At 38.9% G+C, this 72,089-nt stretch overlaps 2 protein-coding genes across 2 annotated transcripts; both read right to left on the bottom strand.

Moving 5' to 3' along the window:
• Nucleotides 1–13,892: 13,892 nt before the first annotated feature.
• On the bottom strand, nt 13,893–15,932 carry LOC145051809 (transmembrane emp24 domain-containing protein p24beta2-like). Its single transcript, XM_078999633.1, has 5 exons — nt 15,798–15,932; nt 15,480–15,686; nt 14,493–14,679; nt 14,300–14,407; nt 13,893–14,184 (listed from the first exon to the last, which is right to left on the bottom strand). The coding sequence occupies exons 2-5, from the start codon at nt 15,684–15,686 to the stop codon at nt 14,051–14,053; spliced, it is 636 nt and encodes a 211-aa protein (XP_078855759.1). The 5' UTR covers nt 15,798–15,932; the 3' UTR covers nt 13,893–14,050.
• A 228-nt stretch (nt 15,933–16,160) lies between these two features.
• Nucleotides 16,161–41,068, bottom strand: LOC145051808 (transmembrane emp24 domain-containing protein p24beta2-like). Its single transcript, XM_078999632.1, has 4 exons — nt 40,694–41,068; nt 19,746–19,932; nt 19,138–19,245; nt 16,161–16,395 (listed from the first exon to the last, which is right to left on the bottom strand). The coding sequence occupies exons 1-4, from the start codon at nt 40,943–40,945 to the stop codon at nt 16,271–16,273; spliced, it is 672 nt and encodes a 223-aa protein (XP_078855758.1). The 5' UTR covers nt 40,946–41,068; the 3' UTR covers nt 16,161–16,270.
• Between the last annotated feature and the right edge of the window lie 31,021 nt (nt 41,069–72,089).

The following is a 72,089-nucleotide window of genomic DNA, read 5'->3' as shown; positions in this document are numbered from 1 at the left end:
CTAAATCCCTCATTGGTGAGTATCTACACGTAAAGTTGGAAACTTTACGTGTCATTCATGCTCTAGGAACCCATATCTGTGAATGGCATGGACTGGAATCGAGAAAAATCGCGTATATAGTGATTGCATGGCGACGACTCGGCGAGTCTGCTCGCGAGTCTCCGAGTTGTCCCTTTTTCGTTGTGTCGAGTGTGTGTAGTGAGTCACGGGGTGTGACTCAGTGAGTTGGAAGCCAAACTCATCCATGGAAGAACCCAGCGAGTCCATGCCCTGACTCGGCGAGTTCAAGGCAATCTCCTTAGATCAAGAACAGACTCGGCGAGTTGTTCATACAACTCGACGAGTCGCAACATAAGTGTTCATCGGATGAAGATGAACTCGACGAGTTGTTCATACAACTCGGCGAGTCTCCGCATAGTGTTCTTCGAATGAAGATGAACTCGGCGAGTTGTTCATACAACTCGGCGAGTAGGATGAAGGACTTAAACCTCAGTTTAGAAGAAGAACTCGTCGGGTCAACGCCTAACTCGACGAGTAGGGACGGGATACAGGACATTCGATTGGATAGGGACTCGGTGAGTTGGAGAGCCAACTCGGCGAGTCGGGTCAACTGAAAGTTGACTCTAGCTTTGACTTATGACATGATCAGGGGTAAAATGGTCATTTTACCCTATGGACAGTTAGCAGTGATTGATTGAGTTTGTTGTAGGAATTGCAGCCGGAGGATTTCCGGAGCAGCAGTAGGCAGTCAGTTCTCGACCAGATCAGCAGCTACTTTGAGGTGAGTTACCTTCCAGTAGCGGTGGGTCTACGGCCACAATGCCGACCCACCAATAGGAATTGTATGTGGATGATTGCCTCCGTGATAATCATCTAGGGTTACTACTACCTATTCCATGGTTATGTGTTAGTATGATGTGATGCTATGTGTTAGTGGTAGTAGGGGAGATAGTCCCCAAGATATCCGGTCGATAGGGCCGAAGGGGTAGTTATACCCAGCCATGCCAGATAGATTCTTATACTGTGGTACGTATTATGTGGTAGTAGTAGAGGGGAAAAGTAGTCTCCGGTACCCGGTCGAGAAGACCGAAGGGGAGGCCAGCATCCAGATATGCTAGGCAGTATCCGGTCGAGAGGACCGAAAGGGAGGCCAGCACCCAGGTATGCTAGGCAATATCCGGTCGAGAGGACCGAAGGGGTAGGTCGGGCACCCAGATATGCCTGACAATAGATGTATGTTATGTGATTATTATAGTATGTGGTACAGTGGGGGAACCCACTAAGCTTTGTGCTTACGTTTTTCAGTTGTTGTTTCAGGTACCTCTTCAGCCAATGGGAAGGAGCAGACCCGATAGCAGCATATCACACAGACTTTTGTTTCCGCAGTTATGAGTTTATTCTGGGATTGACACTCTGATATTTTGGTTGTTTGAATGTTGAGGATTTCAATTTGGTTTTCGATGTGAAATGGTTTAATTATACAATGTTTTAATTATTAATGATTTCCAAGTAATGTTTTTACAAACAAAATTTTTGGACGTGAAAAATTGGGTCGTTACAAGTTGGTATCAGAGCCCTGGTTTGAGGGATTCGGACACACCTTTGGGGGTGTCTGAACTCAAATCGAGGGATTAAAAGATTTTCTAAAAGAAAATGTTTTCTAAAAGTTAAGAAAAGACTTTTGAGAAAGAACGAGGGGACGTGCAGGTTGGGATCATCAGGCTGCTACAAGTGCGGCAAATCTTGGCACTTTAGCAGGGATTGCACTGCTCCGACAGCGGTTATTCAGACATCGGAGTTGCTGTGTTTCCACTGCAACCAGAGGGGCCACAAGAAGGCCAATTGCCCCCAGTTGACAGTTTCAGCGCCGGTGAAGGCGCCAGCTCCAGCGACCCTGCGGATCACGGATGGCCGACAGGGCAAGGCAGAGGCTCCGATGGTGAGGAGCCGAGCATTTCAGTTGACTACTGAGGAGGCACGCGCCGCACCCGATGTGGTGACGGGTATGATTCTTTCCCTCTATTTTTATTTTATGATGTTATGATATTGATATGTGCTCGGTATATATATATGTTTTAGGATCGTTCCATGTGAATGGTATCCCAGTTCAGGTGTTTCGGGATTGCGTATTGCGTCTGTTTGAGGAGCGCTACTTAGTAGACCTGGTTCCCATTCCGTTGCGTGGGAACAAGGTGATTATAGGCATGGATTGGTTGAGCCCTAATGGGGCGGTGATAGATTGCGCGCAGCAGCTAGTGCGGGTCAGGACCCCAGGCGGGGGAGAGTTAGTGATTCATGGCGAGAGGCCGCAGTACGGACCCGCAGTATGTTCAGCAGCGAGGGCGAGACGCTACCTTCAGCAGGGATGCGCATGATATGTCGCGTATGTGATGGATACCCGGGAGGCGGGTAAGGCGACGGTGAGCGAGGTTCCGGTGGTGTGAGATTTCGCAGATGTTTTCCTAGAGGAGCTTCCTGGGATACCTCCGGAGCCACAGGTGGAGTTCAGGATTGACCTCGTTCCTGGTGCGGCTCCGATAGCCAAGGCACCGTATCGGTTGGCTCCTCCCGAGATGCAGGAGTTGTCTACGCAGCTGCAGGAGCTGCTAGACAAGGCATTTATTCGTCCGAGTAGTTCACCCTGGGGAGCCCCGATCTTGTTTGTGAAGAAGAAGGATGGGTCGCACCGGATGTGCATAGACTATCAGGAGCTGAATAAGGTAACGGTGAAGAACCGTTACCCACTCCCGAGGATTGATGATCTCTTTGACCAGCTTCAGGGAGCGTCTTGGTTTTCCAAGATCGATTTACGTTCAGGATACCATCAGATGAGGGTCAGGTAGGAGGATACGCAGAAGACCGCGTTTCGGACGCGCTATGGCCATTATGAGTTCGTGGTGATGCCGTTTGGGCTCACCAATGCTCCTGCCGCGTTCATGGACCTCATGAACCGCGTATGCAGACCGATGCTGGATCGGTCTGTGATAGTCTTTATCGATGACATCTTGGTTTATTCCAAGACTCAGGAGGAGCATGAGGAGCATCTGAGAGAGGTGTTGGAGACCCTGAGGAGGGAGAGCTTGTATGCCAAGTTCTCCAAGTGTGAGTTTTGGTTGCGCGAGGTGCAATTTCTCGGACACCTCGTCAACCAGAATGGGATTCTGGTCGATCCGGCCAAGGTCGAGGCCGTGATGAGATGGGAGGTTCCGAAGTCTCCATCTAAGATTCGGAGTTTCCTGGGATTAGCAGGCTGCTATCGGAGATTTATTCAAGATTTCTCCAAGATAGTTGTACCCCTGACGCGACTGACGAAGAAAGCCGTGGTCTTTCGGTGGGGACCCGAGCAACAGGCTGCATTTGAGACACTGAGACAGAGACTGTACGAGGCGCCGATCTTAGCCCTGCCAGAGGGCGTAGAGGATTTTGTGGTTTATTGTGACGCGTCCATTTCAGGGTTGGGCGCCGTACTGATGCAGAGGGGGCATGTCATTGCCTACGCTTCGAGGTAGCTCAAGCCTCACGAGGCGAACTACCCGACGCATGATTTGGAGTTGGAGGCGGTGGTTTTTGCCCTCAAGGTTTGGCGACATTACCTCTACGGGGTTCGATGTACCATTTACACGGACCACAAGAGTTTGAGGTACCTCATGGATCAGCCGAATCTGAACATGAGGCAGCGTCGGTGGTTGGACGTGGTGAAGGATTATGATTGCGAGATCCTTTACCACCCGGGGAAGGCCAACGTGGTGGCCGATGCGCTTAGCCGCAAGGCGGCGCCAACCAGGGATATGTGCATGAGGATGACCGTAGTGACTCCCCTGTTGGAGCGGATTCGGGAGGCTCAACAGGAGGCTATCAAGGAGGAATATCGGAAGAGAGAGCGTGTGGTGGGTCAGGTTTCCTCCTTCGACTATGATAGCCGAGGGCTATTGACACTACACCGTAGGGTGTGGGTGCCGTATCACGGAGGCGTGCGCCAAATCTTGATGGAGGAGGCGCACATGCCCCGCTTCTCTATTTATCCCGGGACGACGAAGATGTATAGGGATCTTCGTCTAGATTATTAGTGGCCCTGCATGAAGCGGGATGTGGCATGGTACGTTGAACGGTGCTTGACCTCTAGGAAGGTCAAGGCCGAACATCAGAGACCGCATGGCAAGATGCAGCCGTTGGATATTCCACTGTGGAAATGGGAAGATATCACGATGGATTTTATCACGAAGCTTCCCAGGACCGCGCGTGGAGTGGATTCGATTTGGGTCATCGTGGATCGATTGACCAAGAGTGCTCACTTTATCCCGATTCATGAGAGCATATCGGCCGAGAAATTGGCCGACATCTATATCAGGGAGATCGTGGCGCGGCACGGGGTGCCAGTATCCGTTATCTCGGACAGGGATGTGCGTTTTACTTCCAGATTTTGGAAGAGATTTCATGACGAGTTGGGCACTCGTTTGCTTTTTAGCACCGCCTTTCACTCGTAGACGGATGGTCAGAGCGAGCGGACCATCCAGACCTTGGAGGATATGTTGTGGGCGTGCGTGTTAGACTTCGGTGGTAGCTGGGATACCTATCTTCCCTTGGCCGAGTTCTCCTACAACAACAGCTACCACGCGAGTATCGACCGCCCTCCATTCGAGATGTTATACGGGCGGAGGTGCAGGACCCCGATATGCTGGGGAGAGGTTGGCCAGAGAGTCATGGGGAGCACCGAAGTGGTGCTCAAGACGACTGAGAGGATCCAGCAGGTTTGGAGCAGGCTTCAGACTGCTCAGAGTCGACAGAAGAGTTACGCCGACAAGCGTCGATCCAATTTGGAGTTCCAAGTCAGGGATATGGTTCTCCTGAAGGTGTCGCCTTGGAAAGGCGTCATTCGATTCAGGAAGCGGGGCAAGTTGGGCCCGAGATTCATCGGACCGTTCAGGGTTGTAGCCCGGGTGGGCAAGGTGGCGTATAGGCTGGATCTGCCAGCCGAGCTCAGCCAGATCCACAACACCTTCCATGTTTCTCAGCTACGGAAGTGCCTAGTGGACGATTCAGCGGTAGTGCCGTTAGAGGATATACAGGTTGATGACAGCCTGAATTACATTGAGCGCCCAGTCGCAATCCCTGACAGTAAGTCGAAGGATTTGAGGAACAAGAAGGTGGAGCTAGTGAAGGTGCAATGGCATCACCGCAAGGGTTCGGAATGGACTTGGGAGCCGGTGGACGAGATGATGGAGCATTACCCCGAGCTGTTTCAGGATCGAGCAGCAGACTTCGAGGACGAAGTCTAAAATAAGTGGGGGAGATTTGTAGCACTTGGTTCCTGGTACGTAAATCTTATTTGAGTATTCTCTTTTTCTTAGCCTTGAACTCGGCGAGTCATAGGTCCGACTCGCCGAGTAGATACGGGACCCGGGACATGTTTAAGTTGGCGACTCAGCGAGTCCATATCCTGGACTCGGCGAGTCACCGCTGTTGGATGAAACCCTAAGTTTCAGGGGTTTGCACCCTATTTAAACCTCATGTCCGCCCCAAGCCAGCCCCCATTCACCTCAGAGCTCCCAACCCTCGTTCCAAAGCTTATTTCCTTGAGAGTTTGAAGCATTTTGTGTGTTCTTGAAGGATTTGAGAAGGAAGTGGAGTAGATCAAGAGGAAGGGAAGGAAGCCAAGCATCTTAGTGTTCTCTCAGTGATTTCTTTGAGGTATAACCCGTTTTCCCTCTGTTTTTATGCTTATTGCTCCATTAAGTCTTTCTCGAGCCCTTCCCCAAGCTTGTATGTGCAATATAATTCGTAATAAGTTGATTGGCCTTTAGATCTAGGCATGATTGAGCCCCAGGAGCTCAGATCCGTTGCCTTTATGGACCTATGTTGCTTGTTCACCCTAGATCTACCCTTTTGTGGCATTTTGAGCCCTAAATCCCTCATTGGTGAGTATCTACACGTAAAGTTGGAAACTTTACGTGTCATTCATGCTCTAGGAACCCAGATCTGTGAATGGCAAGGACTGGAATCGAGAAAAATCGCGTATATAGTGATTGCATGGCGACGACTCGACGAGTCTGCTCGCGAGTCTCCGAGTTGTCCCCTTTTCGTTGTGTCGAGTGTGTGTAGTGAGTCACGGGGTGTGACTCAGTGAGTTGGAAGCCAAACTCATCCATGGAGGAACCCGGCGAGTCCATGCCCTGACTCGGGGAGTTCAAGGCAATCTCCTTAGATCAAGAACAAACTCGGCGAGTTGTTCATACAACTCGACGAGTCGCAGCATAAGTGTTCATCGGATGAAGATGAACTCGACGAGTTGTTCATACAACTCGGCGAGTCTCCGCATAGTGTTCTTCGAATGAAGATGAACTCGGCGAGTTGTTCATACAACTCGGCGAGTAGGATGAAGGACTTGAACCTCAGTTTAGAAGAAGAACTCGTCGGGTCAACGCCTAACTCGACGAGTAGGGACGGGATACAGGACATTCGATTGGATAGGGACTCAGCGAGTTGGAGAGCCAACTCGGCGAGTCGGGTCAACTGAAAGTTGACTCTGGCTTTGACTTATGACATGATCAGGGGTAAAATGGTCATTTTACCCAATGGATAGTTAGCAGTGATTGATTGAGTTTGTTGTGGGAATTGCAGCCGGAGGATTTCCGGAGCAGCAGTAGGCAGTCAGTTCTCGACCAGATCAGCAGCTACTTCGAGGTGAGTTACCTTCCAGTAGCGGTGGGTCTACGACCACAATGCTGGCCCACCAGTAGGAATTGTATGTGGATGATTGCCTCCGTGATAATCATCTAGGGTTACTACTACCTGTTCCATGGTTATGTGTTAGTATGATGTGATGCTATGTGTTAGTGGTAGTAGGGGAGATAGTCCCCAAGATATCCGGTCGATAGGGCCGAAGGGGTAGTTATACCCAACCATGCCAGATAGATTCTTATACTGTGGTACGTATTATGTGGTAGTAGTAGAGGGGAGAAGTAGTCTCCGGTACTCGGTCGAGAGGACCGAAGGGGAGGCCAGCACCCAGATATGCTAGGCAGTATGTGGTCGAGAGGACCGAAGGGGAGGCCAACACCCAGGTATGCTAGGCAATATCCGGTCGAGAGGATCGAAGGGGTAGGTCGGGCACCCAGATATGCCTGAAAATAGATGTATGTTATGTGATTATTATGGTATGTGGTACAGTGGGGGAACTCACTAAGCTTTGTGCTTACGTTTTTCAGTTGTTGTTTCAGGTACCTCTTCAGCCAAGGGGAAGGAGCAGGCCCGGTAGCAGCATATCACACACACTTTTGTTTCCACAGTTATGAGTTTATTTTGGGATTGACACTCTGATATTTTGGTTGTTTGAATGTTGAGGATTTCAATTTGGTTTTCGATGTGAAATGGTTTAATTATACAATGTTTTAATTATTAATGATTTCCAAGTAATGTTTTTACAAACAAAATTTTTGGACATGAAAAATTGGGTCGTTACACTTTGCATAAATATGTAGTGGTCGAAACAAGGATTTCGAAGATATAAAAAATGCCGAAATCCGAGTTATAACGAAGAAGTTATGACCTGTCGAAGTTTCGCGACAAAACCGGCAACGCTGAATGTCGTAAAAAGTGAAATTTACGTTAGAGCGATATTTAGCCTTAGTGATCTAAATGAAATTCGTAGATTTCGTTAAACCGAGAGCGTGCATAAAAAGAACGCCCAAATCTGACTTCGTATGAGGAAGTTATGATTTTTCGAAGTTTCGACTTAGCGGTATGCAACCCGAATACTCGATTTGAGACTGAGCGGTTTTTAGCCGAAACAATTTAAATGAGAATCGAAGATCTCATTAATTGTAGTAAAACGATAAAAAGATAGGCGAAAACGGACGTCGGATGAAGAAGTTATGATTTTATAACGGAGTTTTCCTGTCCCGGCCTACTAAAAATAAATAATAAAAATAAATTGAAAATTAGTCGACGGAGTCTAAACGAAAGTTGTAGATCGTAGTCTCACCTACGCGTGAATATAAAGAACGTCGAAAACGGAGTTCGTATGAGGAAGATATGAATTTTTGAAGTTTATTAAATATTTTCGATATTTAATTTAAATATATATTAACCGATATTATCCATTGGGGAGTCAGCGACCTTATCGTCATTACGCCCAACGTAATTTGATATTACGCCCAGCGTAATTTGAAGTTCCAGTCCCTATAAAAGGAGGTCGAGGGCAACCGAGTTGTTTGCTCATTTCTTCCCCTTTTCTCGCGTTTTTGCATCATTTTTCGTGCAAGAATTATCCCGAAGCCCCGGTATCATTCCCGAGCCCCGAAGCAAGTCCCGAGGTCCCGAAGATCCCGAGAAGTAAGATTTCCGAGCCGAAGCTCTGCCCGCGAGGAGTCCGGTTTTTGTGAAGATCTTCCAGATCTGCCGAAGAATACTACTTCTACAAGCCTTAGTGTTGTCCGATCATCTTCTGATCAAGTGAGTGTGTAGTTACTTTCTTCTAACGCATAATTATGAAGTATTTTATACGAAATATGTGTTATGTGTATATTTTGTTGTTATGTGTGTGAATGTATATTCACTTTCTTCTATCTTATAGATCTGATTATTTCTCTATGAAATACGTGTTATGTGTGTGTGCCTCATCTGTTATGTGGAAAATGTATCGATTGAGCATGCTATACAGGTTTTAAAACTATGTATAAAAATATGTATTTTTATCTACTAATATGTCGGGTAGAACATGGGTAGATAGTTGGTGTGTAATAAATAGATGAGAGGCCTCGATGTTGTTTTGATCCAGTCATCTAGCGGAATTTAGATGACGACCACAGACTTTTCTAGATAGTCCAGTGGAACGCTAGCAGGCTCATAACCTGTAGGTGTTAATGAACTTGGGTGTTCATTCGCTGTATTCCATCCCCCTCATGGTTGCCTTATTTGACTTATATTGCCGAGGAACCCCCGAATCATGTGTTGTCGCCCCGATGAAATATTCTTAGACTAGGTCCCTTATGTTAGTTGTCTTAGGGACGTAAAGTGAGAATAACGGGAATGGGTAATTGGGTTATTTTTGGTTGGTGGAAATTAAATATAATTATTTATTGTGGGTTGAAAACCCTATATGCTCACCAGGCTCCCAAGCCTGACCCACTCAGTTTTATTTGTATTACAGGAAGTGGCGCAAGGACATAAGATGGATGAACCATCAAGTTGTTTTTTTTACAAGTCTGTATATGTATATATTTGTTGAATGACTTGTAATGTTATCGTTTATGCTTTATGGTCTGTATCGGAACATGACATCCCGAGTTTTGATTATATAATGAAAATACATTTCTTTTATGAAATGCTTTGGTGAACATTGTTTTTGTTTTTGGGAACAAATTCCGCAACTCTTTCAAATCAAAAGGATTTACTCTGAAATTATTTTAAAAGCATAAATGAAAATCGGTCTTTTCTGGCCGAGATTTTGGGGATGTCACAAACTTGTACCCACTTAGTACGCATAGAAAGGCTTATAGTGTCATTTTACTTAACTTCCATTAAAGTAGGAAATATATGATTTTCTAGAGGAATAGACAAACTTTTCAAAACAGAACTTACAGCTTACATCACTTCACATATACATTTTCAACAACACTTTACAGCTTACTCACATCACTAAAATCTTATGCACTCACCAGCTTAATTGCTGATCAACTCTTTCAAATAACTTGTATTCTCAGGAGACTATTAGACAGGTGCTCGTGATGGGACTTCAGAAAATGGAGCATTATAGATTCAAGTCTTGTTTTGTTATTTGTTTATGACTTCTATGTTTTGTGAACACATACATTGTAAACACTTTCTTTCTAAATGAAATGGTTATTCATTACTTGCTTACCATATACATATCTCGTGATACTTGACATGACGTCCTCCACCCCCGAACGTTTCCGCCGTTCCGGTTTTGGGGTGTGACAGTGGACGACGGGGCACGAATGGCAGCAATGTTACGCCTACGGCCGGCGTCGTTGGAGGCAACAACGACTTCTTCTTCAATCGAGACGATGCATCGGTGTAAGAATGGAGAAGGAACGTGGTGACCGCGAACGACAGCAGCAACGACAACGGGACGGACACCCGTTGGTGGTCTTCGTCGTCACTGGCAATGGAACAACAACAACGATGTGTGGCAGAGAATGGTCGTCGGCTGATGGCGATAATTGAATGGAGCTTCGATAGGTCGGAAAGCAAGGAAGTCGAGTGGTCGCTTGGTGGCCGCTAACTGGTCGGAGAACGACTAGGTGAATAGTGGCGGCGGCCGGAGGGAGTGGGAGACATAAGGTTGGCGGAGGGTGATTTTAGGGTAGGGTTAGGGTTTGGACGGGGGTGACGGGTTATATACCCCGATCCCCCATAAACGTGTTTCCATAACGACAAAATTAGTCCCTCCTTTCTTTTTTTTTTCTTTCAAACTAAGTCCATAATTTACGCTTTTAACCCCCGCCATCCAAAATGCCTTCAACTTAAGTCCCAATAATTACCATGCAACCCCTCCCTCTACAAATTATTTTCACCTGAAGTCCTTATGTTACCAAATGACCCCTCCTCTACAAAACTTTTCAACTTAGGTCCAGAATTTACTCTTTAGCCCCTGCTTCCATAAATCTTTTCATATTAAGTCCAAATGATACCAAACACCCCCTGACTTCTGAAAATCTTTACAAAATAAATACCGAAATTACACTTTAACCCCCAAATAATCCAAATTATAGCATTTGGCTCCCCAAAGCCAACACCCCACTAAATATTATGGATCTTAGGGCTACTATTCATTCATCAATTTTATCTATTTATTTATTTAACAAACGGGGTGTTACACAAAAGGATAAAGTTGCCAAATTTATTGTTTATGACGTCCCTACAGAGCTAGACCTGGAGTTGGACGTTAGGTGTTAACGAATTAATACCTTAAAGGAAGGTTTTGGCTAACTAGGGCGTACGCTGAGCATACGTGTTTGGGATCCCGATCCATGCGAAGCCATCGAGTACGCTGTGTGTACTGGTGGTACGGTTAGCGTACTTACCTGGGAACCTCTTCGTATGTGTATCGATTGTTTCTTTTGTGTTATGTTTCAGCATAGTGATGAAACGTGGTGGGGAAGGAGGTTCAGGATCTGGATCTGGTTCGGTAGCGGGCATCAAACTAACTGATGAGGGTTACGCGAATCCTCGAGGCGACCCTAGTGATGTTTGGGTTGATCAAGGAGGGTATCATCGAGTTGATGGAGGATCGCCTTCGGATCTTTAGGGCCGATCTGGACGCTAGTCAGCATAGAGCCCACACTCTCCCCTTCAAGGATTTCAGGGGATGTGGAGTGCCAGAGTTCTTTGGGGTGAAGGACCCCATTACCACCAGGCGTTGGATTGCAGATATTGAGTGTGCCTAGATGACTAGCTTTTTCCCTGAGGGGTCGAAAGTAAGGTTCACTGCAGGATGTCTGGGGGAGCGAGCTCATGATTGGTGGAGAAGGTTGGCTATACACTAGGAGCCCCAACCATTGAGGCCATGACCTAGTCGGAATTTATGACCCGGTTCTGAGCGGAGTTTGCACCGGTTGTTGAGGTGACACTTGCTGTTATACCTGCATGTGCTTGTTGTCTTTGTGACTCTTGCTGATATGATTGTCTGCTTAGCTGTAGGGGTGAAATAGGCCCGATACCTGTTGAAAGAGACCGAAGTGAGTGAAATAGACACAATACCTATTGAAAGATACCGAAAGGGGAGGGGGTGAAATAGACCTAGTTATGTTTTGACTGTTATGTATGTATGTATGGTATGATGTATTTTGGGGAAGCTCACTAAACTTTGTGCTTACAATTTTCAGTTTATGTTTCAGGTACTTCCAACTTGAAAGGGAAGGGCTCGGCATGATCGCATTGCATCCGCCCATGTTGTCCGCATTATGTGATTTTGGGATTATATACTTTGGTGATATTTTTACTATGATACATTTTGGTTGGTTTGACATGATTATTGAATGTTCGAGAATGACTTAAAAACAAAAAGTTTTTATCTGAATTTTGGGATGTTACACCAAATCACATGTAGGAGAGCAGTGGAAATAAGTTCGGTAGAATATTCTTATTTAGTGGTGCGGAGAGGTAGTATCAGACATGATTTTATTTTGGGTAAATGACATAAAAAACACTCTTTTTACACAGAAATTCGATTTTGACACTGTGTTTTCCAATTTGTTACAATTCTGACCACTTGACCGGTTAACCAGGTTGAATGCTGACGTGGCATGACGAAGTGCATGCTGACATGATATGCTGACGTGTCAAAATTGAATTTTTTTCTCACAAAAAATACTAAGTTTTAATTTTTTTCGATTTTGACACTAAGTTTAATTTTTTTTCTTTCAACTTTGACACTATGTTTTTTTGTTCCAAATCGAACATCATTCTTTCCAATTTTGTTCAATGCTGACAATTTTCTATTTGAAACCGTATAAATATTTTTTTAATACATTTAAACCGTATAAATATGTTTTTTTTTTTCATTTAAAAACCATAGTTTTGTATAAATACATTTTTTTTACACTAAAACCATATTTTTATGTATAAATATGTATTAGTTATATAAAAATTGTATTTTATATTAAATATGCAACTTTAAAATGTGTTTGAAGGTTTGGAGGCGTGTAGTCGATCAAAACTCGGATATCAAGTTTGCAACCTATCAAATTTTTACATCTTATTAAAAGCTTATGGTTAGTTTGATTCTCATGATATAACTAATGCTTTGAATGTAAGAAAAAAAATCTTGTATTTAAATAAAAATGTGGTTTTTAAACGAAAAAAAAAATGTTTATATGGTTTAAAATGTAATAAAAAAAATGTATTTATACGGTTTCAAATGGAAAATAGACAAAATTGAACAAAATTTGATAAATGGTGTTCGATTGGAACAAAAAAAAAACATAGTGTCAAAATTGAAATAAAAAATTAAACCTAGTATCCAAATCGAAAAAAAGTGAAAACTTAGTGTTTTTTGTGGAAAAAAAAATCAATTTTGACACATCAGCATATCATGTCAGCATGCCACGTCATCAAAACTGACACGTCATCATGTAACCTGGTTAACCGGTCAAGTGGTTAGAATTGTAACAAATTGGAAAACACAGTGTCAAAATTGACAAAAAAAACACGGTGTCAAAATCGAATTTATGTATAAAAAGAGTTTTTTTGTGCCATTTACCCTTTTATTTTCCAGAAAGATCCTTTAACGACTTATTTTCCAGAAAGATCCTTTGTAACGGTCTTGAGGCTTGGGCAATGAGACGCCGTTGTTTGTTCTCATCTGATTATCTTTGCGCTTTCGTTAAGAAATTAACAATCATTCAACTATTTTGCACTTATTTCTCTTTGAATCTCGCATACAGTTCATTATTCATATCTAACTGATTTTGACTCGATATACATTACTAGCTGTTACGATGTTTAAATGCAAGAATAAAAGTAAATTACAAGTTTGGTTCCATGTTTAAGAGTATTTTTTTAGTTCAAAAATGAATATTTCTAAAAGTTTGGCCGCTATGTTGTTTACCCGATTTGGGTAACCTACAATGTCTATTTAACTATGTTATGTAAGTTAATCCTTCTATGTGCAAGGCATATATGAAAGTATCAAAAGCTTTATGAAACACTAAAAATAGGCCAATATTGTAAAATGAGCCAAGGACAACCAAATTTATAATTTACTCAAACAATTTCTCAACTTTTTTCTTGTTAAACAAAGAAAATCAAAATACATCAAATCTATGATTATGAAATGAATTGATGTAATACACGATGTTGTAATAACATTCATATAATAAAGAAAAAGAAACAATTAAATAGTCAAAGGAGGGAGAGAAGCAACACAAGGATTTCTGAGGTGAAAATAATTATAATCAAGACTTTGTACACCCTCTTCTGAATTACAGTTTTTCAAGTGCAAATTTGGTGGTGTATATATAAGAGAGAGAGGGGATAACAAAAGTTGTGTAACAAATTAAATTAAAGGATTCCATACTGAGATGACACATTAAACTCTGGACAACCCGAGCTTCCGTTCAAACAGACGCGTGAGAAGGTAGACCTGCAGCACACTCGCACCAATCAGAGCTGCTGATTCCACAACCGCTTTGTGCATTGCCCTTTTGCCCATTCCTTCGTTTACTGCAAATATCAAAACACATACTAAAATTAAACAAAATACCAGTGGGCAGTGAGTAATCATTTTATATTTATATTTTGTTTTCTACTGAAAAAGGTTAGATAGAGATTATCATACTTATCGCTTGTCGATCGGTCTCGGCCTCAAGCCAATGCTGTTCAAACTGAATGTTATATAAAGCATCCTCTAACTTTGATATCTGTTCCAAAATCGGTTTGAAATGATCTGCAAAAGAAAATATCATATAAAAAAAAAATCACCCATTCTGCCATCTTTATTTATTAACAAGACAAGATATGAAAAAAATCACCATCTTTTGCATGCTCAACATCGTTATAGAAGTGGCTGGAATGGACATCAAAGTCTAGGGTTTCATGGTAGGGTGATTTGTTGGTGAAGCAGAATTTATAGAGGCCTTCATTATGTGCCACAAAATCAGACTTGTCACTTGTCTTATCACGGAAATCTTGAATTTGTTCACCCTTTGGCCCCGTCACCTAATCACAAAATAATATATATTATGGTCAATATACTACTAAAGGTCCTACACGACTTTATATAATAACAAACACCTTACATGTACATGTCAGCAATAATTTTGAATGAAACAACAAATTCCCAAGTCTTTTTTCACTTTTTAGGTTAAAATTTTGACTGCATATATAATTTCTAATCTTTACTATTTTTCATCAAGTTTAATGTAGCTATAAGAAAACGTAAAAATCCACACCAAAATCAAACCTGAAGATGATCCTGCTTCACCTCACAAGCCGGACCGTATCGTTTCTTGTTAAAAAAAAATTCATATCTTATAGTATAATTCTATTTCGATTAACAAAATGATAGCAAAGAAATTGAAAATATGTTGCTATTATGAGTAAAATTTAACCCTTTGCACAAGCAATAAGGCAATAACATGTATGTTATCAAGAAATATGCTATTGAAACCGATCGTTTCATACCAGTTTCCTAGCGCAAGTCTTGAATTGCATTACATGATCCGAAATTTTAATTCCATTATTTAAAAAAAAAAAACCCTCTTTGACCCAATACTTAATCAACCCCAAAACGTCAATTTTGACTTTCAAAGTACAGTCAAAATTGCCAAGGGATTCGCGTAGTCATGGAGAAAAAGAAAAGATCTGGAACAATTTAACAAACAAAGATTTGAACCTAAGAAACTAGAATAAAAACATCCCCGTAATCATCGAACTTAACGAATTAGGATTCAAATTTTAACATTAAAGGTCCAGGAATGCGATGAGTAAAAATTAAGAAGACAAGGAGAGATGAATACCACAAGATCGACGCCATCTTCGTTATAATGCCACGCACCTTCGACCTTAATGACGACAAACGAAAATCGAACCGTGGCACCGTACTCGGACTTATGCGAAAAACACTCGTCCCTGTCTATAACAAACCTGATCCCCAACACTTCCCCTATGTTCGCCGTCAGAATCACCATAAAGACCGCCGCAATCGCAATCGAAGACATCCGCATCTGAAAGAAACGCAAACAATTCAGTTCAAGGAAGCAACATCTGAAATTTTGGCTCCAAATTATGGATTGTAATTGAGAATTGAAAGAACAACAGATCAGTAACTGGTTTACCTTTGAATCGTTTCGGATTTTGCGTTGGAATACAGATACGATGAGGATGGAGCAGAAGTCGGAACACACGACCAAAGTAGAAACAAGTTTCACCCAACTCCAACAGGAAGTCGTAAGTTGTTCTTATGTTTGACGGTTTTATGTGTCAACGAGCCGTAAGTTTGCAAGACTCGGGCTCTAGTCTAAAAGGCTTCTCCGGCCCAACAGATTAATTTGTTAAAAGGTCTTCAAGCCCAGGTTTAAACATCACACTTCAAATCATATCAGGACAGACAGGATGTAGTGTTGAAAAGTAACTAATTCTTTTATTTCCACATGTCTTATGATACATAGTTACAAGTGGAAACTTGTCTAGTTGTCTGTATGTCTATATAGATAGATAGTTTCATAACATCAATAAAAAAAAAAAAAAAAAAGTCTACCACATTGAAGAGTGTAAACATTCTAAGATCGATCATGCATTAATTAAGCTTTTACATCCCAATCTTTCGTTCAAAGAGACGTTTGAGAAGGTACACTTGTAGTATGCTAGCACCGATCAAAGCAGCAGATTCCCCGAGAGCTTTGTGCATAGCTCTCTTACTCATTTTTTCATTTACTGCAACTCAAACACATTTAATCAATTAGAATAAGATATATCATTTATTATTTTGCAAAACTCCTGTTTGGATGGAATAAAAGGTCATCCTCGACATCTCAACTCCACAAGGACATGGAAAGGAAATTAAGGTTACAATAGAGTTTCACAACAAAACCGGTTATCTAATTTGGATTTGGATCTGATCTGAAACCGGCTTGGTTTTATTAAAACGAGATCCACCGGTTGAATTTAACCGGTTCGCAATCTCGATGTGGAAACAAGGTTACAATTGTAACATGGACAACTTAAACTGGTTATGAACTAGCTAGTCTAGTCATAGACTAGAAAATTATAAGAAACCGGATCAGAATATATTGATTAACATTTTTTTGGGGGAAAAACTAGTTAGAACCCAACTATTTTGGGGAAAATCGTTTTTGTATCGGTTTTAAAACTGGTTTGGTTGCAAATAGGTTACTTGTGTGGCCCAAACAAAGGACACTTCGTCATTTTGGACTGGAATTTTGTTTACTCCTCTAAAAAGCTACAATCTTGCATGAAATAAATGGTAACATTGTATGGAATTATTTGGGTCTATACAGACCGGTACTGAGAAGGAAGTCATTGCTCTAAGTTAATTTGTATGTTTCTTATATATTCTTGAGTTATGGAGCCTGATTATTATTGTCACAAGTGAGACTTAGTAATAGTTGAGAGATATTGGATCAAAGATTTTGGTGGAGGCTAGAGATGAATTTGGTCTCTAAAGGTCCACTGTTGAGTTATTAATCGTCTGAACCAGCTAATTCTTATGTTCTTTTTTATTATTCATATATTTATTATGTTTTTTGTCGTTTGAAATCCTAACATATAAAACATCATATTTTTGGGTAAGCCACCTTCTCTATCCTTAATTCCTTATACCTTGTTCCCTAGTTTTAGTACGAAAAAAAAAAGGGAAAGAAAGTAGAGAGGAAAAGGAAAATTATATTTTATATTTCCGAGTTAGAAAGAAGTGAACGGAAAATTAAATATTTTGTTCAATTTTTTCAAATCCTTCCAAATTGGAGAGAAAGTTAGGAGATAAATTTTCCTTCTATTTTCTTATTTTTATTTCCATTTCCTTTCATTAATGGGAAACAGGGTGGAAGACATCATGTGTGAGGTAAACCCCGAAGTAATAAAAGTATTTTAGGCGTGTCAGGTTTTGAACCCTAGACTTTACTTATGAAATTCTGCAACTTCAACTACTAGATTCTCATTGCATAGACTATACTTTTGGGATATTAATATCAAATAAATTAAAAGGATGTCTTTTGAAAATTTATTTCTTGGAATTTATACTTATTATGTTGGGATAACTAATGGATTTCATTGGATATCGTTGGTTCAAATCTAATGGATTTCGATGGAACCGATCCAATCCAATCATCCATTGGATATTGGATTTTGTCAACTTATCCAATCAATTTTACTATAAAACCGAACCGAACCAATCCAATTGGATGTTAGCTTAGATTGATTTTATCCATTGGATGTTTTGATTGGTTAATCCACTGATTATCTATTATTCAACCAATTCTAATCCATTTCTATCGAATAACAAAATAAACTATGATATCTAAAAATAAAATTATATATAACTGTAAAAATGAGACTAACAAAATAAAATTTACTTCAAGTCTTCATCTTATTTTTTATTTTTTATTCATTTATAAAAAATGAGACTAACAAAATAATCTTATTTTTTATTGAATAATTTATAACATTAATAAGACTAGTTGTGAGACCCGTATATTATACGGGTTTATTAAAACACAATGTTAAGTATGAACGATTAAATAGAAATTTTATTTGAATTTGAAATTGAAATAAATGAAAATTATGAGAAAAAAAAACATGCAAAAAATAAATAAATTAAAATTATGTGTTTAGTGTGTACTAAACGGGTTAATTATAACAAAATGTTAAATAAAAAGGTTTAAAGTATAAATTTATTTGAAATTGAATTTGAAATTTAAAATTTAAAATTTGAAATTAATAGTTATTATGGTAGGTTTAATTTATGGAAACTAAATTAATGATATATTGAAAATGAAAATTAAAATAATGACAAGTAGAAAATAAATATATCTCAAATTATGACAAAATGACATGTGACTAATTTTATGAGAGAATGACATGTGTCAAAGTCATTTTCATTTATTAGGGTAGATTTGTACAATAATAATGGATATTTATTGGATTAAAATTGGAATGGATCAGTTTGGTTGTCCCTTAGATTTTCAGGATAATTCAATAACCAATCAAATTCAGTTGAATTTTAAAATTTGGATCCAATCTAATTGTAATTGGATATCCAATCCAATTGATTAGTTTATAATTGGTTCTGTTCCAAATAGATAGTTAAGTTATACACACCCAAATACCCAATATGAATAAAATTAGATTGGATTGTCTCAGGTAGGTTATAATGTGAGAAACTGTCCCAACTTTCTATAGTGTTCGCAAAAGACAAGCCCTTGCCAACAACAAAATAAAATGACTTTTTACTCACAAGAGATGACTATCTTTTTTTTTTTTATTTTTTATTTTTTATAATGCATTATTATTTGCATTTTTGTCATATAAAAAGAGACCCATTCAAACTTTACTCACCATAATATTTGTGAACCAAACCACTAAACCACACCAACATAAACAAAAGTTTAATGAATGCTTTATTAGTTTTGCTTCTATTTAAAGAATAAAAGATCATACTTATTGCATGTCGATCAGCCTGAGCCTCAAGCCAATGTTGTTCAAATTGAATCTTATATAGAGCATCTTCCAACTTAGATATTTGTTCCATAATCGAATTCAAATGATCTGCAAAACAAAACGTTATTCATTATTTAATTATCTATATATCGTGTCATATAAAATTGCAATAGCAACTATATATTTAGACATATGCACAAAGATCGAATTTTCATTTTAAAGTAACCATTGTTCTAATTAAATTGCCATACAACTGCTAGAATAATTAAATTGCCAGATAACCACTATATTTGGCAGAATAATAGCTTTGACAAAATTGTGGAAATGCAAACGTAAGGACCACGATACATGGAATTTTAATTTACTCAAGTGTAGTATTGTTTTATAATATCGTTTTGTTTATACGTAACAACCAAGTAAGATGTTTCAAAAACTCGTTTCAAAGTGTATGTTGCAAATGGTCAAACCATTATAGTAAAAAAATTAACATAACGCGAACAAGACATGCAAATATTATGGACAATCACGATGACTAAGTGACAGCTAGTTAGGTATTGTTACATGGTGCAAGAAATCTCGCATGTAATACAAACAAGTCAAGGTCTCACCATTTTGTGCATGTTTCACATCGTTATAAAAGTGGCTAGAATGGACATCAAAGTCTACGGTTTCCATGTAGGGCGATTTGTTAGAGAAACAGAACTGATAAACGCCTTCATTATGCACAACGAAATCAGATTTGCCACTTATTTTGTCACGAAAATCGTGAATTTGTTCACCCTTAGGTCCCTTCACCTAATAATCACGACATGGTTTATGGTTACTAATATGAGTAATATCTATGCAGAAAATCATATTATGTGATAAATATTCATTAAGGATCCAAAGTATGTGACCGATAACAAATCATAGTACAAGAAGCTAGTAAAACAATTAGAAATTACACAAGTCTTTAAAATATCAAATGACCAATGTATGTGTTAAAAAGCAAACGTGATCACATGATACAACTATTTCTTCCAAGTGTTGATTATCGTTTCTGAAAATTTATATGGTACGTTGGTAACCATGCCCTTTAATATTTTTCTAATACATATTTATAAATTGAATTAAAGATATAATAAGTCATACTTGACCAAATCAGTTAAGGTGTACTTTTCTAATAATACCGGTGATGTAATAAAAGCATCAAATCAGAAGTTTTTTTAGGGAAATTGAGTAAGCTAGCTATTTTTTTCGTGTATTTTTTTTTTTAAAAAAAAAACCTATTTAAATAAGTTTTTGCAAAATGACCATATTTTCCGGAATGGGCTGTTCCGGAAACAAATTCGTAATCGTTTTCTGGTGGGCCGATCTATCAGCCGGAGTATCCGTACTTATTCCGGACTAAATTTTTGAATTTCAAATTCCGGAATATATTCCGAATTCATTCCGGATCTCGACTTTCCGATCCTGATTTCGACTCTTCGATACGCCACTCCGACTCTTCAATTCCGATCCTGATCTCCGACACGCCATTCCGACTCTCCGATTCCGATACTCATTCCGAACTCCGACTACAAATACGGAAGAAAATCACTATGAACCGGTTGCTTTACGGGTAAGTCCTTTACTCCCACTTAAGTTTTTTGTTTATATTTATATCCTTTGGGTGAACTGACAACGTTTTCAAGTTGCAATAATAGATTCTAGTGCATTAAGACCAACCAAAACCTACTTTAGTTGTTTATATAATGTGTTTATTCATTGAAAAGTAATGTTCCAGAACAAGAAAATAAGTTTTGGAATTCGAAGAACACCTCTCGAAATGAACTACTACGTTCTGGAATATAAATAAATGATGTCAGTGCACTAGGACCATCCCAAAAGTAGTTTAGTTATTTATATAATGTTATTATACATCGAAATATATTGTTCTAGTACATAGAATTTCATTTCCGAACGATCTGGAATGCGAGGAATTGGTCCGGAACACGAGGAACTGATCCGGAACATTGAGAACGTGCTCAAAAATTTGGCCGCCACTTTTTGTTCCGGAGTTGGTTAATAACAAATTTTTTATTTGCAGCACGGTAGAGTTTTTGATGCATGCATTACAATGTCTTGTAAACCCAAACCCGGTGTGGATTTTCTTGCAGAAATCAAAGACAGATCCGCATGTGAAACTATGTTCTAGAATTCATGTTTTGGGAGGTGGTTAGACATTCCTAAGGTAGATGGGGGTCCTTTACTTCTACATTACGCGTTTTTCCACATAGTTACCACAGACCCCCAAAGAGAAGTAGATGAAATGGTTTTAGAGATTGGGGGTTACGAGTTGTCTTTCTGGAAGAAAGAATTTTGTCTTGTCACCGGCTTCCGCTTTGGAGATTATTTTCCTGCCTCCAATTACGGTGCCGCCTTCCATTCCTGTGTGTTTCCTATGACCGAGAGGAATATCTCCATGAAATTAGATGATGTGAAGAATGTGTTTAATCATTCGCTTAATGACTTATCGGACAACGATGCAGTCAGTGTATGTCTTTTATATCTGTTAGAGAAGGGGTTTAATGGGTGGCAACCTCCTACATTAGAGGAGTATTTTGCTTTGGTATCCGACCTTAATGAATTCAGCATGTATCATGTCCTTAATTTATAATTATGGATTATAATTAATTATCATTACTAATATTTTTTACAATATTAATTAGGAATTTTTTATGTCGCAGATATCCATGGGGAGGATAATTTGAGATAAATTGTACTCACAATTATTGACTATATGCAATACGGTTGATAAGCTTATACATCAACTGGAACCAAAAACAAGACAACCTAAATAATTAATACATGATTCTTTCCGATATAGATTCTTGAGAGTTTTCCTATGAGCAGTTTGTTTGGTATCCGACAAGCGAATGTGGTCCCTCAAGTTGTTGCATGGTCAAAACCGAGGCCTTTACATGCGACTTAGTGCAACCAATTTATAAAAGTCAACGGCATATGGTTACTCATATATTTTATAATTATCTTTTATATGTATATTTTATGTTTATTTATAATATTAAAATTTTGTTACCATGATAATAGACTTATACAGAAGTTGGAGCCGATGGAAGCTGAGAATCGTGCTAAATGGTGGATAGTTAGCTTAACGTGGATTGATCGCCATGATTTTCCTAACATAAAATTTTATAGGCCACTTTCCCTAACACTATCACCCAAACACTCCTCTAACCACGAGCCTTGACAAAAGAAAGTATAGATAAATGTTCCATCTTTGTGACAACTTAAGAAAATACATTACTGACTGCTGGTAGTGTAACATCCAAAAATTTAAGACCGCATTCTTAAAATAACAAACTAAATAAATGAAAGATGATTTATATAAATAAATCACCAATGAATAATTATATCATTAATTTATATGAAGTTTAGAAAATTATAAGTGAAAATAATAACATGTTAAATGTTAAAGGGCCATTTGTCGCAATAGGGTGAAACTTAGGTTTTACTAGAGATTTGACCACCTTAATAACTTGGAATATGTTTGTGAAGATTAGGATGTAAATGACCATTTTGGAAATATATTGAAGCTTCTAAGTTAGTTTGAAGTTATTTTGAAAGAGCTTTTGCAAGGAGGGGCCAAAAGTGGCAAGTTGGGAAAGTTCAAAACTAGTTAATGGTAGGTGTGGCAAATCGGGTCATCGTATCGTGTTTTTGTCTGACACAACACAACATGACAAAGTTTTATGTAACATGAACACGATACAACAAGATGTCATGTTTTTTTAACTAATACGAAAATGAACCAATTAAAAAACAACAAACATGACACGACACGATAAAAATAACATAATGTAATAATTAATTTGTTTAATTAATATTTAATAATATGTAACACGACAAACATGAAAAAAATGAAAAATAAATACTAAATTGTGTCAATTTCATGTCGAATTTTGAACACGAACACGACACGACATGAACACGAATTCGAATTTTAGTTTCGTCCAAATTTCATTTCGTTTCATGTATTTTATCGTGTCGTATCAACAGTTGTCACCCCTAGTTAATGGGTATTCTCTCCCATTTGCTTGGGAAGAATGTAATTGAGAGAAAAGAAGAGGGGAATGGCGATTTCTAGGAAGCAAAGGGAGATTTAGAGTGGTTGTTGAGGAATAAAACTAGGAATTGAAGATATGAAGCAACATCAAGCTTGGGAAGTGTAATTTCTCATCCTCTAACTATATATTTCGACTTCAAGGTTTTGGGAAAACCCCAATTTCGAAATTAGTTTAATTCCTTGATTAGGGTTTTGTTTTCTAACCTCCCTTGAGTTGTTTTGATGATCGCAATCTCAGTATAATCATCATATTGATGGATTTGACGATATGGGTGAAACCCTCATGAACCCTAGAAATTCAAATTGGGGATTTCATGTTTATATGTTATACTGGAATGGATTCTATGACCTAGATGAATTTTGGCAACAATAAACCCAATGTGAATGCTTAAACTCATCCATGATGGTAGAATCATGTATAAGCTTGGAATGAAATGGATTTAGGGACAATATGATGAAATCATTAGAATCCTTTGTATTTGAGAATTTGATGAGTAAAGGAAGTTCATAATCATGAATGAATACTCTTGGAATGAATTGGATTCAAAACATAAGGTGTTACTTGATTCCTTGATGGATACATGGAATAATTGGCCTAAAGGGCAATTTGGGAAACATGGAATGGAATTGAGGATTACATAGTTGGATTAGGTAGTTACAATAAGATTAGTTATAATTTTATGTACTTGACAACTTTCATATGAGTATTCAACAAGTTAAGAACAAGTTTTGTGGACTTTGGAATGTTCAAGTGCAAAATGGACTAATTAACCCTTCATTTAATGTTTAAGGATCATCATGATATAAAAGGTTTCAATGAGCACTTATTGGATTAAGTGGGGTGTATTTTGATGATAAAACACCTCCTAATCATGTGTGAGAACCTATACAAGTGGTGCAAAGTGATTTGGAAAAGTGTCTTCAAGAGTTATGTAAAGTAGAGTGTTATTTTAAGAAAAAATGAGTTAAGAAATGGTACAACCATGTGAATATGGCCCATGTTATTTTAGCCTAAATCAACACGACCTATGTTCCACCTTATTAAGGGTCAACTTACTTTTCTCATAACTTTTGCATACGAACTCGGATTTACGCACGGTTTTTGCCTACGTTCATATTGTTTCATAAGGGACGAGTGAATCAAAAAAATTTAGTAATGGAACCTTTGAGGAGTATTTTGGTCATTTTTATTGACCTTTACTTACTTTTCATATAAGTTGGTGTTTGAGAGTGTTGCTCAAAGGAAAAGAACTAAAAGAAGACTAGCTAGCCTACGTATGGTTGAGGTAAGTACGTGTTGACATTTTCCCACTTTTGGGATACATGGAAAAAAGATTTTTATTATAATGAAAATGTTTTGATATATGAAATGTTTTGAAAAGAAAGTGTTAAATGTTTTTGAAAAGAATTTTTTGAAAGAATGCCTTGAAAGAAAAAATGTTTTTGAAAGCAAATAACGTTTTAGAAGAGCGAATTTTTTGACAACGTATTTGAAATGTTTTGAAATATATTTTAATACTAACATATGGAATTTGTAAAGAACGGAAAGTAATGACAAGAAATTGAAAGTAATAAAAAGGAAAGAAAGTAAAGAAATAATGAAAACTGTCCGGGCCATGATACCTCATAAGAGGCACTAGATGAATCTATTGGGGTGGCACCTTCCCTTCACGAAGTAGATGACATGATCAACATGATACATTCGTTATTTTCACCTCGTCACTGGACTTGGATAGAAATCCAAGGGAATGATACATTGGTTAATTGAATTTGTTCTTTTCACCTTGGCCTTTGAAAGCATGATGCCTTGGTGGATTGATTTGTTCTTTCCACCTTGGTCTTGGAAATGGAAAATGGAAAAGGATTAAATGAAATGATATGATAAGACATGAAATGGTAAGATATGAAATGATATTTTTGATGTATATTAAAAGAGTTTACCTTGAAAATGCTTGAAAATGTTTTATGGTCTATAACTATGGTATGTTATGAATGAAATGATTTTTCATACAAATGCTTGAAATGTTTTGAGTCACAAACCCACGTAACTGACGAGACATTTTTTTCTTACATATCCCTTTTAATGTCATGTATCCCAAGTTATATTCAAGGAGAAAAATGATAGATGGAAGTAGAAGTTATGCGGTAGAGATTGGAGCGGAACCTGTTAAGTTCCTTATGTATTATTGATGTAATTCTTATTTTCTTGTTGTGGTTTGTATGATGCTTAATGGTAACACCCAATGTTTTAATCATACATGTTTTCTGGGAGCAATTTTTGTTAAATGTGGGTAAAAACCCGAAAAGATTTTATAACCATAGCTTTGAAAAAGTTTGAAATTTTTTGGGGTGTTACAGTTAGGAATAAGTACAATCAAACACATGTAACAGAATAAAAGTGTAATACAATAATATCTTAATAAATATATGCAATTACGTGCTTACACAATCATAAGAATACGACTATTTTTGGCAAAAAAAAAAGCTCAAAAATAAGTGTGCAAAAAGTCGTACTGCCACCTATGACGGTTAACATATTCGGAAAGTATACGACAACGTTATTCCAAAAATATAAACTTCGTAAAAATCCGACTTCGTATGGAGAACTTATGATTTTTACCAGTTATAAATATCAACCGCATAAATAACTTTATGACGTAAAAAGAGTACAAAGAGAGTGGTTAAATTTTGAATAATTTCACAAAAACGAAAGTCGTAGTGCTCCTCAATATAAGAATTTTGAGACGGAGAACGTCAAGATCGGAGCCCGTATGGGGAAGTTATAATTTTTATAAAATCATTTATCGATACCCCCTTTAGGCTAAAAGATGAAGTCAAAACAACCTAAAGGAAAGTTGTAGTGCTAGTCGAGAGCATCGCTTGGGTATAAAGAGGGTAAAGAAACGAGCTTGTACGCAAGAGATACAAAATTTTGAAAAACATTTATGTACACACGCCATGCATGCCATGTGCGACGCGTACACTGACAGTGGATTCATGAAAATTTTGGATGATGTGGCTGAGCGAGAGAGTGACACCTGGCGACACCCGGTTGGATCCTCGATGCAATTGCGTGACGCACACATCAAATTACGATACGATCGGTCCAAAAACTTGCTCTAAATAGCAGTGATCGACAGACCATTTACTGCACCCCTCTCAAAGCATCTCTCTGCCCCTCTGGTCGATCTGCTTTAGTTCGCAAGAGGTCTCCAAGCTGTCGAGTCCTGAAGCCACCCTACTGTCAAGATTCATGCTACTAGGGTGAGTTCACGACCCCAATTTCATAGTTTTTAAAAGTTTTACGGGGGGAATACATGCTATAATACTACATTATCGATTTTAGAAATTATTATTATTTGTAATATATCAGTAGTTTACAAAATGCATGAAACGTTAGGTTGGTATTATGCATGGTACTATGGTAGTTACCCAACCAAAATCATAGGAATAATATTATGTCTAGTTGTTATGCTGCACAAACCATAAGATACTATTATACCTGGTAGAAACTCTGCCTAAAACTATATGATAATATTATACCTATTCGTTATGCTGACAGATTCTCTAGGGTAACATAGTACCTAGTTGTTATGTTGGCCAAACCAAGGATAAACATTGTGCCTAGTTGTTACTCTACCCTAATATCCTAACAATACATCGAAAACTATGATATATATATATATATATATATATATATATATATATATATATATATAAGTAAGTAAGTATATACACGTATCAATATAATTATGAAAGAGAATTTGTATTAAAAGAAAACTCATATATGAATAACAAGATTGATGATCATACTATAAGGTTAAACAAAACAATTGTTAAATGAGAACAACATTATTCATCCTTTAGCTGATTAGTTTTCAGTAAATCCTGACCTATAATCGTTAAATCCTAAATGAGCGGGAAAGATATGCATAGATCTATATGGGGATAACACCCTCACCTGCGATTGCTAGCTACAACCTTGATTGTCAAGTCACAACATGCATAAATTTCTAAACTATTTTACGATGTATGATGAAGCGTCGTGCGGGACAAATATCAAGTCGAAAGCTCGATTATAGAAACTCGTTGTAACAAATGTTCAACCAACCTTAATAAAATAAACTACCTTGAGGGGAACGCCTTGAAGCAGTAATAGTATCCAACAATAAGCGAAAGTGGTGGAAAATCTTTAAAGAGACGTTATAGGATAATAAGAAAGCGGTGATATATTCTAAAAAGAAAAGTTAGGAAGAATAGCATTTCATCTAAACTTCAGAGATAAAACTATTCTAAGTATTAAAAATATAAAAACCTATGACGTTTTCAAACCACATTTATTCTCAGGAAAATGAGTAGTGGAAATGGCAGTGTGAAGGGATGAGTTATCAAGGAGTTTATTGGAAGTCTTATTTGTTCTCTTATTGTTTAGTCTTTGTTAAGTTATGATCGTGTGCTTGGACCACAAATAATCATGTAACCTATTATATATAATAAATAAAAGGAATGGTTGTGGTATATCTTATGTGTATTGTTCAATGTTGTCAATAACTGTGTACCACATCATTAATGTCACACATCCGATGCTTCCACCGCCAACTGGAGGTGTGACAAAATGGTATCAGAGTTATTGGTTATAGAGAACTAGTAATTCCTTAGGAACTACGAATATAACCTCGAGTATACACTCTAATTAGGGTTAAACCTTAAGCCTAATAAATGAAAGTATTACTATTCCCTCCATCCCAAAATTATAGTCCATCTTTCCTTTTTGGTTTGTCCCAAAATAATAGTCTACTTCTAAAAATAAATAACATTTTTACCAAAATACCCCCTCATTATTACTAAACCAACTAAGCATTTAATGGAACATTAAATGCAAAATAAGGACAAAATTGTCATTTTATTATATAAAGTTAGTGGTAATTAATGCTTTTCTTAATCTGTGTGTTTTTTGTCCGTGGACAATAATATTGGGACGGAGGGAGTATTAATTACCCTACTGATAGACTACTTATGGGAGAGGTGTCAAGACTGGAAATTGTCGTTTGGGTTGCTGGATTTCAGAACGACTATACACCAAGATGGTCCTACTCTCTGAATTTTCCTACCTGGCTGATCCTTAATTGATAGTCTTGAAGTACATTTTTTTAGTAAAATACACCAAATAAAACAATATTAAGATATAGAGATATATATATATATAAACTCTTATAAATATACCTACCTATCATAACAAAAATCCATGCAATCATAAACTCAAGATTTCAGGTCCAATACACTATCTAGAGTTAGTACTATACATTAGTCGTACCACAAGTAGACCTAGAATGCACAACTAAGTTTTATTATGATCTAAACTACGCACAAATAAACTCGGGTGTAGTAGTTGACAAACTAAACGATTAAGGATCTTTGGATTGGTGACTTAGTTTGACTACTTGAGGATTCTCGGATCGGTAATTTAGTTCGATTACTTGATATTCTTGGATCGGAGACTTAAATTGAGATATACTACTTGAGGATTTAAGACTTAGCTTGAGTTACACTATTAAGGATGGTTGGATTGATGGTCTAGAGTTATGTATCCGACATACCCATGTAAAGAGTCGTAGGAAACACTAATACTATCTACTACATAACTATAAATGAATATTATTTGTATTTTTGATTCCCACACTATCTATCATAAACATTTGTCGTGTTTGATGTATTATGTAGGATCGTTGGAGTATCATGGCCGGCATGGGTATCTGGATGAATCTTCCCTTACCAGAAGAGGAGCAGGTGGTACCTCATACACCAGAGGCAGAGGATGATTATAATCCAACGATGCCATTACAACCTACACCCATATCAGTAGAGGAGGAGCCCGAGGGGGGAGGAGGAGTCTCATGAGGAGGAAAATGGTGGGAATCCAACTGATAGTTCACCTTATCCAGATTCATCATCCACTAATGAACCTATTGATCTTGGAGAGCCAAATACCGAGGAATAGGATGCTACTATAGATGGGGGTGACCCACAACCCGATTCACCATTAGATATCATACCATCTTTACCCCCACCCTCCCATAGATCCTACCGACTTCAAATTTGCATAGGATATACCTTAAAGAGGAGGAGCTTAGAGGGTTGAGGAACAAGGTGAGTTTACTGACAGGTAGAGTCCGAGAGTTAGAGTAGGTTAGAGACATCGTTGAGCCAAGGATCCTACACACTTATGACCACATTGAGGAGGCTCAGTCACAACTCCTGATGTAGCAAATTTTGATGAAAGAGATGAGCTTGGTATGAAGACATTGGAGGAAAGAGTAACAATATCTGAGGTGAGGGCATATGCCTCAGACATGGTGATCGATTTTCTTTATCAGTAGGTGGCGTAACTGTTAGCGTTTTTGGTGGTTTACTTTGGGTTCTGGTAGACGAATCCAACATAAATTGCTAGGAGTGGTATTTTTGGGTTAGGGGTTATGGAGAAGTCTATAAGCAAGTTAGTAGTATACTTGATGCCAATTTTGATGTAAGATATCATACTTTTCCTGTCCTAACCACATCTTTTGCGTCGTATCTATAATCAAAATATATGTATATATACGGGAAAAAAATTGTATTTCACAAATAAAATATGTTACATTGTGAAATGACTGTGTGTGATATAAAAAACTTATCTAATTTACTTGCGATGTTTTAAAATGTGGACGAATAGCAAAGAGTTCTTAATAACTAACATTTACCTTAAAACTAATATAGAAACATGTTGCCTACGAGAGTCACCCAAAGCAACCCAGGATCCCAGATAAACCCGAGTTCTATAGCTATGGATCCAGCTGTCATACAAGTATTGGTAGCCCAAAGCGTCACAGATGCGATGGCTAATTTTTAAGCCACTAGGAATATAGGATCAGGTGAAGAAACTAGAGGTGCCAGTTCTTAATGTGAAAACCGAGGTCCACCAAGATCCTGTACATATAAAGATTTCATTAATTGTAAGCCAAAATCTTTTTATGGAAACGAAAGTGTAGTTGGATTAACTCAATGGATAAAGAAGATGGAGTCTGTTTTTGAAATCAGTTTCTGCATGGAGAACTACAAGGTGAAATTTACTACATGCACTTTGGCGGATGCAACCCTATCATGGCGGAATAGCCACATGAAAACTATGGGCATTAACACTTCTAATGCCATATCCTAGAGCAAACTTAAGCAGAACGTAATTAAGGAATAATGTCCCCGTGAGGAGATGCAAAAACTGGAACATGGACTATGGAATTTGACAATGAAGGAAGCTGATATAGCCACATATACCAACCGTTTTAATGATCTCGCCACGCTGTGCCCCATAATTGTCACCTCGGACTACACAAAGATTGATAGATACATCTAGGGGCTACCCCAACCTATCCAAGGACTAGTCACCACTTCTAAAACAACATCATACGATAGTGCTAAACGAATGATATTCAACCTAACAAGTTAGAAAATACGTCGTGACATTATGGTTCAGAAGGATGATCTCCTAATGACAGGGAGCAACAACATAAATTTTAGGAGAGATTCCAGGGGAAGGTCAAGGAAACCATCTGAGAAGAAGCATGAAACGATTAAAGCATATGCGGTTACTCAAACAACAAAAACAGAGGCTACAACCCCAAGACAACATACGGGGAATAACCCTAGGTGCAATCAGTGAAAGTATCATCATACCGGTGCTTGTTGGGTTTGTAGTAATTGTGGCAGGAAGGGCCACCTTGTTTAGAAATGCAAGTCCCCGGCATCTACATCAACACCTGTTGTGAACCAAGAAACTACAGCAACTACTGGGATTAGAGCTTGTTACGAGTGCGGAGAAACTAGGCATTTCAATAGGATTTACCCAAAGTTAAGAGATCAGGTTAGAAATACCAGAAGAAGGGCATGATAGGAGCCAGGGATGATATCCAGGATCCAAATGTGGTTACTGGTACGTTCCTAATTAACAACTTGTATGCACATATACTTTTTGATTCGGGTGCCGATAAAAGCTATGTCACTCCTAAGTTTAAACAATTATTAAACCACCCCTTTAATAAAATTAGGGAAACTTATATAGTATAAATGGGTAATGGCCAAATCAGTAGTACCCAAGAAGTATTAGAGAATTTCACATTAACGTTAAATAATCACACCTTTCACGTCAACATCATGCCTATAATCCTTGGAAGCTTCGACGTAATAATAGGCATGTATTGGTTACCCCCACATCACGATGAGATCCTATGCTACGAAAAAGCATTACATCTTACCTTACCAAATGGAGAATCATTAGTCGTTTATGGAAACAAACCTAGTTAGGATTATTTCTTGTATGAAGGCCAAGAAGTACCTACAGAAGAAGTGTTACGCCTTTCTAGCCTACTTCGTTGATAAGAGGGAGAAACAGAAAGAAATCAAGGATGTACCTCAGGTGTGTAACTACCCTAATGTATTTCTCGAGAATCTACTCGGATTACCACTGGTGCGTCAAGTCGAATTTCAAATTGACCTAGTTCCAAGAGCGGCACAAGTAGCAAAGTCTTCTTATAGATTGGCACCGTTTGAGATGCAAGAACTCTCTAGCCAATTATAGGAACTTCTTGACAAAGGCTTCATTAGACCAAGCTTCTTACCTTGGGGAGCGCAAATGATATTTGTCAAGAAGAAAGACGGATCTTTTCGAATGTGAATTGACTACCGAGAGATGAATAAACTAACCATCAAGAATAGATACCCAATCCCCATAATCGATGATACTTTTGATCAACTGCAAGGATCCAGTTATTATTTGAAGATCGAATTGAGGTCTGGGTATCATCAACTTCAAGTCATGGAAGAAGACATTCTAAAAATCGCGTTCAAAACTCGCTATAGACATTACAAGCTCTTAGTTATGCCATTCAGATTAACCAATGCCCCAACTGTTTTCATGGATCTCATGAATCGTGTTTGCAAAACCTACTTGGACAAATTCATTATTGTATTTATCGATGATATACTAATATACTCATGAACTAAGGAAGATCAAGGGCATCTTCTACGAATAATCTTGGAATTGCTAAGAAATGAAAATTTGTATGCCAAATTCTCTAAATGTGAATTATTGATTAAAGAGGTACATTTTCTAGGGAACATGGTTAGTAGGAAAGGAATCCATGTCAATCCCTCCAAAATTGAGGCTTTAAAGAACCGGGAAGCACCCAAGACACCAACCGAAGTGTGTCAATTCCTAGGCCTCGCAGGCTATTATAGGAGATTCATAGAGAACATATCTATAATAGCCAAGCCTCTCACAACATTAACACTAAAGGAAATAAAATTTGTTTGGTGAGACAAACAAGAGGTTGCCTTCCAAAAACCAAAGGAAATGATGTGTAGTGCACCAATACTATCCCTTCTAGAAGGAACTGATGACTTCGTCGTAGATTGCAACACTTCACATCAAGGATTCGAGTGTGTATTGATGCAAAGAGAGAATTTTATAGCTTACGCCTCACGACAACTCAAGGTATATGAGAATAACTATATCACCTATGACTTAGAGTTGGGAGCTGTAGTTTTTGCCTAGAAAATATGATGCCACTATCTTTATGGGACAAAGGGCACTATCTACACGAACCACTAGAGTCTTCAACACATCTTCGATCAGAAAGAGCTTAATATGAGGCACCGAAGATGGTTAGAGCTGCTGAATAATTATGAATGTGAGATCCACTATCATCCTGCCAAAGCCAACATAATGGCTGATGCCTTGAGGCGTAAAGAATGAGGTAAACCTCGTAGAGTTAGAGCACTCATGATGACAATACAATCCAACCCAATCTAACCACCCATATTCGAGGTACCGAATATGATGCTCTCAGGGAAGAAAACATCGATACAAAGTGCCTGCAAGGAATGGAGACACAACTCGAACTCAGGGATGATGGAGCAAGATACTTCATGAACCATATTCGGGTTCCGAATTTTGGCGATACCAGGAAACTAGTCATGGAAGAGTCTTATCAGATGAGATACTTCATTCATCTCGGATTAGAGAAGATGTACTTGGATTTGAAGAATATTTATTGGTGGTCGAACATGAAGGCCGAAATTGCTACGTTTGTAAGCAAGTGTCTAACTTGATTTAAAGTTAGAGTAGAGCATCAGAAGCCGTCAAGATTATTACAACAACCTGAGATTCTTGAGTGGAAGTGGGAACATATTACGATGGACTTCATAACAAAACTGCCAAGACATCTACTGGATACGCCACTATATGGGTAGTGGTCGATAGATTAACTAAGTCCGCTCAATTCCTACCAATAAAGGACATAGATAAAATAGAGAAGCTAACTGGGACATAGCTCTAAGATATAGTCAGATTACATGGCGTGTCATTATCCCTTATCTCAGATAGAGTTAGGAGATTCACCTCTCCATTATGGAAAAGCCTACATAAATCTCTTGGTACCCGCCTGGACATGAGCCCAACCTATCATCCCTAGACCGAGGGTCAAAGCGATAGAACAATCCATATGTTGGAGGATATGATCAGAGATTGTGTGATAGATTTTGGAAGTGCATGTGTATAGTCATCTACCCTTGATTGATTTCTCTTATAATAATAGCTATCACACTAGCATTAAGGTTGCGCCATTTGAGTGTCTCTATGATAGGAAGTGTCGATCACCGATATGCTGGGCAGAGGTTGGTGTTACACAATTAGCCAAGGAACTTGAATGAGATACTTTCCTAATAGGACCATAGGTCATCCAAGAGACCACTAAGAAGATCGTACAAATCAGAAAGCGTTTGAAGACCGCTCGTAGTCGCCAAAAGAGATATGCTGATGTTAGATGCAAACCTCTTGAATTCCAAGTTGGAGACAAAGTAATGCTAAAGGTCTTTCATTGGAAAGAAGTCATAAGATTCAAAAAACGGGGTAAACTTAATCCAAGATACATAGGACCTTTCAAGATACTCGTAAGGATCAGTCCAGTAGTCTACCAGCTCAAGTTGCCCTAAGAACTCAGTAGCGTGCACGGCGTCGTCCATGTGTCGACTCTCAAGAAGTATGTTTAGTGGTTAACATTTTAAGAGATTTGATATTAGCATTTACTATATTAGTAAAGTTTAAATTTTAAATTCATCTTGGCATGTCCCATTTTCCTCCACTCTTATGTTAGAAATTAATAAAATCCTTTTGGATCAACTTTTCAATCGTAACAATTGCAAAACCTTTATTCACAAAACCTTCATTCACGTTTCACAATACTCAAGAACATAGAAATCCTCATTTGAAAAACCTTCATACATGTTGGTATATACCATTACCAACATGTATCAACCGAACTTAGTGGTAGCCAAACAAATTGGTACCAACTATACTTGGTACGGTAGTGGTATAATTTTTTTGTACCAACTATAATTGGCACAATACATGGTTTAGGGAAAAAAATGACCGGTACCATACAAATTCCAACCATACTACCAGGCATAATACTATCCTAACATTTCATAAGATGACATTATACATGGTAGAAACTTTGCCTAAAATTATACGATAGTATATACCTAGTCGTTATGCTGGCAGATTCTCTAGGGTAACACAGTACCTATTTCTTACGTTGACCAAACCTAAGGATAAGCATTATACCTAGTTGTTACTGAACCCTAATATCCTAACAAAACATCAAAAACTATGATAATTATATATATATATATATATATATATATATATATATATATATACACACAGACACACACACACACATGTATTAATATAATTATGAAAGGGAGTTCGTAGTAAAGGAAAACCAAATATATGAATAACAAGATCGATAATCATACTATAAGGTTAAACAAAACAGTTGTTACATGAGAACGACACTATTCATCATTTAGCTGATTAGTTTTCAACTAATTCTGTCCTATTAAATCTTAAGTGAACATAAACGATATGTATAGATCTGTATGTGGCTGACACCCCCACCTGTAGTTGCTAGCTACAACCTTGATGGTCGAGTCACAGTAGACATAACTTTCTAAACTATTTTATGAAGTCCGATGAAGCATCGTGCGAGGCAAATATCAAGTCGAAAGCTCGATTATAGGAACTCATTGTAACAAATGTTTGACCAACCTTAAAAAAATAAACTACCTAGAGGGGAACACCTTAAAGTAGTAATAGTATGCAACAATAAGTGAAAAGGGTGAAAAATCTTTAAAGAGAAGTTATCGGATCGTACGAAAGGGGTGATATATCCTGAAATAAAAAGTCAGGTTGAATAGAATTTCATCTAAATTTCAAAGATAAAACTATTCTAAGTATAAAACTATAAAAACTTGTGAACTCACTAACATTATGTTGACGTTTTCAAACCAAATGTATTCTTAGAAAAATTAGCAGTGTGAAGGGAAGAGTTATTAAGGAAGTTACTGGAAGTCTTAGTTGTTCTCTTATTGTGTAATCTTTGTTAAGTTATGGTCATGTGCTTGTACCACAAACAATGATGTAACCTATTATATATAATAAATAAAATTAATGGTTGTGTTATATCTTTTGTGTATTGTTCAATGTAGTCACTAACTGTGTACCACATCATCAACGTCACACAACTCGACGCTTCCCCTTCCGGCCGAGAGTGTGACAATCTCACCCCACCACCACCACCACCTCCGCCCAGTGCACCTTCAATTGATATGGACCAAATTATTATTGAGTTACAAAACAAGGTCCGTGAATTGAAAAAATAGGTAAGTCAATTTCGCTAACAGTTGAAGCCACATGATAAACGTTTAACAGAGCATGACGTTACTTTAGCCATGCTTCTAAAACTTATCGTGCAAGATGCTGATACCACAAAATACAACAACAATAAGATATGGGAGCATGATTATGGGTTAGGGACACCCGAACAACCGTTGAATCACGACCCTGAGCAAATGTCTGCATCTATTCAATCGTCAGATGTAAAAAAGATTATGTCGGATGAATACAAAACGCCACTAGCAACACCTCTTAGGCATTCTATGCGCCAAAAAGTTATGTCCATATGGTAAGTACCCATGGATAAAAATGAAAAGGAAAGGTGTTGCATGACAACATCCAACACCATCAGACAAGCTTTTAAAACCTACCATACACAGTCTATATAAAGAACGAGATGGTTCGTTGTTGTTTGCTCATCGTTATTTGACTGGTATTCCGATGATTGAGTTTTGGACACGATTATATGCGGATAGTCACACAGGCTGGTTTTAATGTGATGTAATTTATATAATTGTGTGCTCATTACATACTACACTTCTAATAATATTACTAACTTCACTACAAATTTTTTGCTTGGCAGCACATCATGTTGTGGATCTCATAATTGATAGAGTGTAGACGAGATGATGCCCGATGGATGGTTGTGCCAACAACCTTCAACATCGATGTATTTGACTGGAATGACATGGCTAACGGACTCGTTTACTCAACTTAGGCGGAATGTGATACAATATAATTGTGTTTGGATTACATTACCTAAGTAATAGTAATTTGTAATATAATGTTATTTCATGATTAATTAATTCCAAATTTTTATTTGGTTTTATATCCTAATCAATATGCCATTTGCTCAATTGTTTTTGGGTGTTTTTGATTTGAAGACATTTAAAATGACTATACTATAACAGATTGCCAATAGAGGAGATTGTGATGTGTTTTTGTGTTGGTTCCTGTAGATGTTGATCACTGATAAATTTTTTGGGGTACAAGAATAAATGCCATTTGAACATTACAATATTACTTAAAACATATCACTTAAGTATATGTATTTATTAGTTTTTGTTGATTTTAAGATTACAATTCAATTTTAGATTTAATAAAAGCAAGCCTTATACAAAAAGAAAAAGAAAAAAAACACAAAACACATTTTACACATAAAAAAACCCATTCCAAAACGAGTGTCCGGAATCATACTCCGGTGTTCCAAAGAACTTTTTGGAATGATCTATTCCAAACAAAATAGTTATTTAGAAAAAATGATTTTTTTTTCAAAAAATTTATTTATATGGGTTAGATTCTCAATTTTCCTTTTCTTAGATGTCAAGTTTTAATAATCAACTTTATAAAAAGTTTTATTATTATTATTATTATTATTATTATTATTATTATTATTATTTGGAATGAGTTGTCTTGGGGTCGATAATACTAACCATTTTTATCTATTAAATGTTTTGTATAATTATCATTTTTTTTGGTTTACTAATGATATATTTACCCTCTTTATTAAACCTTTAAAACTTTATTATTATTTTTCATTTTGATCATCAATACTAAATATTAAATTCGTAATGATCGTATGATATTTTTATCATTATCTAATTTTATAATTATATATGTAATGTTGTTTAACAAGATAAAAATATGAAATATGGACTCTAGATATAATAGTAATATTTAATTTTGTCTATTGTAATACATTTATTTTATTTCATATTTTCTTTTTTAATGACTGGTTGGTGGTTAGAAGTTAGTATCCTTAAATTAGTAGAAATCGTCAGTGTTCGGATTAGAACCCGAAACCTCCAATCTTAGGGGTTGTTGTTGTTGTTGTTTTTTCTTTTTTTTTTTAAAATAAAACCACTTCAGACCACTTATTGCTGCGCCGCGCAGCACACGCGCAATACTTGGCCATTCGCAGCTGTTTGTTTTTCAGAAGACTGCTGACTTAAAAACTGCTGCGCATGTGCTGCGTGGTGCAACACTAAACCAACTGCTTCAAACCTCTTCGCACATTCTTTTAACTTACTGCAGCTATCTGCAGACGTTAAAAAACAAACAAACTTTTTATTAAATGCTGCAACCATTTGTTCCACCTCTTCTGCTACAGAGGGTTGTAGAGGTGGTCCAGACTTCAGACATTTTCGCTTCGAAAAAACAAACAACACCTTAGAGTCAAAACCTCTACCAAACGGACTAATCCCACACTGACATTTTTATTTCATGTTTTTGTTAAGCACTTTTTAATTCTATCCATATCACACATACTTAAAAAAATAACAAATTAGATTAGAGGTTTTAGAAAATATTTCATAAAAATAAGTATAAATTAGTTATTTTTCTAATTTTCTTTTTTTAGAAAAAGATTTGTGATTGAATATTGTTTAAGGCTATGATTGGCGTACTAGCTGAAAAGCTAACTGATAACTGAAAAGCTAGCTGTTAAAAAAAAAACTAGCTGATAAAAAACAACGTTTGGTAAAACTAGCTGAAATATATAAAATTACATAAAAGGACATGTAGGGTATATGTTTCTATAATTAATTAAGGGGTGTATTTGGAAAATTTTAAAAAAGCTCCTAAAAAGCTAGTCTAAGGCTGTATTTGGTGTGCCACAGCTAGCTGATAAGCTAGCTTATTTTTCGAGCTTTTTCATGTTGTCGTGTTTGGTAAGCCAAAAAGTAGCTTATAAGCTAGTTTTTTTGAAACGCTACTTAGGCTATGTTTGGCGTACTAGCTGAAAAGCTGGCTGTTAGCTGAAAAACTAGCTGATAGCTGAAAAGCTAGTTGTTAAATAAAAAGCTAGCTGATAAAAAATAATGTTTGGTAAAACTAGTTGAAAAACTAGCTGAAATATATAAAATTATATAAAAGGACATCTAAAATATGTGTTTCTATAATTAATTAAGGGGTGTATTTGGAAAATTTTAAAAAAGCTCTTAAGAAGCTAAGTCTAAGTAGCTTTTCAAAAAGCTAGCTTATAAGCTACTTTTTGGCTTACCAAACATGACAACATAAAAAAGCTCATAAATTAAGCTAGCTTATCAGCTAGCTGTGGCGCGCCAAACATAACCTTAGACTAGCTTTTTAGGAGTTTTTTTAAAAATTTCCAAATACACCCCTTAATTAATTATAGAAACAAATACTTTTACATGTCTTTTTATGTAAATTTATATATATTTTTGCTAGCTTTTCAGCTAGTTTTACCAAACGTTATTTTTTATCAGCTAGCTTTTCAACTATCAGCTAGCTTTTTATTTAACAACTAGCTTTTCAGCTATCAGCTAGTTTTTCAGCTAGTACGTCAAACATAGCGTAAGTAGTTTTTCAAAAAGCTAGCTTATAAGCTACTTTTTTGTCTTACCAAACACGACAACATAAGAAAGCTCGACAAATAAGCTAGCTGTGGCGCGCCAAACATAACCTAAGTCGATAACATTTTACTAGTTAAAATCAATGTAAATACGACATGACAAATTAAAAAACTATACACCAGGTTATATCTTTTGATAAATGATATATAAGTTATAAATAATCTCTTTTATAGATCTTAAAAGACTATTAAGTTCAATCTATTTTTAATGCAAGTCTTTAAACTATGTTCTTCGATGCAAAATTTTAATCCGTAAGGGGCACTCTGACCTAATATAGTAATTTTTATTTCTTTTGGATAATTCTTTTTATTGCAACAATCTTAAATTGTTTGTCAAATTATTTGTGACTTCAAATCATAATATTATGATAGTAAGATGAAAGATATCATTCAAAATCCTGAAGCCATGGAGAACATCCGTAAAATCATATTCAATCCTTAACATTATCTTTTATACCGAACTTATAATTCTAATGTAAAAATAGTACAACTATTAAATTCTCTCAATCCCGTTATACTACTTAACACTAAAAATAATATTATAGGTTTATTTTATTTTATCCAGTAGTGTAAAAGATAATGTCGATGAATAATATAACATTATGTTTAGTGTTATAGTATTCACCAACACTATGAGTGTGCTCTCACATAACTAGTTGGTAGTAAGTAGTGGATAACGTGTAATTAGTAGTGGGTAGCTGGTAGTGTTTTGTTAACCACTAAGTGAGTAAATTTTGGATTTGAAACGTTTTATTTAAACTAAACGCTAAAGCTTGTAGCGTCAAACGAAACTTTTTAATTTGTTTAAAACATAACATTTTGTCAAACGCTAACAGTTAGAAGTTTCCAAACATTTTGTACCAAACACTATTTATATATAATGTTAGGTTTAATGTGGGGTTGGAGATGAACTAACTACATCAACAATTCAATAAATAAAGTTGAAGCTAACAATTTAGAAAATCCTTGCAGAGTTCGTAGTTATTAAATTTAATAAAGTAGGTTTCCGCTTTTAAAAAAAGAAGTCGAGGGATGCAATATTAACATCTTGCAAAGAGTAAAATTATAGAGAATGATAAATAAAATGAGCTTAGTATAATGTTGGGGTTGAAGATGACGTGACTATATCAAACAATTAAGTATTCAATAAATAAAGTTGAAGCTAACAAGTAAGAAAATCCTTGTAGAGTTGTAGTTATTATATTTAATGAATTAGGTTTTCGCTTTTAATAAAAGAAGTCGCTTTCAATAAAAGAAGTCGATGAATGCAATTTTTCAAAGAGTAAAATTATAGAGAAAGATAAACAAATACCACAAGATCGGTGGGAAATTCCGTATAGTGAATATCATCATGATCTTCAACATTAATAACCACAAACGAATATCGAACTGTCACACCATACTCAAATTTTTGTGAAAAACAATCTCTCCTATCTATCACAAATCTTATCCCAAACACTCCCCCTGTGTTAGCCGTTAAAAACACCATTATCGCCGCCACCGCCACCACCACCAACATTCTCATTTGAATCAAACACAAATTAATCAGTTTAATGAACACCATGAGAACTTTTAGACTCAAGTTAAGGACTATAGATAACTGAGAAATGAAAGAGCAAAATATTATTATCTACTTTACCTTTGATTCGTTTTGGGTTATAAGTTGTAATACATAAATGGTTGAGAATGGGGAGGAAGTAAAAAAATCATGACCGAAAAAGTTTGACCCAACCCGATACGAAGTCATAGGTTTGTTCTTATGTCGGGCAATTTCAGATTAATTACAATTTCAGTCCTTTAATATATCACAATCTACATGTTCAGTCTAAAACTATTAATAACTACAATTGAAGTTTAAAATAATCAATTAATGAAAATTTGGTCACTGTTTTTTATGGGAAATTCTATTCGTACCCCTTCAATTGCCTTGTGTAACCCCAATGTGAGTGAAGTAGGCCTTGTGTACCTCCCATGATGTGACGATTTATGTGAATGAGGGAGATACACATAATAACACCCTTTTTTTATTCCATTTACTAATGTGTTGTTATGTTAAGTCATTTCATGAGATGCATTGATGTACATGATGAACAATTTGCTTCTTTCTCGGTCTTGTTTTAATTAACGCTCGCTGTTTTTTTTTTTTTTTTTTTTTGAAGAAAAATTAAAAAACTACAATCATATCAAATCCATTTCGTTCCAAAAATATCGAAAGTGATCTTTTTTTTTTTAAATTGACAAAATTAAAAAAAATAACATTTTCTTCATCTAAAATGGAGTTCTTATGATTTCACACTTTCTAACATGTATTAAATAGTAACAACTAAGGATTAATAGGTTTGATGATCATCATCTTTATCATGTTCTTTTTGGGATTTTATTTGAAAAAATGTTCAAGATCTTTGGCGTGAAAACACAAATATGATTGCAGAAAACAAATAGGAGCAAAATAATCGTTAGCCGATGTTGACTAACAGTATTTTAAAGAATACGTTGTAAATAATCAGCCCAAAAAGTAAAATTACTAACCACATGACAAAACATTGTTTTAACATGGTTACATTATCGAGGTGATCGTGTACGTCTACACTTAAAGAAGATATCCTTTTTTCCCATGAGAACCAAAATCGAACAGTCAAAAAACATTGCATTGAAATAACAGTATATCACCGTGTTTTAAAGCTTGTAAGATATATGTAGAATCCATGGTTTACTATCCAAAAGAGTCTATATGGATAAAATGGTAGACTCCAAGATATATAGAGACATTCAAGATCATGTTTATTCGATATGGGACACAACAACACTCTTTCCAAAGACAAAGTCTCCATATTGATAAATAAGGCGGTGTTAAGCCACGAAGGAGCTAGACGTCGACTATGATACCACGTAAGATACATGTTGTTATGGAGAAATGACAAACTCAAACTTATATAAAGACATATGAGATCATGTTTAGTCTATATGACAAAACTCACTAAATCATTATCTAAGATAGCAACATTTTAATGTCTTTGAACTTAAAGTGAATTATGCACTTATATTTGTGGTATTCTTCATCATGGTTTTTGATTATACGTTACATATTGATATTATAGCCTACTTAGACATATTATATTTATGGTATTCTTCATCATGGTTTTTGATTAAATCGTTATCTATGATAGCAACATATTATAACTACTTAGACATTTCTTATGGTGAATGTTCTATGATCAATAGACGTTCCTCTTCAGGCTATTATGTATTTTTCAATGTGAATTAGATCTTTTGGGCATCCAAAAAGTCAATGTATTATAACCCTATCAAGCATTGATGCAATATAACCAACAAAACAACCAAAACATGTTGGTTGCACAGTTTGTTATGTGAATGAAATCCCTTACCTACCAAAGCCATCATTGTCTACTATGATAATATTATCTTAGTATACATTTCTACAAACCCTGTTCAACATAAGCAAGCCAGATATATAGAGATACATCGTTTGTTCATGACAAGGTTACTTTAGGTGATGGACGTGTTCTTCATGTCCCTTTCCGTTCTCAACATGCATGTTGATATCTTCATTAAGAATCTACCTACATAATTCTTTCAAAACTTTCAATCTAGTTTTAACGTATAGATGAATCCTCCATCTAAGGGTGTATATTAGTGTACGTATATGTTTTCATAGTCTTGGCCTACGGACCATTAGGTTAGATGTTATTACATATTGCACTTAAATATGTTTCCTTGAATTTTAGATGTTATTACATATTGCACTTAAATATGTTTCCATGAATTAAGATCATTATAACTAACGGGAAAATAATTTTCAAACAAGTTTAGGTTATGAGCGATTTGATTGTTAAAAAAAAGACCAACTCTTTGTTGTGTTCTCTATCCAAATTCAAATATCGAAGAAAACTTTGGGTTACGGATCACTTATTTCTCGTGGACATATATATTTTTTTGTTTATATATATATATATTCGAATAGCTGACATCGATTTTAATTAAAAGTTTAGGTATTTGAAACATGAAAAAATAAACGAAAAGGGATAAAAAGATCAAGTGTGAGTATCTCATTTCACATTACTTAATGTTTTAATTTTAAGGGAGTTAAGAAAATGATAAATCTCCATAAATTAATTATTTTAGATTTAGATTGCATCAATTGAAACTTATAAACTAAATCTGTAAATCATGGAAAACATTAGGGATGAAATTGTAGTTTAATCACGATTTTATAATGCCCTAACTGAGCCATACTTTCAGGTGGATCGGGTTAGAAAACATCATGGAATTTCTAACTATAAATCAACATTTTAAAAATATTTTATTAATATAGCCTTTATATGATAACTTTTATTATGACATCATGAATAGCAAAGTGTACTTGGTTTTGTAGTCTACTTGTACACATTGTTTTTAGAGTTCAAATAATCACCAAAAAATAGACAAAAAAAACTAATACAACAAAACCAAACTAAGTTTAAGACACATGATAGTTCTTTACACCTTATGGTTATTATAATCGATGTAAATCTCATTAAAATCAATTTCAATCTCTTTAAAATTACAACTTTTTAATCAGTAAAAAAATGTGGAATAAGTTGAGGCAAGGTGTGACACCCGCTTTCCAAAATGAATAAGTTGGTTGTCTGAAGGAGTCAAATGTGTGGTTTTTGAGGAAAACCATATGTCACGACTTGGTGCATGAAATGCCACAGCGTGGCTTGACATCCTAGGGATGCGTGTTTTATTGATCACCACGACATGGCAAGTAGAGTGCCACAACATGGTGGCTGTAGCAGCCCAAACCCATTAATTTTTAGGGTTACTCCTTTGACATTACGTAATATTTTAATTTTAAGGGAGTTAAGTAAATGATAAAGCTTCATAAATTAATTATTTTAGATTTAGATGGCATAAATTGAAACTTATAAACCAAATCTATAAATCATGGAAAACTTTAGGGATGAAATTGTAGTTTAATCACGATTTTATAATGCCCTAAGTGAGCCAAACTTTTGGGTGACTCGGGTTGTTAGACAACATCATGAAATTTCTAACTATAAATCAACATTTTAAAAATAATTTATTAACATAGCCTTTGTATGATCATTTTTATTATGACGTCTTAAACAACAAAGTGTACCTGATTTTCTAGTCTAATTGTACACAATTTTTTTTAGAGTTCAAATAATCACTAAAAAATAGACAAAAAACTATTAGAACAAAACCTGACTAAGTTTAAGACACATGATAGTTTTTTATGTAGGAACCCATTTTGACAATTGGCTTGTGCATAATAAGAATATATTGAGATTTAACGATAATAAAAATATGAAAAACACGATGAGATGAGTAATCCAATGATTTTACCAGAAAGAGAGATAAAATATTATAATGAAGAACACATGGGTTGGGAGTGATAACTCTCCCATTCACTCTAACTAGACAAAGAGACTACAGTTTAGGTGCACACATAATACATGACCACTCCCTCTCTATTTATAGAGAGAGGTAACTTATACACAATAAAGGGAATAAAATAACGTATCTATGAATCATAATTTGTAGAGCATTTCTACCCCCAACAAGTTCTCCCTAAATGCTCACAAATGATGAGGGATGCAAATACAATGATAAAAGACTAAAATACATAATATCCAACTTGCAAGTGCGGTAATAAAATGATACATAATGAGAACAAAATGTTGAAATGTCTATGAAACTCTGAAGTGTATGTGATCACTGAGACCGGGCGATGAAATCTCTGTAGTCTAATCAAAGTCTTCTAAATACCGAGACTTAAGCATATCCGGTGCTGAAGAGTGAGATTCCAATTCACAGATGTGATCAGTGAACCAAGGTGATCAATTTCAAAAGTTTACCAATAACTCCTGAACTGTATGCCCCATAATCAAATCACACTTCATATTTAAAGATTATGAAACAAATCTTATTCTTGAACCATAAAACACCCAAAGTTATTCAAAAAGAATAACCTGCTAAAACATGAAAACATCCTGAAGTAGAGTCTGGATAATAAATAATTTGGATCCGAGAAGTATCTAGTGAGGCAAAAAATTTGATCACGATGACCAAAAACCAGTGCCACATCGCATCACTAAATAAATCATCATCTTCAGAAGTCTCGAAATCCAAGCTCAAACAATCATAAAATCAGATCCGGATGTTAACATAATCTTCTCCCTATGTTTGATAAACAATGCCAAGATATCAAAAATAAATAAACCAAACAGGAGAATGTTGGTGTCACACCCCCAAACCAAGGATGGCGGAAACGTCCGGGGGTGGAGGACTTCATGTATAGTATCATAACAACGAGTATAATAGTGCTCAAAGTAAATACAACCATCATAAATATAATTGAAAAAGTTACACCAAAGTATATGTTTACATGATTCAAATCAATTACATTATGATGACAAAATGAATTGTTTAACGATTTATCGACCCATCCTCAAAACGCCGTTGATTTCCTGTTTCAATGAATTCCTGAGAATACAAGTTGTTTGAAAAAGTGTCAACACAAAGGTTGGTGAGTTCATAAGCTTTTTAGATAAAGAGTTTGGAACCCGTTTTTTGTAATGTGCGGTGTGTTACCAAGAAAAATCCAATATTTTCTTTATAAAAGTTATGTGGTCCTAAATACCGGGACCGATAATGAACAAGTATTTGTCATACTTAACGATATAAAAGTGGTTTAAATTGGCATAAAACCCTTTCTGATTTGAGAAAAATCCCGTAATGAATGGTGTGTAGTCTTAAATACCATGACTGAAAGTATACAATAATATCTGTAATTATTGATATAAAAAGTGATTTTAAATCGACATAAAACCCCTTTTGATTTATGAAAATCCCCGTAAACTTTATGTGTCGTTAACTCCCTAAGTGAGCCACTATAACCATACTATGACTGAATGAACCTGCCACGACGTTTCTCAGGCGTCGCGAAATTGAAATGACACTTGTCACCACAGACCTGCCGGTCTAGCTGTTGCATGCAGCTCAGGTGTGGGGTGTCTAACCCAATATAGATCTATACACAACTATCACGTTCTTCCTACAAGAGACTCTGATTATAGCTACCAGGAATTTAAATCCCGCACTCGGACGTACGGAAAGAGAATGTCTCACAATTTAGGTTAACAAGTTTACGTGTGGGGTGCGTGAGTGTAAAACCTTTTCTGTGGGAATAAAACCTTCCGAAATGTGTTTGTTGTGTTAATGGAAACATAAACCATACCTATTATAGTTTATCAAAACAAGGGTAGAAGTGGTAATGTACATGAACTATACTTTAACATAGTGTATTCACATGTTTGTATGTAATAGATGTGCTATGATTATATCAAATCGTTATTTCTATGCTTTATCTAGCAAACTCCATTTGTTAACTGATGTATGACTATATACTAAGTCAAAATTTATTTTATTTGCAAAAACATATATTCACATAAAGATACACACCTTGCTCAACATGTTACAAGGTGAAATGAAATTGATAACATTTTTTTCTGTGATTAATATTTTCATTTACTGTTCTTAGAAAATTTATAGAAAAATCATCAAAGGTCCAAATCAAAATCCATAAATTTTGAGAGTTTGGGAAATGAGTCTAGTTTGTTCATAATTTTTATTATGAATTTTAATGACATCTAACTTGTGTGAACAAGTCCATAATCACAGACTGGTCCGGATTGATGTTTGAAATGATAGGCAGTTTTGTAAACTCACCATAAATTGTAGAAAAATAGTATGGAGATGTGCAAGTAGTCATTTTAAAGCTAAGAACTGGAACTACTTGCACCTAAAACAGTTTTGAAAACTAAAATGTCTAGGTTGTCCAAAACAGTCCGTGAATGGAGTCCAAATTTTCTGATGAAAGCTGTTAGAAAAGTTTAGTTATATTCTTGGTGTTTTAACTTGTATTCACCCCCTAAAAGGTTAAGAAAACATGAAAAATGTAGGGGTATGAACTCACCTTGAGTGGTTTCAGTAGATGAGTGTTGAAGAAAAGAAGTGTTCAACTCAAGAAAACTTGAAGAATCACTTGAAGATTCGAAGATCTAACAAGAATGTGATGATGTTTGTGTAAGGAATCAATGATTTGAGAAAAAAGGAAAGTGTAATAATCATAGAGAGAAGGATGAAACTTACCAAAAATGAGAGAAAGTTTGATGATCAACCCTTGAAACTCGAAATATGAGTGAGAGGGTTTGAGAGAAAAGTGATGTTTGATACTTGGTGGAAATGAGGAAAATGAGTGATGTTAAGAGTGAAAGAGAGTTTTCTAGCTTATTTAGACGTGAGTTTGCTGGGAAATGAGTGGGGTAGGGCCTTGAGGTGACTAGGAATAGTGGGGAGTACAAGGATTGGTCAAAGGAATGGGCATGGGGTGGTGGTTTGTGTCAAATGTTATGGCAAGATTCACACTCTACCTCAAGATCTCACTTAAACTATTTTATTCTTGAATAAATATTTCCATAAATATATGCCCAAATTATGAATATTTAGGGTCGTATATGTTAAAATATGATTTCTGGAGAAAATCCCGTGTTAAAATAATTAAAAACGGACTTAAAACAGAGAAATGATCGAAAACCGGGTGAAAAAGGGTGAAATCCGAAGTCCAGGACCGAAGGCGCTAAGGCTCGGTCATCAACAGTCCACATCCGAAGGGAGGTCTTGGTCGCGGAGGTGGATCTGAAGGAAAAAGGGCTGCGGCCCAAAGTCTTGATGCGGTCAGGAGGCGAGGCTCGCTATGGCTGGACGACTGCGGTCTCCTTGGCTGCGACTTCGGATGGCTGCGGTCTCCTCGGCTGCGGCTTCGGATGGCTGCGGTCTCCTCGGCCTGGCTCCTTTGACCTCGGTTCAAGAAGGGTTTGATCCCCATAGAAGGACCTCGGCCCTAAGAGGCTATTTTCCAAGGTATCTTCCTGTTTCACATGGTTTTTCACCAAGTCAAATGTCGGGATGCCCTCAAATGATCAAAATAATTCGAAAGAGGTTTTAAGAGAGATTTGGGAGAGATTCCACATTCTTGGAGAGATTTCTCATACAGAGAGAGATTTGGGAGAGATTTCACATTCTTGGAGAGATTTCTCATACAAAGAGATAGAGTGAAAACGATTGAGAGAGGTTTCGTGTGTGACAATTGTGAGTGTTTGGCTCTGCAACACAAGGCCCGTAAGCCCCATTATGTCATGTTTAAGGATCTTTATACACTCCCAATGAGTATGCAACAATGTTTTATTGGTTTGGCTTGTTGACTTTAGTTGAATTTGACCGGAAATTGACGGTTGTCACAGTTGGATACCAAGAACTTCACATGTTCACCCTAGATGTATGAAGGGTCTCGATAAAACACGAGAATGAGAGTAAAATAAATACTCTCCGGTCATTTGTAGTCGGTTGATTTTGTTGTTGAAAACTGCTCGAACAAGTACCAAAGTAACAATAAGAACTCTGCATGAAAAATCTATGCTCTGAAGAAATATGCTGATGTACCCAAAATGTGGTGTCAGAACTCTTGAAGCCGTCTTCAATAAATAAAGTCCACTTGCTCAAGATAAATGGTTCGTTAACCAAAGATCAAGAGCGACAAGTCACAAAAAGTCCTCATAGAGTGAAGTTGTGAAGCAACTTCGTTAATCAGACGCAACTACGGTGCAATCCCCGCGAAGAAAAATATGATGCCCGACTGCGATATGGAGGATAAATTGTCTGTAAACACTAGTCCAAGGACTGTTGGTCGAAATACCTTGATTAAAGGGAAATCCTCGTGCAAAGAACAATAAAATTCTTCCATTATAATCAGCAAGAAGTAATCCATCGTGACGATCGAAGCTTTAATAAATTCTTGAAAGATCCCTTTTATGAAGACAATAAATTGAATCAAGTTAAAATTATTTTTAACAAAAGTGCTTCTGATCATGGGTTGGGTTGTGGAAAAGATTGGTGTTAAAATAAAATAATTGGTTTTAAAATAAAATAAAGAAATACATTGGTTTCAATATAAAAAATTAAAAGGCTAAGGTATTTTTTGGGTTTCAACAAAAAAATTGGCTAATAAAAAAAGTTGGTGTAAAAAAAATTAAATGAGTGTTAAATAAAAAAAATAAGTCAAAAAAATAAAAATAAAGGAAGGGTTTAAAAAGAAAAGGGGAGGAGCTGCAGTGAGAGGGGAGGAGTAAGGAAGAGGAAGAATGAGAGGAGTTGATGGTGTGGAGGGCTGATTTCCAAGGAAGAGGTGGGACACGAGGAGGGAGGGCTAGTCTCGAGTAGAAGGTGGGATCAGGAAGTGTATGATTACCGAAGACCGAAGACTCTGGTATGTTGCGAGGGTCTGCGGGTTGGGTTAGGCTGCGGGGAAGAATTGTGATGAGCAAAAAGTAGTTGCAAGGAGGGGTATTCTAGAAGGATCAGGTAGCGAGGAGCGGAAGGATTTGCGAGGAGTGGAGTCTACGAGTTATACACAAGGACAGGACATGGAAGCAAGGAGGTCTCCGGTATGCAAGGTCTTCGGTGTCTCGGATGAGAGGGACCGGAGAGGCTGCTCAAGCGAGGACCTCTAAAAAAAGATCGACGAGATTTTACTCCTCGGTATAGGCATATTTCTTTGTCACTTTTTGGTCCTCGGTATTAAGCTCTGAGGATGAGAGGGTTGACGACGAAAAAAAGTCTTTTTTTCTTGAAATTATGATACCGTAGAGTTGATATTTTTGTGTTTATCCAAGGTAATCTTTCCTAAAGCATATGGGGATGAAATGGAGTGTTGGGAAGGGTAAAAAGATGAAACATCCCAATTAGTACAAGTCGAAAATTTCGTTTTAATTTCGTAATAAAAACCATATAGTCATCATACGTCATAGAAAAATCATAAACAATGTATCTTAGAATACTATAACAACTGTCATGTATATCAGAGTATAAACATCCCATGCTGAACAAATAGTGTGTGCACTGCAACCTTCCCGAGCTCCTCTTTTGAAACTTGAAGAACTTGAAACCAAAACGGTCACTGTAAGCACGAGGCTTAGTGAGCTCCCCCAAACTACCACATACCATACAAAGCACATATAACAAATCACATAACTCTGGGAATCTTCCCAACTGCATCGGGATGAGTCCCGACATCGGACTCCTGTCCAACATCGAGCTCACCCCGACATCCGACCGCATCGGGCATCGGGCTCACCCCGACATCGGGCTTACCCCGACATCGGGCTTACCCCGACACATACTCAAGATAACATATATATCATAAACACATAACATTATCTGCATCGGACTTGCCCCGACATCGGACCGGAGTCCGGAACATATAACACATAAACTAGCATACATCGGGCTTGCCGCGAATACATAATACATGGCATAATGACTAACATACATCAGGCTTGCCCCGACGTCGGGCTTACCCCGAAACACATAACATATAACATAATCACATATACTGCATCGGGCTTGCCCGAGATCGGACCGAAGTCCGGAACACATAACACATAACACATAAACATACATGAATGACTAAGCCATCAAGCATACATAACTACTTATCAAGACCGCCCCGACATCGGACCGAAGTCCGGCAACATATAAACTGCATCGAGCTAACCCCGACACCGGTCTTACCCCGACATACTCTACTACTTAAACGGGTCGACATTGGTGCCTTAGACACGTTCCTACTGGAGGAAAAGTTACCTTACACTGCTGAAGTCCCGCTGAAAAAACCATAGCTGCTGGATGACAGATTACCGAATCTGTCAATCATCAAAATAACACCCAATTAATAATTGGGTTCCAACTCATAACCATAAGTCCATACTTGGGGTAAAAGACTACTTTACCCCTATCTTAGCTTGACTCAAGCCCAAGGCCCAATCCAAAGGCCCAAAAGTCTAATAATGGACCAAGGCACAACTATGGCACAATTTTCCAAATTGGGCCCAACCTCTACATGGTCTTGCCCTAAGGCCCAATCATTCATTCTTGGTCCAACACTTGACATTCTCATAGTCCAACATCTAATAATCATCAAGGCCTAGACTATGGCCCAATTTTCCAAATTGGGCCCAAACTCCTTACGTGGGCCTTACCCTAAGTACATTAGATTATCCTAGTCCATTTGCTTGCCCTTGGATGGTCCATTATTATCCCAATCACCAAGGCCTAATAGGAAGGCCCAACTCAAAGTCCAAGTGAAATTAGGGTTTCACATAAAATGACAATTAGGGTTAAGTGTTTCTCACATAACCCATTAAAGACTTAATCCATTAAGTCCTTTACTCTACTAGATTAATGATATGGAAGAATTTGGGCTTAATACACAATCCAATCCCAATGGCCCAAAGGTGGGTCCCAAAAGTCCAAGGCACAAATACTCACAATTAGGGTTTTCTAAACCCTAATTAGGGTTTCCTACCCAAATATGGCCCAATAGGCCCAAAACAAATCTTTAAGCCCAATAGGGTTTTGCTAGGTCCATTAGGGTTTTGCATGTGGGGCACCACCCACTACCACCTCGAGTAGTGGTGGTCAACGACAGCTCACGGTGGTGGCCACCACCTTACGGTGGTGGTTATGGTTCTTTTCATTACATTTTCTACTAATTACAAGTACAAGTTTTTAATACACAAATAACACACACACACACACACACACACACTAACTACTCTAACACACACACAACCACTCTAGTGGTGGCCAGCGGTGGTATGTGGTGGCGATGGCTTTCTTTATCTATCCGGCCAACAAAACCAATCATAAAACACTGAAATAACACACATACGCCCTAACTGATTACAAAACAACCCTAGCCACCCACCTGGTGGCACATGGTGATGGCAGCCACAACCTCACAGTGGTAGCAGTAGTCAGTCCTTACAGTTCATGAAATCTCCGGAAGCAGCGAACCTGTGACAACGCAACAGGAACAAGGGATGTGGCAGCCTTGTCGTCGTCGAAGGGCAACAACAGCAACGCACGCAAGGGGGGTTTTGCGGCTTCCGTTGGCGTCTGGGTTGCTCATGACTCGATGAAGGAGGGGTGACTCTGATGATGGCGGATGATCTCCCACGTCCGACTTCATCCACAACAACCATAGGAGGCGTGGTGGGGTTCTCCGACTCCAACATCTATGGTGGCACCAGAGATGGCGGAAATCACGACATCAGCTCGCCGGTTTCCAACCGATATGGCTTTACTCCACTGGTCTCGGTGGTCCTTGTCGCTCACAACGTTGCCAGCAGTGGATAGCGACCTGGTCGGATCGGAAAAGAATGAGGAGAGGAAGATGACGACTAGGGAGTCACAAGGTGGTGGCGGCTACTTCATTCATGGCGGCTGGAACCTTTAGGCTTAGGTTTTGACATGGTGAGGGTGGCGGGTTATATCCCTGACCACTTTAAATCTTTCGCATAATTACAACTCTAGTCCCTCCAGCTCCAATTTAATTCGATTTAGATCAGTACTTTACCTTTTTAACCCAGTCCACTTAAAATCTTTACAATTCAACTCTATATGTTACCATTTAGGCCCTAAGCCTCCTAAATCTATTCAAATTAAGTCCCAACAGACTACCAAGAAGTCCCTGCCCTCATAATTATTTACAGAACCAATCCAAAACTTACACGTTTAGCCCCCGACTTCTAATATTGTAACAATTAACTCCTCGAGACCAACTCTTATTATAAAATTATTGATTTTAGGGCTACTATCCATTCATCAACTTTATTTATTTATTCATTTAATAAACAGGGTGTTACAACTCTCCACCACTTGAATTGGATTTCGTTCTCGAAGTCATTTCTTACTATTCCTTACATGCCAATCCACTCAAATAACATGGCCACAATCCTGTGCATACCCTAGTCTTCCCCAGGGTAACCATGACCATCCTTCACAAAGTCCAAAATTCTGCAGATGAACGAATTCCTTGCAACAAGATCACATCTACTCTGTCTGAAATCTGTTGTCTCGAGATGGTCTGAATCCCTGATAGACCACTCATACTAAATCATTATAAATGAACCCTATGGTGGGTGACTAAGCATTACTTAGCAATCTGTTACACTTATCGTACATGAGATCCTCAAATACCATTACTACTGGAGACCCAAAACTGTCTGAAACACTGATCTGCCTGAAAACGCAAAACTGCCTGAAACGCTGACTGCCTAAAACACTGAACTGCCTGAACACCGAACTGACTGAAACACTGAACTGCCTGAACACTAAACTGCCTGAAACACTGAACTACCTGAAACACTAAACTGCCTGAAACTGTATGCTGCCACATGGTTGCTTTCCAACATCTACCGAGACCTAACTGGTCTCAACTTTTCGCCAAGCATTCTGGCCCGACTGCGGAGCCAAAAGAATCCCACTTAGTTGTCTCACACGACTTCTGAACGAATTCCTTCTCTATAACTAGTTGCCACTAGTTACCATGCCACTGTGGCTCTAATAACTTTCTGATCTAATTGATCGAGTCCATACATCGAATCCTGACATCACCAAACCCATGGCTAAAAGTGATTGCTACATGACCATTGGTAGCCTCATGTCATGAATGACCTTAAGCAGTCCCCTGCTTCCTTGCTCTCATAGTTGTAGTGGCACTTCTATAGTCTTATCAATGGCTTAACCAAGTCTAATCCGTCTAGGTAATTCCGAAATCCAATCCGTGGATTTCCATATCCTCACTGCTACACCCGCACTGGTGGGTACTACTGTTTCTGTCGCGTGCTAACAATGCACTCACACTATCTACCAACCAAGTGAATGCTATGGCTACACCCGCAGACTTACAACACCCTATCATTATCTGGCTGCTAGTGAATGCTACGGCTACACCCGCAGACTTACAACACTCTAACACTATATGGCTGCTCGTGAACGCTACGGCTACACCCATAGACTTACAACACTCTAACACTATCTAGCTGTTAGTGAATGCTACGGCTACACTTGCAGACTTACAACACTCTATCACTATCTGGTCGCTAGTGAATGCTACGGCTACACCCGTAGACTTACAACACTCTAACACTATTTGGCTGCTAGTGAATGCTACGGCTACACCCGCAGACTTACAACACTCTCCATACTGGATCGAAACGTGCTTGACCCGCACTCAAATGAGCTCATGTCCTGACTAGAATCCCCCAACCTGATTCCCTAAGGCTTGCTGGCAAACATTATGGGAACACGATCTCCTTATTGGCAAGTTTTTCCGAACTTCCATCTCACACTATCCTCAAACCATACAGCCACTTGGGCTGTCTTCCTTCCTGAGAAGGATGCAAAACTTATCCCAATTTCAAAACTACTCCTACTTCTGAATCCATGGATGATTCTCCCCCACTTTGATTCAACTAACGTCTTACAACACATAATACTGGAAGGATTCTCAGTCCTTCATACCATTCTATGCCCAATCTACTGAAAACCACGGTTACCATTGCTAGTGTTTCAATACTAGCGTGTCCAAAGGATCACACCACCTCCAAGAATCCGAATAAATCTCTGGTAATAACCTGCTAGACCCAGGAAGCTCCGAATCTCAATTGGAGACCTCAGAATCTCCCACTGCATCACGGCCTCTATCTTAGCCGGAACGACAAGAATACCCTTTTGATTGACAAGGTGCCCAAGAAATTGCACCACGCGCAACTAGAACTCACATTTGGAGTACATTGCAAAAAGTCTCTCCCTCCTCAAAGTCTCTATCACCTCCCTCAGGTGCTTCTCGTGCTGCTCCTCAGTCTTGGAATAAACCAAGATGACGTTGTACTCTCCCAAATCCCGCGATTTGGGATATGATCTTTCGCTATCCGCTAATAATTCTCGGTATGCAATTGGCATATGTCATTTCTTCGAAGTTTAATTCAAACAAAAATAGAGGATAACCTAGAGTCACACTTACTCAAACCCTTGGAACGAAAGACCCTATCGTGCAGTTTCCGGCATGTGTTGTACTGAATCTAACCCTGCTGGTCTCTCAAAAGCTGATCCAAAATCTAGGGTCTCCTCCTGAGACCCATCAATATAAGCAACTGATCTGATTCTCTTTTACCAATATGCTCCAAGTCCATATCTCGTTCTCAAGCTCAAGAAGTCATATCATTCAGGGTCTTGCACCCCGAGATACTCACGACCTCCCTGCTATCATTCTACATTTTGTTCTGATAACTTACCTTCTTCATTTCATCATCTGCTGCATACTGTGGTACCATATAAGCTCTTTCTCGAGACTTGGAAGTGATCTCTGCCACAGTCTCAGTCGTCTGGTGGAGATCTAACAACTCTTGCGCCAACTATTGCGCCTCAATCGCCTGGGCACACTTTGCCCGAAATCTGATCGAAAAGTCATCTCATTACATAGCATCAGCCGCATCATTACTCAGTTCACTACCAACCTCTTCCTATCAATCTCGTGTTTTGTCCCTCAGGAGACAGGAAGTAAGTCGGATCTTGTCTCTTTTCAAGACAACGTTTGGTACAAAAAGTGTTGATGATATCTGCTAACCATCTGCTGCTAACAATGGGATCCCTAGCCCCATGGTAATCTAGAGCTTCTCAAGCTCTGAACTCCCAAATCGTCATCGTACGCATCCCTATCCTAGCTGCTATCTCAGTGCAGAATGCACTCATCCTCTCATCACAATTCTCTAAAATTCCCTCATTGATCATATTGAAGATCACAAGAGTCTGGTCAATGATATTGTGCATACTCTCAGATGGCATGAACTCCCTCATCTGATCATCGAGCTGCCCGACTACAAAGTCTGAGCCTGATCCCTCGTCAACACTAGAACTACCATCTGGTCTACCACATAGCGTCACTATACTCGGTAATATACCATCACTAACATCACAATACTCATTAAAACTCGAGCGATCTCACACACTACAAGTTCCTTGGTCTTATCTCGGCCTTCCTTGATTCGAGTACAGATCCTCTACTTTCAGTAGTACGGGCCCATACTACCTTCCACATCTATCTGTACTTTCCTCAAGAACTGCCTTGACTCCACCAAGTCCCTTCTACTACTACTGTTGTTCTCATGCTAATCTCACCCTAGGCTTGCCCTAGGGTAATCACCAACCCACTCTCCGCCATCAGCTGCATAAGAAGTTCCTGCTTTCTTCCCCTAACTAGCTTGCGAATACTATTACATATTACTCAGACTAGATAATTCTTTGAATGAAAGATCCTACCCTAGAACAGCTGGACTCAAACAAGAGCTGTGCAATAGAGCTAGACCTAACCTTTTGAAATTATTTAATCCTCGCAATATGTAACGTAACTGATGTGCACGATAGTACCCACTAATTTTATAATTTATAACCTAACTAACTAACTAACTAAAATGCACCTAGACAGTGTACCTAGTCGAATTATAGAATAGTTTGGTAAGTTGGGTGATCATAGGGAACGGTGTTATTAATTAATCTATTTACTACTCAATTAATGTAACTATTAATAAGCTAAAAAGGGGTTTTTATATAATTTTCCAAGTTTAAATGAACTTAATCCTTTAACAAAAACTCAATCAATAAACAGAACACTTCTGTTAATTCGAATCCGCTTTCACTCAATGATTATACATTGGCTATGACTATTACTGTTGGTGACCAATTAAGAAAGTATTAGCAATTTAGTTCTAAATCTACTAATTATTGGTCAGTTCATGTAAATCTATTTATGTTCATACAATAGTTAACACAAAATCAATTATTAAATAAGATTGGAGCCATGAAAGATTGATTAATCAAAACACAATTACAATCATAATATGAGTTCTCTAACACAACTTGATTTAATGATTCAATTACTAATCTAAGATTGGTTTGATCTTAGCTCCAATAAACTAGTGTTCACTGTATTATTAGGTATTCAAGTTCATGCAGATTTGTGTTCACTAACTACACAAAACAAGAAATCAAAGCAATCAAATAATTAATTGAAGCATGCTATGTAAAATCAATCAACACAAGCATATCACCAACAAGTAAAGTTAAGTCTAATGCATTAAAACCATGAGTTCCAGCTTCATCTAGCTAACAGAAGCAACTAGATTTAGCTGGACATATTAACAGCTAAATAAACAAATACTATAATCAAAAACATATTTAAATGTACCAATCTATAAAGACAAATTATGAACTTCTCCTTCCTTGGTGTTAAAACCAACTTCCATAACTTCTTTTTCTTTGAATTTCGTCTCCAGGAATCCTCTTAACCAGCCAAAAGTCTTCTTCAATCGCAATGGAAAAGGATATATACATTTTCTGGAAAATCACTGTTCACGTCGTGAGAATTTAAAACTCACGTCGTGAACTCGAGGTAGTCGTGATCGTCAAGGATTCCTTCACCCGGATGCTTATCTTCTAACTTTTTCTACTCATGTTGTGAGCCATCAACTGTTCACGTCATGAGTACGTCTTTTTTTTGGGTGTTTTTCTTGTCTTTCAAGCCTTCAACCTCCAAAGTTTCATCCTTTAACGCTTTTAGTCCCTTTCTTCAAAATGTCTTCTTTTTGGCTGCAAAATATAATTTAACCTTATAAGTATCATTATTCTATGCAAATGACCAAAATATATATAAAAATGTACTTAAATATTGCCTAAAAGTATGTATAAATATGGCAATATCAGTAACATATTCATTTACTAGTTAGTAGAAGAAAAATAAGACTCCTAAAACAACATAGCAAGCAACATTCGAGCATCGAGTACACATAATCAAGCATATACTACTCTGGCTATCATACTGGAACACATATAACAGGCACATAAGGCATCCTTCCTAGATCCTTAGTGTTAATCTAGCATGTTGTTCTGAATAATCTGATAATTATAACATAGCATAAACTTGTATGGGTAATTTGGGAGTACTTACTTGAGCTTGACTAATTGCATGCACCACACCCTTTTTCTCTTTTCAAAGTTCTTTTCTTTCTAAAAATTCTTTTTTCTTTTCTAAAACTCTTTTCTTTTAAAAAATTTATACCACTTCCTTAGTTTGAGTTCAGACCCACCCAAAAGTGTGCCCGAATCCCTCAAACCAAGGCTCTAATATCAACTTGAAACATCCCAACTAGTACAAGCCAAAAATTTCATTTTAATTTAATAATAAAAACCATAGTCATCATACGTCATAGAAAAATCATAAACAATGTATCTCAGAATACTATAACAACTGTCATGTATATCAGAGAATAAACATCCCAGGCTGAACAAATGGTTTGTGCACTGCAACCTTCCCGAGCTCCTCTTTTGAATCCTGAAGTACCTGAAACCAAAACTGAAACTGTTAGCACGAAGCTTAGTGAGCTCCCCCAAACTACCACATACCATACAAAGAACATATAACAAATCACATAACTCTGGGACTCTTCCCAACTGCATCGGGACGAATCTCGACATCCGCTTACCCGACATCAGACTCTTGTCCGACATCAGGCTCACCCCGACATCCGACTGCATCGAGATCACCCCGGTAACCGACCGCATCGGGCTCACCCCGGCATCGGGCTTACCCCGACACATACTCAACATAACATATATATCATAAACACATAACATACTCACGTAAAATGCATCAGGCTTGCCCCGACATCGGACCGGAGTCTGGAACATATAATTCATAAACTAGCATACATCAGGCTTGCCCCAAATACATAATACATGGCATAATGACTAACATACATCGAGCTTGCCCCGACATCATGCATACCCCGTAAAACATAACATATAACATAATCACATATACTGCATCGGGCTTGCCCGACATCAGACCGAAGTCCGGAACACATAACACAAAACACATAAACATGCATGAATCACAAAGACATCAAGCATACATAACTACTTCTCGGGACCGCCCTGGCATCAGACCGAAGTCCAGAAGCATATAAACTTCATCGGGCTAACCCCGATATACTCTACTACTTAAACTGGCGAGCATTGGTGCCTTAGATCTGTTCCTACTGAAGGAAAACTCACGTTACACTACGGAAGTCCCGCTGACAAAACCATAGCTGCTGGATGACAGATTCCTGAATCTGCCAATCATCAAAATAACACCCAATTAATAATTGGGTTCCAACTCATAACCATAAGTCCATACTTGGGGTAAGAGACTACTTTATCCCTATCTTAGCTTGACTTAAGCCCAAGGCCCAATCCAAAGGCCCAAAAGTCTAATAATGGACCAAGGCCCAACTATGGCCTAATTTTCTAAATTGGGCCCAACCTCTACATGGTCTTGCCCTAAGGCCCAATCATTTATTCTTGGTCCAACACTTGACATTCTCATAGTCCAACATCTCATAATCATCAAGGCCCAAAATATGGCCCAATTTTACAAATTGGGCCCAAACTCTTTATGTGGGCCTTACTTAAGTCCATTAGATTATTCTAGTTTATTTGCTTGCCCTTGGATGGTCCATTATTATCCCAATCACCAAGGCCTAATAGGAAGGCCCAACTCAAAGTCCAAGTGAAATTAGGGTTTCACATAAAATGACAATTAGGGTTACCCATTAAATACTTAATCCATTAAGTCCTTTACTCTACTAGATAAATGATATGGAATAATTTGGGCTTAATACACAATCCAATCCTAATGGCCCAAAGGTGGGTCCCAATAAGTCCGAGGCCCAAATACTTACAATTAGGGTTTTCTAAACCCCAATTAGGGTTTCCCACCCAAACATGGCCCAATAGGCCCAAAACAAGTCTTTAAGACCAATAGGGTTTTGCTAGGTCCATTAGGGTTTTGCTTGTGGGGCACCACCCACTACCATCTCTAGTAGTGGTGCTCAACGGCGATTCGCGGTAGCGGCCACCACCTTATGGTGGTGGTTATGGTTCTTTTCATTACATTTTCTACTAATTACAATTACAAGTTTTTAATACACAAATAACACACATACACACACTAACTACTCTAACACACACAACCACTCTAGTGGTGGCCGGCGGTGGTCGTGGTGGCGGTGGCTTTATTTATCTATCCGGCTAACAAACCCAATCATACAACACTGAAACAACACACATACGCCCTAACTGATTACAAAACAATCCTAGCCACCAACCTGGTGGCACATGGTGATGGCAGCCACAACCTCACGGTTGTGGCAGTGGTCAGTCCTTACAGTTCACGAAATGTCCGGAAGCAGCAAACCTGTGATGACGCAACAGGAACAAGGGAGGTGGCGGCCTTGTCGTCGTCGAAGGGCAGCATCAGCAGCGCAAGCAAGGCGGTGGTTGCGGTTTCTGTTGGTGGCTGGATTGCTCGTGACTGGATGATGGATGGGTGACTCCGATGATGGCGGCTGATCTCCCATGTCTGACTTCCTCAAAAACCACAGGAGGCGTGGTGGGGTTCTCCGACTCCAACATCTATGGTGGCACTAGAGATGGCGGAAATCACGACATCAGCTCGCCGGTTTCCAACCGATATGGCTTTACTCCACTGGTCTCGGTGGTCCTTGTCGGTCACAACGTTGCCAGTAGTGGATAGCGACCTGGTCGGATCGAAAAAGAACAAGGAGAGGAAGATGACGACTAGGGAGTCACAAGGTGGTGGCGGCTACTTCGCTCATGGCGGCTGTAACCTATAGGTTTAGGTTTGACATGGTGAGGGTGGCGGGTTATATCTATAACAACGTAAATTCCAAAACAAAATTTTCATTTTTCAACAACCAAGTTTATATAAAAATATTCTCATAAGTATTCAACAATAGTTATCGAAACATAACATTTCCGAAGATCACAAAATCAAATCCCTTCTCTAGTGTGTACGGGTCACACCGGCACCTTTCCACGGTCCTCGCTAGTACCTGGAACATATAACACAACAACTGTAAGCATAAATGCTTAGTGAGTTCCCCAAAATACTGCATACAACACATACGCCACTCGAGGTTATAGCATGACCCTCCAGTCGATGTGTCACAGCGGGACCCTCCAGTCCCGTAGCTCGTTGGACCCTCTGGTCCGGTCATAGCTCGTTGGACCCTCCGGCCCAGTCTGTATTGTTGGACCCTCCGGTTCGGTCTATAAAATCATACAACATACATATAACACATAGCACATAATCTCACACATAACACATAAGACCCTATGGTCAACACATAATACCAATCTATGTAACATATAGTGAGAAGACTCAACTCGCTGATGTCGGATAATCACTCGTGCCCGATCTCCGACCTTTCGTCCTCCTGTATCATAAGCACAACTCTCATTAATACTTTCCTGACTTTGTTTGACTGACACTATCAAGTCAACACTAGTCAACGCTGGTCAATGCTGGTCAACGGTCAACCTTTGACCTGACTCGTCAAGTGCCCTCGGGCAACTCAGCGAGTTCACCCGTGTCCACCCGCACCCCTCTAGTCCTTCTTAACACGTCGAGTCTTTCCCCTGCTCGACGTGTGACACCTGGCTTGAATCGCAGGGCCACCCCGACTCAACTCGTCGAGTCGAACTATGAACTCGGCGAGTTCCATCATGTACTTACGACCTCTAGCTCCCTTCTGACTCACCGAGTCATTCCCCAACCCGGCGAGTCACCAACTATGTGATTTACAGGGAAACCTTAAACCTACTCGTCGAGTCTGTTCGTGGACTCGGCGAGTCCATGTCATGCACAAACCCAAATGACCTCCTGAGGTCAGATCTGTTCCATTAGACCATAGATCCGACCTTCCCAAGCATGATAATCACGTAAAGTTTATATCTTGATGCACATGCATCATCTACTAGATCCTATATGATGTTTTAGCCCTAAATATCATAACCCAAGGTCAATACCCCCATTGTTCTTCATAAAGGTTGATTAGTAATGCTCTCTGGACCTCTATGGATCCAAATCTAAAGCCTCATCACAAAAAGGGACTAATGGACATCAAATCTAACTAATAAAAGGGTCCAAGAAACCCTAAATCCATATGATCATCATAACAACAGAAGGGAAGCCGAATTACTACCTCAAATATGATGCCCTGAGCTCCAAATCCACAGAATGGCAACCTCCTTTGCTTCTTCTTGGCTAGAACGTCCTTCTTCTTGCTAAACAACACCCCAAAGGTCAACAATGGTTCCCTCTCTCTCTCTCTCAAAACGCTCAAGCACTCTAGGGTTTCTCTCAAGGGACTGATAGCCGCAAATGACGGCCCTAAGGGCCTTTAAATAGGCCCTAAACCCGAGAGATTAGGGTTTCATTAAACAGCGCGGACTCGTCGAGTCCACCCATGAACTCGCCGAGTCCGGTCATGATCCGGATAAGAATTTGCGACCCTACTCGGCGAGTCTAAGCACCAACTCGCCGAGTCCCTCCACAAACCCCAAAATAAATTAATAAAATAATATACCTGGGGATCCGGATGTTACAATTCTCTCCCACTAGAATCAGAATTCATCCTCGAAGTCTTACTCTACAAACAACTCTTGAAGTTGCTCACGCATCTCACGCTCTGGCTCCCACGTCAACTCTGACCCCTTCCGATGCTGCCACTGGACCTGCACCGGAGGTACTTCCTTGTTCCTCAGAACCTTGATCTTCCGATCCCTAATAGCCACCGGTCTCTCAACATAGTTCAGGCTTGCATCCACCTGAATATCCTCTAATGGTACCACTGCCGACTCGTCGGCTATACACTTCCTCAGCTGTGACACGTGGAAGGTGTCATGAATCTGACCTAACTCTGCAGGTAGTTCCAACCGGTAAGCTACGCTACCTACTCTCGCAATTAGCCTGAAAGGACCAATATATCGGGGCCCCGGATTGCCCCTCTTCCTAAATCGGATCACTCCTTTTCAAGGAGAGACCTTCAGGAGTACAAAGTCGCCGACCTGAAATTCGAGCTCGGACTGACGCCTGTCCGCATAACTCTTCTGGTGACTCTGAGCGGTCAAAAGCCTTTGTCTGACCCGCTAAATCTACTCTGTCGTCTGAAGCACTATCTCTGTACTACCCATCACACGCTGCCCTACCTCTCCCCAACAAATAGGAGTCCGACACCTCCTCCCATACAACAGCTCAATGGGTGGCATACCAATGCTCGAATGATGGCTGTTGTTGTAGGAAAATTCTGCCAAAGGTAAACACGTGTCCCAACTCCCATCAAAATCCAACACACATGCTCGGAGCATGTCCTCGAGCGTCTGAATCGTCCGCTCACTCTGCCCGTCAGTCTGTGGGTGGTATGCGGTACTAAAATGCAGCCTCGTACCCAATTCCTCATGAAATTTCTTCCAAAATCTGGAAGTGAAACGCACATCTCGATCTGAGACAATCGAGATTGGCACCCCATGCTGAGATAGTACCTCCCTTACGTACATCTCTGCCAACCTCTCAGCGGAAGAGCTCTCACTGATAGCAAGGAAGTGAGCGCTCTTCGTCAACCTGTCTACAATCACCCAAATTGCATCGACGCCCCTCGCAGTCTCCGACAAGTTGGTGATAAAATCCATGGCAATGTATTCCCACTTCCACTCGGGAACCTCCAACGGCTGCAAGTTACCATGCGGTTTTTGGTGCTTGGCCTTAACCCTTCGACAGGTTAAGCACCTCTTAACGAACCATGCGACGTCCCTCTTCATACAGGGCCACCAATTCTCCCTCTTCAGATCCAAATACATCTTAGTGGCCCCGGGATGGATCGAGAACCTCGATCTATGCGCCTCCTCCATCAAAATGGTACGCGTCCCGCCCACAAACGGTACCCAAACCCGACCCTGGAAGGTCATGAGTCCTCGAATATCGGTAACAAAATCCGATACCTGTCCGATCACTCGCTCCCTCTTGCGGTTCTCCGGTCTCACGGCCTCCGCCTGGGCCCCTCGAATGGTGTCCCATACCGGAGTCATCACTGTCAATCTCATGCAAACATCTCATATCAGGGCGCCCTCCGCCCTACGACTCAGGGCATCGGCTACAACATTAGCCTTGCCCGGGTGGTACATGATCTCACAGTCGTAATCCTTCACCACATCCAACCATCTCCTCTGGCGCATATTCAGGTTGGGCTGATCCATCAAATATTTCAAACTCTTGTGGTCCGTGTATATAGTACACCGAACCCCGTACATATAGTGACACCAAATCTTGAGGGCGAACACCACTGCCCCCAACTCCAGATCGTGGGTGGGATACCTCGACTGATGAGGTTTCAGCTGCCTCGATGCATATGCTATCACATGCCCCCGTTGCATACGCACTGCTCCCAACCCTGATATCGATGCATCACAGTACACTACAAAGTCCTCCATCCCTTCTGGGAGTGCGAGCACCGGATCTTCGCATAATATCTGGCGAAGTGTCTCAAATGAGGTCTGCTACTCCGGACCCCAAGAAAAAGTAACCCCCTTCCGAGTCAACTTGGTGAGTGGCACGGCGATCTTAGAGAAATCCCTGATAAATCTCCTATAATACCCAGCCAACCCAAGGAAACTCCTGATCTCGGTAGGTGACCTCGGCACCTCCCAACTCATCACCGCCTCGATCTTTGCCGGATCGACCAATATCCCCTTCTGGTTAACGTGGTGCCCTAGGAACTGGACCTCTCGTAACCAAAAATCACACTTGGAGAATTTGGCGTAAAGCCTCTCCGATCTCAGAACTCCGAGAATCTCCCTCAAATGCTCCTCATGCTGCTCTTTGGATCTTGAATACACCAAGATATCGTCAATGAATACGATCACCAAACGATCCAACATCGGCCTGCGCACCCTGTTCATGAGGTCCATGAATGCTGCTGGTGCATTGGTGAGCCCGAAAGGCATCACCACGAACTCGTAATGCCCATGACGAGTCCTGAACCCTGTCTTCTGGATATCTTCCCAAACCCTCATCTGGTGATATCCCGACCTCAAGTCTATCTTGGAGAACCAAGGCGCTCCCTGTAACTGATCGAACAAATTGTCGATCCTCGGTAATGGATAATGGTTCTTGACCGTCAGCTTGTTCAACTCCCGGTAATCAATACACATCCATTGTGAACCATCCTTCTTCTTGACAAAAAGGTCGACGCTCCCCAAGGTGAGCTACTCAGTCTAATAAACCCCTTCCCTAGCAGCTCCTGAAGCTGCGAGGATAACTCCTGCATCTCAGGCGGTGCAAGGCGATAAGGCGCCTTGGCGATAGGTGCTGGCCCCAGAACCAAATCGATACGGAACTCCACTTGCCTCTCGGGAGGCATACCCGGAAATTCCTCAGGAAAAACATCCGGAAACTCGCACACTATCGGAACCTCATCAATCGAACTTGGCCTCCCAGCGGCCACTCGCGTGTCCATCACATAGGCTACGAATCCGCTGCAGCCCTGCTGCAAACTCTGCCTAGCCCTGGCAGCCGAACAAAACACTGACCCACATCGGGTCCACTCGCCGTACACCGTAAGTACTGCCCCACTAGGGTCTTGTATCGTCATCAACTGACACTCGCAGTCTATGATAGCTCCAAATCGGCTCAACCAATCCATGCCCACTATAACACACACATCCCCCATCGCAATCGGGACCAGATCTATCGGGAACTCCACACCGAAGGTATCAAGTATACATCCTCAAATCACATCCGTAGCTAACACCGCTCGCTCGTCAGCTATGGAAACTCGCAAAGGTCGACTCAACGCCTCTCGACGGATACTAATGTGCTGACTAAATGCCAAGGAAACAAATGAACGACTCGCACCCGAGTCAAATCATACCAAAGCAGGCACAGAACTCACAAGAAAAGTACCTACGCATATCATCATATAAGCACAATACCTCAACTCAAAAAAAGATAAATACAGAATACATACCAGCCACAACATCGGGCGCTGCACGGACCTCCTCCACAGTCAATTAGAAAGCTCTCCCACAAGCCTTTGGTGCCTCGGCCTTAACTGACCGAACCTCGGTAGCCCTAGCAGCAGGCGCAGATCCCTGAAGTAACTGAGGGCAATCGACCTTCCGATGGCCGGTTTGGTTGCAATGGAAGCAAACCGAAAATCCCTTGGGGCAATCCCTCGCAATATGCCCCTCCTTCCCGCACTTGTAGCATACTCCTGCCCGACACGACCCCTCGTGACTCTTGCCGCGCTTCCCACAAGTGCGGCGCTTCGCGCTCCCAGATCTCGAATCAGCGGGTCAGGCCCGCTTGGCTGCCGACTGAGACTGAGCCGGCCGTCGATCCATCCTCTGTGACTCGGCCTCCTCCCTGTCCTGAGTCTCCAACTCAATCTCCCTCTTTTGGGCATTTTCCTGGAGCTCAGCAAATGTACGGTAAGTCGAGTTCGCCACGAACTCCTAAATATCTCTCCTCAGAACACTCAGATACCGGCTCATGCGAGCCTGCTCAAAAGACACCTGCTCAGGGCAAAACATCGCCCTCTCATGAAACTTCCTTGTAATAACTATAACAATATCAGTACCTTGCTTGAAGGTCAAGAACTCCTGAATCAACCGTTCCCTCTCCACCGGGGGAATATACTCGTCTCTGAACATGGCGGTGAATCTCTCCCAGGTCACCTCAGAAATCTCTGTCAGAGTGAAGCTCACCGTCATGAACTTCCACTAATCCTTCGCTCCCAAGCGGAGCTGGTTCAGAGCGAACCGTACCCTCAAGTGCTCTGGACAAGAACACGTATAGAAACATCCCTCAATGTTAGAGATCAATTTCATCGCAGCATTACTGTCCTGCATCCCATCGAACTTTGGTGGCTTCGTGTTGCTGAACTCCCGAAACAACAACGAGTCACCTCCCTGAGGTCTGGCAGCAGCAACAGCAGCAGTAGCTGCAGCCTCAGTCACTGCTGCATATCTCTCGTCAAAGGTCTCAATCAATGTGGTCTTGATGTCCCCGAACATCTCTGGAATCTCAGCCCGGATGGCAACAACCACCTCCTCATGAATCAATGGACGGATCTCCTCGTCGCTGACACCATAGCTCTCAGGTGTGTCTCGTGTCCCAACCATGATGCCTCTGAAATACAACATATAAACATCAAAGACTCGATCGAGCATACTCGCACTTGATAACGCAACCCTACTCGTCCTCCAATATCCAAAGGATTCTTACTTGGACTGCTCACTCATCCGGTGTCTTCAGTAGTACGGGCCCTATACTACTGACCACACCGCATCAGCATTCACCCCAAGTTCTCCTCCTTGGATCCTGGATCACAAGTACTCTACTCTTGCTATGCATTGGCTACCCTCTGATAGACCTCTCATGGGCTCCTATCTGTTACCTACTCGCTGTCAAGGCATCTCATAGCAGCAAAAATCTCCTATGCTAAGGCATCAAAAATCAGGCCACTCTAGTCCTAATATGAATACCTAGCCTACTCTATCATGCCTAACATAACATAGCATATTTCATAACACATAATGTAAGGGTATTTTGGGGATTCACCGTTCGGGCGCTGGCTGACCGTACACACTGCTCTGTTCTGGTTGTCTCAAAACTCCTTGCTCTTTTAGAAAATTTAGCTTTTATCGTTGAAATTTCTCAAATCCTCAGTTTGAGTTTAGATACGCCCAAAGGTGCATCCGAGTCCCTCAAACCAAGGCTCTGATACAAATTGTAACAACGTAAATTCCGAAACAAAATTTTCATTTTTCAACAACCAAGTTTATATAAAAACATTCTCAAAAGTATTCAACAATAGTTATTGAAACATAACATTTCCCAAGATCACAAAATCAAATCCCTTCTCTAGTGTGTACGGGTCACGCCGGCGCCTTCCCACGATCCTCGCTAGTACCTGGAACACATAACACAACGACTGTAAGCATAAATTCTTAGTGAGTTCCACAAAATACCGCATACAACACATACGCCACTCGAGGCTATAGCATGACCCTCCGGTCGATGTGTCTCAGCGGGACCCTCCAGTTCTGTAGCTCGTTGGACCCTCTTGTCCGGTCATAGCTCGTTGGACCCTCCGACCCGGTCTGTATCATTGGACCCTCCGGTCCGGTCTATAAAATCATACAACATACATATAACACATAGAACATAATCTCACACATAACACATAAGACCCTTTGGTCAACACATAATACCACTCTAGGTAACGTATAATGAGAAGACTCACCTCGCTGATGTCGGATAATCACTTGTGCCCGATCTCCCGACCTTTCGTCCTCCTGTATCATAAGTATAACTCTCATTAATACTCTCCTGACTTTGTTTGACTGACACTATCAAGTCAACACTAGTCAACGCTCGTAAAAGGTCAACCTTTGACCCGACTCGTCAAGTGCCCTCGGGCAACTCGGCGATTTCACCCGTGTCCACCCGTACCCCTCTAGTCCTTCTTAACACGTCGAGTCTTTCCCCTACTCGACGAGTGACACCTGGCTTGAATCGCAGGGCCACCCCGACTCAACTCGTCGAGTCAAACTATGAACTTAGCGAGTTCCATCATGTACTTACGACCTCTAGCTCCCTTCTGACTCACCGAGTCATTCCCAACCCGGCGAGTCACCAACTGTGTGATATACAGGGAAACCTTAAACCTACTTGTCAAGTCTGTTCTTGGACTCGACGAGTCCATGTCATTCACAAACCCAAATGACCTCCTGAGTTCAGATTTATTCCATTAGACCATAGATTCGACCTTCCCAAGCATGATAATCACGTAAAGTTTATATCTTGATGCACATGCATCATCTACTAGATCCTATATGATGTTTTTGTTGGATTAATGTCTAAGTCCATAACTATATTTGGTATGTACTTGACCCGACCCGGCATGGTCCATTTGGGTTGCACTTCACCGACACAATTTATATGGATAATCTTTTGAGAATAGTATGTTTATGATTAATATTAATATATTATAAGTTCTAATATATTATTATGGAATCATATTATTTAATTAGTATTGATCAAGAATTAATTTATAATTAATTAAGTGATCAAAAGGAACTAATTAAATATGGACTCTTATATATATGGAATGGGCCAAGTTCATTTAGGTTGGGCTAAGCTTTCATGGATAGTCCATGGAGTGTTTAACCCATGGATCCTAGGAAATGATAGGTCATGGGTATTAGGGTTTAACCCTAATCCTCCATACTATATAAAGATGTCCTTGGTTGGTGAAATTGGCACTAGTGTGGATACACTAAAGAAGGGCTAGCCGATTTCACTAAGAGTAAACCAAGTATTCATATTCTCTAAAGTCTTCCAAGGTGTCTTGGTGATTTGTGATTCCACTTGAGGCTTCCACACTATTGGGGCTAAGCTCTTAAAGCTTGAAGACATCAAGCTACATCAAAAGAGGTATGTATTCTATCTTGCTAAGTCATTGTTTTGTATGCTAGATTAGGATAATACCTTGGATGTTCTTATTTGCATGTATAATAGAGAAAACATAGATCCAAGGTATTTAGGGTTGCATGTACACTTAGGAGTGTTAGAATGCTCATAACCCAACAGTGGTATCAGAGCCTAGGCTTGTTTTCTTGTTATACCTGCAATAGAAGCTAAAAAATCGAGTTTTGTTGCTGTCTGCCCAACAGACTCGCCGAGTCTAAGGCAAAATGCATCCAACTCGCTGAGTTGGTTCGTGCACTCGACGAGTTGGACCCCCAGACAGCATAAATTCGACTTTTTTGGCTGGAATTGGACTAGGAACATTACCCTAAGTTGTTTTTGAACTTATAAACTTGTTTTTTGATGTGGTAATGTTCATGCTAATCCATTTTCAAAGATAATTGTCAATAGATTCATGTTTTGTATTAGTTTAAGGTTTAGACTAATTACATGAAAAAGTTTGATTTGAATTATCTTGTTGTTATGAGTTGCTTAGATTAATAGAAAAGTTAAGTGAAATTATTGTTTTCAATCCATTTTAATCTAAGAGTTGAGTATAAAATGTGTTTTTGTAACTTGTCCTCAAGTTACATGAAGAGTCACATTAAAGACTCATAAAACTCATAAAAGTTGGCAATGGTTACAAAATGAAGAGTCTTGTGTCATTGAATAATTTTTATGACTCCATAACTTGTCCTCAAGTTATGGAAGTTCAAGAGTCACTTCATTAAAAGAAAAATATGTAACCATAATTAAATCCATAAGTTATAAAATAAAGAAAAAGTTAGTTCTTTTATTAGTTTAAAGTCTTCCATAACTTGTCCTCAAGTTATGGAACTTGAAGAGTTTTTGGATTAAAACTACTTTAAACACATAAGTTATGGAATTAATTAGTTTTGAATAGTTTCAAAACTTGCCCTCAAGTTTTGGAATTTGAAAAGTTTTCCTTATGAATACTTTAATTCCAAGTTAGCCCTTAGAATTTTAAAAGTTAAAATTCAACCCTTATACTTTATAATATTATAAGTTAATAATATATATATATATATATGTATAAGAGTAAAGTCAGTCTTACCGCTAGTACGCCTCATTCACGAAGCCGGTCTATAAGGTGGGTATAAGGTTGTTGCCTATAAAATGGCAACTTAATGGGTGTCCACTCTCACCCACCGCTTGCTTGACCGGTGGAGGGTCGTTAGCCGAACGGGTTTGACAGGACTATAATTCTCCCTTCATGAAAAAGTATTAATGATAAATACTAAGTAACTAAACTCTTAATAATACCCAATCTTAGTTACTTAGGAAAAATGTGAATCAGGTGCTAATCCATGAAATTACACTTTGCACTTTGTTTAAGTCGGTTAGTGGAGCGTGTGTGGTTAACCGGCACACTAACGCGTATTTAACAAGGTAGGCAAAGGGTAACTTAATGTTTATCATAGTATCGATGGAGCGTGTGTGGTTAACCGGCACATCGATTAAGGGGTAAACACTTAAGGGTACCAAGTAATTTGCATGGTTACTTCACACCTTGTTTTGTGATCCTCGGCATCCCAGTCACAAAACCTGAAGGGCACACTCGAGATTGAAACATGCCTTTGAACAGTTCAATGAATCTCAAAGATCTAGGAGTTTCAAATTCAATTAAAACCTAATAATACATTTCGTTTATCTTGGTGGAAATTGGTGAATCGTCATTCACCTACCTTCAAATATTTTATAGCTTGGATTACAGCATACCTCTTCTAAGTTATAAAATAGTTTGTTGGGTCCTAGCCTTAATATTTCATATTGGGTGTCATATTAAGGACTTAAAATCAACTATCTTGAATATCTCCCAAAAGATGTCTGGTTTAGACACCTATGATCTTCCCAAATCTCTTGAAACAAGGTTTCCTAATGAAGATGATGTCCCATGGATATCATACTTCTTTCACCTCCTCCAATTATTCTCCCCAACCCACAAGTTCTTGAAAAGTTTAAGGTCAATCAAGCCCTATTGGCAAGGCAAGGTCTAGGTGTGATCACATCTTTGAGATGTAGTCACATATTGACAAGCCGGGAGAGTTGGGTGTCAAAGTCTTGAGAAAGTTGGTGGTTCAATCACTTTCTAAGTCACATAGTGAGTTCCTTTGGGACACCTATGAAACATACTATGACAAGACCCTTAATGATCTTATCTATTTGCTAAGATCAACTTCCTAAAACTTTATGGACATTGACAATGATGACATTGGATATCTAATAAAGCTCTCTCTTCCCGATGGAAAGGGATCGGCCATAGTCAACTCGGTTGACCAAATGGTAAAGAGAAAAGCTAAGTCTATGATAGTCTTGTGTACCATTATCAAAG

The sequence above is a fragment of the Lactuca serriola genome, chromosome 5, assembly GCF_051521515.1.
Source record: "Lactuca serriola cultivar US96UC23 chromosome 5, Lser_US96UC23_V15, whole genome shotgun sequence".
In the NCBI taxonomy this organism is placed as follows: Eukaryota; Viridiplantae; Streptophyta; class Magnoliopsida; order Asterales; family Asteraceae; genus Lactuca; species Lactuca serriola.
Note: the sequence above shows the minus strand (reverse complement) of the source record. Positions and strands in the feature narration are given on the sequence as shown.

Excerpts from the sequence above, each read along its gene's own strand:
- LOC145051809 (XM_078999633.1), bottom strand. The coding sequence starts at position 15,686 with ATGCGGATGTCTTCGATTGCGATTGCGGCGGTCTTTATGGTGATTCTG. Across the intron at positions 14,408-14,492 it reads TGTTGAGCATGCAAAAGATG|ATCATTTCAAACCGATTTTG; the intron begins GTGATTTTTTTC and ends TTTCTTTTGCAG. Across the intron at positions 14,185-14,299 it reads GACCGATCGACAAGCGATAA|TAAACGAAGGAATGGGCAAA; the intron begins GTATGATAATCT and ends TGATATTTGCAG.
- LOC145051808 (XM_078999632.1), bottom strand. The coding sequence starts at position 40,945 with ATGGTGTTCATTAAACTGATTAATTTGTGTTTGATTCAAATGAGAATG. Across the intron at positions 19,246-19,745 it reads TGTGAAACATGCACAAAATG|ATCATTTGAATTCGATTATG; the intron begins GTGAGACCTTGA and ends TTTGTTTTGCAG. Across the intron at positions 16,396-19,137 it reads GGCTGATCGACATGCAATAA|TAAATGAAAAAATGAGTAAG; the intron begins GTATGATCTTTT and ends TTTGAGTTGCAG.